General features: G+C 42.5%; 8 protein-coding genes and 2 pseudogenes across 9 annotated transcripts in view; 3 read left to right on the top strand and 7 right to left on the bottom strand.

The window, feature by feature from the left end:
• Positions 1-7502: 7502 nt before the first annotated feature.
• On the bottom strand, positions 7503-8055 carry LOC120293070 (histone H4). The gene has a single exon (XM_039311793.1). The coding sequence runs from the start codon at positions 7966-7968 to the stop codon at positions 7657-7659; it is 312 nt and encodes a 103-aa protein (XP_039167727.1). The 5' UTR covers positions 7969-8055; the 3' UTR covers positions 7503-7656.
• A 2462-nt stretch (positions 8056-10517) lies between these two features.
• LOC104444126 (subtilisin-like protease SBT3.5) lies at positions 10518-14375 on the bottom strand. The gene is given in 13 exon segments (XM_010057734.3): positions 10518-11162; positions 11357-11527; positions 11530-11548; positions 11856-11970; positions 12068-12316; positions 12408-12493; positions 12582-13072; positions 13075-13196; positions 13198-13252; positions 13340-13498; positions 13588-13685; positions 13814-13905; positions 13992-14375. Coding segments are annotated over 13 exon segments (2316 nt in total). The 5' UTR covers positions 14079-14375; the 3' UTR covers positions 10518-10590.
• A 2011-nt stretch (positions 14376-16386) lies between these two features.
• LOC120293605 (metal transporter Nramp1-like) lies at positions 16387-17307 on the bottom strand. The gene is made up of 3 exons (XM_039313301.1): positions 16965-17307; positions 16773-16851; positions 16387-16649 (listed from the first exon to the last, which is right to left on the bottom strand). Exons 1-3 carry the CDS (start codon positions 16992-16994, stop codon positions 16387-16389), a joined length of 372 nt encoding a protein of 123 aa, XP_039169235.1. The 5' UTR covers positions 16995-17307.
• A 22-nt stretch (positions 17308-17329) lies between these two features.
• LOC120293286 lies at positions 17330-20947 on the bottom strand (annotated as a pseudogene).
• A 1950-nt stretch (positions 20948-22897) lies between these two features.
• LOC120293222 lies at positions 22898-26627 on the bottom strand (annotated as a pseudogene).
• Positions 26628-35635: 9008 nt separating this feature from the next.
• Positions 35636-38582, top strand: LOC104444124. The gene is made up of 6 exons (XM_010057731.3): positions 35636-36222; positions 36348-36510; positions 36682-36858; positions 36987-37070; positions 37669-37750; positions 37903-38582. Exons 1-6 carry the CDS (start codon positions 36014-36016, stop codon positions 38334-38336), a joined length of 1149 nt encoding a protein of 382 aa, XP_010056033.2. The 5' UTR covers positions 35636-36013; the 3' UTR covers positions 38337-38582.
• Positions 38583-40394: 1812 nt separating this feature from the next.
• LOC104444123 (pyruvate dehydrogenase E1 component subunit alpha-3, chloroplastic) lies at positions 40395-44280 on the bottom strand. Its single transcript, XM_010057730.3, has 3 exons — positions 43805-44280; positions 42876-43656; positions 40395-40901 (listed from the first exon to the last, which is right to left on the bottom strand). The coding sequence occupies exons 1-3, from the start codon at positions 44057-44059 to the stop codon at positions 40624-40626; spliced, it is 1314 nt and encodes a 437-aa protein (XP_010056032.2). The 5' UTR covers positions 44060-44280; the 3' UTR covers positions 40395-40623.
• Positions 44281-48322: 4042 nt separating this feature from the next.
• LOC104444120 (pyruvate dehydrogenase E1 component subunit alpha-3, chloroplastic) lies at positions 48323-52351 on the bottom strand. Of its 2 annotated transcripts, XR_725357.3 has the most exons (4): positions 51950-52351; positions 51043-51823; positions 48662-48992; positions 48323-48570 (listed from the first exon to the last, which is right to left on the bottom strand). XR_725357.3 is itself a non-coding variant. In XM_010057728.3 (3 exons), exons 1-3 carry the CDS (start codon positions 52193-52195, stop codon positions 48715-48717), a joined length of 1305 nt encoding a protein of 434 aa, XP_010056030.2. In that variant the 5' UTR covers positions 52196-52351; the 3' UTR covers positions 48323-48714. The 2 variants fall into 2 exon arrangements, 1 of the variants encoding a protein (XP_010056030.2); XM_010057728.3 differs by having other exon boundaries at positions 48323-48992.
• A 6945-nt stretch (positions 52352-59296) lies between these two features.
• LOC108960164 lies at positions 59297-61194 on the top strand. Its single transcript, XM_018875113.2, has 2 exons — positions 59297-59714; positions 60122-61194. The coding sequence occupies exons 1-2, from the start codon at positions 59592-59594 to the stop codon at positions 60257-60259; spliced, it is 261 nt and encodes an 86-aa protein (XP_018730658.1). The 5' UTR covers positions 59297-59591; the 3' UTR covers positions 60260-61194.
• A 6288-nt stretch (positions 61195-67482) lies between these two features.
• Positions 67483-69356, top strand: part of LOC104444119 (granule-bound starch synthase 1, chloroplastic/amyloplastic) — a 5135-nt gene continuing 3261 nt past the window's right edge. Inside the window, exons 1-4 of the mRNA XM_010057727.3 lie at positions 67483-67623; positions 68617-68990; positions 69136-69216; positions 69333-69356. The exon at positions 69333-69356 is cut by the window's right edge and continues 75 nt beyond it. Of these exons, the coding sequence (XP_010056029.2) occupies positions 68640-68990; positions 69136-69216; positions 69333-69356 (456 nt within the window). The 5' untranslated portion in view covers positions 67483-67623; positions 68617-68639. The remainder of the gene's footprint in view (positions 67624-68616; positions 68991-69135; positions 69217-69332) is intronic.

Genomic DNA, 69356 nt, shown 5'->3' with positions numbered 1-69356 from the left:
TAATCATCCAAGGGCAAAAATAAAATTTTGGAGGCTAAGATTAGGCAATAGGTGTCCGGCCATAGGGTGATTAAACTTAGCACCCACTTATCTTACCCTAATTTAATCATCCATTATATAGTATAAAGTATATTTTAGGGTATAATGGCCATATTAATTAAATTGATCATAATATTCTAATTTTATGCAAGAATATAGCCTAAACGATATTCTGAAATTATCCAATGAGCTCTCCTATACTCTTGAACTCAAATAAGTCAAACAAATCTTTCAAAGGTGTCTCGAGATATTGATATTTCAACCTCGTTAACCTTAAGCCTTTCTAGAATTCTCACTAATTTAGTGGGTGAAAATTCTGGATGTCACAACTTCGTTGTGCCAATATTAGCAAGCACATCAGTAGGCCAATTGCCATCTTGAAAAGTATCAAGTATTTTGAACTTAAAATAGCCCGGTAGTTTTTTGATATCTTTAAGTAGTCGGTCCAACGTTATTTGCTATACTCTCTTGGTTGAAAACTTCGGCGATAATTTTGGAGTCCGTCTCGAAGGTGAGTTTATGAAAACCGTGCTACTTTGCAATGGCAAGTCCCAATTATAGCATCCATAGTTTTGCTTGTAAAGATGAACATATTCCACCATATGAGGTAAAATCGTCAAGCTAGTCACCCCCTTCATTTGAGAATCATCATCCAACTCCTACAAGTCATGGATTACCTTTATATTTGGTTTAATCCAAACCAAAGGTGGAGGAACTCAAGTAACCGTAATGGGAGAAGTACATGATCTGCTTTTAGGTTAGTTGATCATAAGCATACCTCGATTTCCCTTTGCATGTGAGTGGATTACTTGTACAAGGTTGGAAGGAAAATAAAGCTTTCATGGAAAAGTGCTTGTTTTGCCATTGCCAAAAATGCCATATATTCACACCAAAAATAGTATTCCAATTATAGAGGAAGTTGATTCTCCTGTTGTCAACCAAGTTGGATTTCAACTATTGAGATAAATTCATTAAAGAACTCTTCAAGACAATATTGTGGAATGAGTACAATCTATGTTCCAACTTGACAATCCCATAACACATGCAAAGTCGTTTCCTTGAAGATTCACTTCACGGGTAGTAAGGGTTACCTCTCGGATCGTGGAAAATTACTAGAAAAGTCATAAACCTAATACAATTGTGCTGACTCAATCATAACATTTTCTGTCAATGGAGTCGAAATTTTTTTATTTGTAGCAATTCATTTTTTTTTTTTTCCAAACAATTTTGGCTAGAAAATCATTTATATAAATACTGGCCATTCTACATAGCACCAATGGCGTTGACGTGAAATTTTTTTAATAATATTTTAATTATTTATTTATTCTTTTCATTTTTTTCCATTTTTTTTTCTGTTCTTTCTCCTTCCCTTCTTTCTTTCTCTAGTTGGTGTTTGAAGGCATGTTTGGTAACGATTCTGTTCCCAAGAAGCTTGATTACGATAAGAAATGATTTTTTTACTTTGTTTCCCCGGAAACAATTACTAAGCATTTTAAGCCGTTTGGTGCTTGTCAAAATTTCTAATTACGGAATATAATTGCGTTTGGGACCGTACTCATTAATTCTGTTCCAAATCAATTTCTTTTAATTTTTAAATTTTTTTTCTTTTTTTTTTTTCCTTTTTTCATTTTTTTCTTTTATTTTTTCCTCTTTTTCTTTTATGTTTTTCCTTTGTCTCTCTTGTTCTTCTTCTTCCGATGGCCGGTCTAGCGACCGGCCAAATGAGGGCAGTGAGTCGCCGGCCCTCGTCGAGCCTTCAGGCGGCAAGGCGAGGCTCGCCCAGCCACCGCAAGACTCGGCCTCGGCGGTGGCCAAGGCGGCCTCAGGGCTAGGCGAGGCCCACCTAGCCACCGACAAGGCTCGCCCAACCCCACCGAGGCTCGACCTCATTAGATCTCGACCTCGTCAAATCTAACAAGGTCTAGCCTCGTCGGTGGCCGGGCCGGCCTTGCCGATGGCTAGGCGAGCCTCGCGGGGCCGGCGAGGCCGCTTGACCACCAACGAGGCCGGGGGAGCCTCATCGGTGGCTGGGCTTGCCTCCGGCGAGCTTGCGGATCGGTTGCCGACGGACCAGGTGGCGGACCGCGATTTAACAACGGGGAACAACGACGGATGACAACCGCGGGATGGTGGTAGATGAAGAAGAGAGAAATACGATTTTGATTCTTAGATTTGTTCCGGAACAAGAATCAACTTTTTTTTTTTTTTTAATTCTTGATTCTATTCCAAATCTAATTCTGGGAACAAAATTTTACTGAACAAAAATTTTACTAAACGCGATTATGTTCCCAACTGTTTCCGAGAACAAAAAATCAGAATTAGGCCTTTGTTTGGATGGTTACCAAACAAGGCCTGACTCTCTCACAACCAAGAAAGGTTGGGGCCGGTGAGGTCATGCCTTGCCCAGGCCAGCCCGTGGCGAGGGTGGCCTCACGTTGATCTACCTTCACTAGAGTCAGTGAGGGTAGCCTTTTCAACCCTCGTCTTTGGGTGATCACTAAGGTTCGATGACCAGCTAGAAAAAAAAAGTTATTATAAAATAATAAAAGTTATTTACGTCATTGCCGGTGGCATCACGTAGGATGTGGTCAGTGTCCATATGCGAGCGAACTTCAATCAAAATTGGCTGGATAGAGTGAACTGACGCAAATGCAATAAATTTAAAACTCAATTAAAAAATATTTATGATTGAATTAACAAAATTATAATATTTTTAGTCTTTCCTCTCAAATTGCGAGTGTGCTACTGCTACGGGCGATTCAATCCCGCCGCCGAGGTCGAACTGTTCGACTCAAGCTCGCTCGTTAACCGGTTCTAATTCTAAGGCCGTGCTATATGGAGATCCATTTAATTCAAAGTTTATTAAGACCTTCTTGAGACTAGTTCGTAATCGTCGTGTCTCCCTTTCTTTTTCGTTCTTTTCTTGGTTCCTTTCTTGGGTAAAGCTGAAAACAGATGCGTAGATAAATGACACTCCGCGTTTGGTGGAACCACGTATGACAGAGAAAACACCAGGGAAAAGAAAAGGAAAGAAAAGCGCTCAAATTCCATCATCTTCATCCCCGGGAAAACGAGGAATTACTGTTCTCTCCCATTTTGAAGGCAAGAGCAGAGACCGACAGACGGGACAAGTCACCTGCTTGTAGTCCACCCATCGATCCAAGCACTCCCTGTGGAACGCGTGCGAGCAGCTGCTCAGCTCCCTGACCTCGTCCCTCCCTCGATGCTGCTCAGGCACACCGCGCATCCTCCTCCGCCCTCTCCTTCACGGCCACGCCTCTCTTGGAACGTCGCGTACTCGACGACGGGGAGTCGGCTCTTGATCATGGCCATCAGGGTCTGGACCGGGACTTGGACGAACGACGGCGATGAGCCGTTCATTATGATAATGGGGTCGGGGATAACTTCTCCTTCCTCTCCTTCTTCTCCTTCTTCTTCTTCTCGTTCCTCTCGATCATGTGGTTTGAGAAGGCCCAGATGAGCGAGGGCTGTGACGAGCGCGAGCTTGAGTTGGCACAGGACATCCATGGCGGTTCCACGAAACTCCATATGAGAGAGAGAGACAGAGAGACTAATGTGGAAAAGACGAAGAGGTGCAAAAAGTAGTTTATATGTTTCTTGAACCGGCTTTTGACGGCAAAAATATTTTTTTAAGTTAATATCACAAAAAATTTAAAATTAATACTTTGTGTCTCGTATAATCCAAATCAAATTTCACATCACAAAGATTCTAAATTAATACTCTTATCAAATTTATTATAAATTAATTTTTATATTGCGAATTGGCACACCCGTGCCTTTTACACAGTGCATCCAGTTGTTTGCTCTGCACCAGCTGCCTTAGCTATAGGGACATCTATTAAGCCTTATTATTATTGTTATAATAATATATATCTTAGGCATTTCAAACTTACTATTTATAAAATGCATAATTATGTCATTTTAAAAGTGATTTGAAAAGTGTTATTTCCTCTTGTAGTCAACTTAACAAGATCATTTAGATAATTGAATTTGCACACATTTTTCTGTAAAAGGAAGATGCGATGTATTAAAATTAATTCATAAAACTCTTAATCTAACCACTCAATCCGTCTCACATGAGCTAAACCCCCCAGAAAATCTACTCAAAAAAATTAAATGAAACGATCACTTACTTAGAAAAGCTACGCAAAAGAATTATCATTTAGAGATTGGTATTACCTTACGAATTACTCAAGAAGATTTCTACCTCTCTCGAGAAGGGACAACAATGCCGCGCTATCAAAGAATATAATCCTACTTTGGTGAAAACAAACCACTTAATTTAGATCTTAACAGGTGTGTAAATTGCTATCTCAATTCTGAAAATCAATTATTAGATGTCATACGATTGTCTTCGTGTTCTAGAGCGGCCCCCATCCCACTCTTTGCAATTCACCCTTTCGGACAAAAACACGTACGCTGTTGGCCATCAAGAGAGGAGGAAATCACCTCCACGTCGTGGGGGCCTCAGCCGGGGCGGCCTCAGCCGGGGCGGCCTTTATCGCTCTTACCAGTTCCGTAATGGCGGGTCGATCGATTCTGTCATCGCGAATCACGCAACCGTACAGTCCGGCAATGCTGCAGCGTTCACATGATGCGCGAGCAGGAAGCTCCTTTGGATTTTGATGGCTCCGTTACTTGGTGCTGCGACTAGCAACGCAAGCCTCGCACGGCTGCAGAATTTGTCAGTGTGGGGGCATGCTTGATCCTGATGGCTTGGTTTGTCCTCATAGAGAGATTGGATGTGAGAGAGAGAGAGGGATTCCTAGTAACTTTGAAGTCTCGAAAGACCACAAGTAGGATGCGGTACCCAATTCGTTCGTTGTACCAATATTAGCAAAGCACATCGACAGGCTAATTACCTTCCTGAAAAGTATTAAATATTATAAACTCAAAATAAAAGTTGAGTAGTCTTTTGATATCTTTAAGTAGCCGATTCAGTATTATCCGCTATATTCTCTTAGTTAAAATATTCAGCGGTAATTTTGGAGTCTATCGATAATGAATTTATGAAAATCATGTTGCTTTGTGATGGTAAGTCCTAATCATAGCGCTCATAGTTCTGTTTGTAAAAACAAACATATTCCAACAAATGAGGTAAACCCATCAAACCAATTATCCCCTTCGTTTTGGAATCATCCTTCAACTCCTACAAGTCAAGTATTACTTTTAGATACTCTTATGTATATTCAGTTTAATCTACATCAAAGGTGGAGGAAGTCAAACAATTGTAATGAGAGAAGTACATGGTCAACCATTGGGATTCGCCCGATAGCCACCCTTCCAACATGGAAGGGAAGGTGAGGATTTAAATCCCCACCTCTAGGGAGGGATGGGGTGGGGACGCGTAAGTTTCAGGAGTGGGTTTCGACTCTTTACCCCTTGCATGGCGGGCGAAAGTCTGAGAATGAGTGATTGTAGAGTAGGAATAGAATAGAACTGACCAAAAAAAAAAGTACATGGTCCACTTTTAGGCAAGTTGTTCATGGCAAAGCTCTAATTTCCCTTCATATGTGACTAGACTACTTGTACAAGGTTGAAAGGAAAAATAAAGCTTTCTTAGAAAATGACTTGTTTCACCATTGCCAAAAAAGTCATATTCACACCAAAAATAGTACTCCAATCATAATGGAAGTCGATTCTCTCGTTGTTAGCTAGATTGGATTTCAACTCTTGAAATAAATTCATTAAGGATTTGTTCAAGACTATTGGGACAAATATAATCCATATGTTCCGAATAACTGGACATTCCCACAAGACATGTAAAGTTGTTTCCATTGAAGATTCACATGCAAATTGTAAGGGTTACCTCCTAGATTGTAGAAATTATTAAAAAAATCGTAAACTCATTACAATTGTGTCGATTCAATCATAAACATTTTTTGTTACCAATTAAGTCATAAATATTTTTTTTTTGTACTAATTCAATCCATCCAATCAATTTTGACTAAAAAAAAATCACTAACATAAATAATAGTCATCTTACACAATGCCACTAGTGTTGACATGGAAAATTTTTGTAATATTATAATTATTTGTTTTTTCTTTTCTTTTCTTTCTCCCTTTTTTTTTCCTCTCTTTCATTTTTATTTTTCCTTCCCTTATTTTTCCTTTAGCCAATTGTCGAACCTCAACAACCAACATAGGCAAGGGCCAACAAGGTTTCGTGCCTTGCCTAACTTGTGGCAAGGGTGGCCTCACATTGATTTACCCTCACCAAAGGCCAAGAGGGTGGCCTTACTAACCCTTGCCTCTAGCTTATCACTGAGGTCCAATAACCAGCTAGAGGAAAAAGGAAGGAAAAGGATTATTATAAATTGGCCAATGACCAACGACGACACTTAGGATATGGTCTATATTTATATCAGCAAATTACAATCAAAATTAGCAAAATGAATTAAACGAATATGAATACAATAAGTTTAAGCCTCAATAATAATAACAATAACAATAATAATTTATAATTGAATTGATATAATTATAATAAATTTAGTTATTCTCTTGATAATGTCTTCTTTCCTCTCACGTTGTCAGAGTCAGAGTTTCCCAAACAGATCGTGCCAGGTGGCCGGCGATGCGATGGGGGTTTCTGGAAAGAAATCTCATTCGTTCCTCTCACTACCCTCCACTCCCCATGTTACGTCCTTGATTGCCGACCATGAGTTGTCGCTTCTGGGTCTCGTGAAAATCCAGCGCACGTCGTGCTTCGTGCTCGAGGCAATCCCGCCAATGGCATCCCGAGAAATCCGTCGACGGACCCATGGAAGAAAATCTTGGAACGACTTTGTATTTCATTTTGGCTTTTTAAGTGGGTCGAGAGATTCGACAGTCCAGAAGCATGCCTTCCGCGCTGATTACTTTAATATCTTTTGTTTTTTTTCCGACGGAATTGAGATCCGCGCAGAAGCAGCATTCCTCCTCTCGTTCTCTGGATGAAGTGATATTTCTTTATATCCTTAGGATACGCCAAGTGCCCACGCCCTCCACGCTGAAACGGACGTCGCCAAGGTGACGGGAGGAGAGCGGCGCCGGCCGTCGACCCACGTGCGTGCCGAAGAACGCGCCCCGTGGGCAGAGCGCTAGCGCTTCTTGTCGCTGGCCCACGCTCCCGCACCAGCCCCTGCGCAGAAATTGTAGAGAGGAAAGTGTGAATCTGCTCGTGGTCGGGTGCGATCGGGCCTAGTAGCGAAGCAGGGCCCCCCTCGCAAAGCTCGTCCACGTTATTCACGAGCACGAGGCTTTTGGGGGAACCCGACACTTGAACAGCGTAAATAACAAATTTTGTCCGCGAGAAGGGGAAGGAACAGAGCTTCGGTCAAGCTTAGTGGGAATGCCTGCTCGCTTAAGCATTTTGTCAAACGGTTGGCTTGCGCAATGTGGTAGTCCGTCCCCACTTAAAAGATCCCAACTTGCGAGTAAAGAAGACAGAAAATCAACTCGCGGTGAACGAATGGCAGTAACGGCATATCAACAGCACTAACATTGGAAGCACATCAACACCACCATCGACAGCAATTCCTAAAATTACTGCATTTGATTCAACAGAATACTAACAAGCAACAACAATACATAGAAGAAACCCAACGCCGAGCCTCGTCAGCCTCCGAACCCGTACAGGGTCCGGCCCTGCCGCTTGAGCGCGTACACCACGTCCATGGCCGTCACGGTCTTCCGCCGGGCGTGCTCGGTGTAGGTCACGGCGTCGCGGATCACGTTCTCCAGGAAGATCTTGAGCACCCCGCGGGTCTCCTCGTAGATGAGGCCGCTGATGCGCTTGACCCCGCCCCGGCGGGCCAGCCGCCGGATGGCCGGCTTGGTGATGCCCTGGATGTTGTCCCGCAGCACCTTCCGGTGCCGCTTCGCGCCTCCCTTCCCCAGCCCCTTCCCTCCCTTCCCTCTTCCCGACATCTTCTCTTCCTCTCGCGGAGAGCTTCCTCCTTCCTCGCTTGCCGAACGGAGAGTTCTGCGACGTCGATGAGCTTCGAAAATGGAGATGCAGATGGAGATGGTGATGGAGATGTACGTATATATATGGTGGGACGAGATTTGAATGTTTTCCGATTTTGGCGCTTACTTTTTTGCATTTTGGAGGTCTTCTATTGCGCGGAGAGGCGGGGGGAAATCTGGACCGTCGGATGTTCTCGGGTAATCGACGGCGGGAGAAGTCGATCCGCGTGCTCGAATAAGAGTTCATCCCGACCGTTCATCAACGCTATCCAACTGTTCCCGATGAATGAGTCTTAAAGCTAATGATGCCCCTCCTCCCCAAGTGGGGTGACTAGCACGGGCCACCAGGCCCACTACTAGCGGACAAAAAGAAGCACGTAATTTCCACTTATTTTCCGTCCAAAAGTTGAGAAAATAAAATGTCATCATTTAAATTTCGAAAATTTATGGAAAAAACGAAACACGAATCTTAAAGAAAATTCATTTTTTTTCCTAATGATAAAACAATGTCGATTATAATCAATAACTTAAGTCATAGTCAATGAATAATTACTCTTGATTTTATTTTTTTGGGTTAAAATCACAAAAATCTAAGGAGCATGACAACCATTTTGTTTCAAAAAATAGTTTATGAAATATAAATAAATTTTTATATTTCTATTTTTATAAGAGTTCTAAACAAAAATAACAGTTTGATAACGACACAAAATTTTTTTTCTAAGAATTTAACGACACTAAATTTCTTCCTATAAGACGAGGCGGACCGGTGGATAGCGTTGACGAAAGGCGGTGGCTGCGACGGCCGGTGACCAAGCCGGGCGGCGAGGCCGGCGGGCGGCGCGACCAACGAACGGTAGTCGGTGGCAAACGAGATGAAGGACCAATTGACAAACGATGAAAAAAAAAAAATATTTCTCATTTTTGTTCGAGAAATAGAAAAATATAAAATTTCTACTTATGATTTTTATTCAAAACCTATTTCGGAATAAAAATCTATTCTGAAAAATAGAAAAACGGAATAAGTTTATCAAGCGAATTTTTATTTCAAAAAGCAGTGCGGAATAGAAAAATTGTTTAAGGAGAAATAAGTAATTGTTATGCACCGCCTAAACTGATACATCCATTACAAGTTTCCCTTAAACTAATTTTTTTACCACCGAAAGCCCAAAACTAGTATATTTGTAACAAATTTACTACAAACTAATTTTTTAACCATCAAATACCTTTAAATTGATGTTACAAATTTATACTCCGTTAGTACAAAAAATCACAAACTTCCACGTATTATTCAATTCAATAATTTAATAATAAAATTTAACGAAACTAATGGGAGAATAAATTTGTCACGGATATATTAATTTGAGGATAATTAGTTTGAAGAAAATTTATCGTGAGTGCACCAATTTAGAGTTTTCAAAATATTAATCCAATTTTTTTGCCCGACCTCAATTTTTATAGTTGAACGCGGTAGTTTTTGTGCGTAAAAACAAACAAATTTCTTGGGGTGTGCAACGGAAACCGCCCGAACCGGGACCGGACCAGACCGGACCAGACCGGCCGGTTTTGGGCGGTTCCCACAGTCGGCGGTCCGATTCCCGGTTCCAAGGTGGGAACCGGACCAATTTTTTATATATAATTTATATACATATAATATATAAATATTATATATAAAACTTGTTGCAATCGAAATTGCAATTGAGGTAACAACCTCTTACGTGGCCAAAGAGACCATCAAAGCTCTTAGAAAACTTATTTATTAGTTTTATTTTCTACTCGACGTGGGATAAGGCTCTAGGAGTTCCTCATGCTCACTCTCTCTCTTGCTCCCCTCACTTGCAAACGACAAGGCACTTCAAGCCTCAAAGAGTCCGATATCGACTAAACATTTAAAGCATAGACGAGATTGTCTATAAAACCTAAGCCGCACAGATTTATGCTTAAAATTAATAGTGAAACACATAAATTATTATTAATATTCATGCAAGTGAAGTTTGAATATTTTCGCGTGAAAACACGTGTGAGTAGTTTTATTAGATCGCACAGGAACCGAATGAAATGATCGGTCCGGAGCATGGTCTTTTTTTAATGAATGGTCGTTATTTAGTGAAAAAGAAAGTGCCGATCCTATGGACCAGACCCGGACCGGACCGGAACCGATGGTCGGTCCACGGTTCCCAAAATTGGGAACCGGTTTTCCCGGTCCGGTTCCGGTTCCACCTTGGAACCCGGACCGAACCGGAACCGATCACCCCTACAAATTTCATATCTTGCGGTTTAGTATGAAGCTCGCAACGGCAGTGACCTTAGTCCAGCTTCTGCACTCGTGCGCAACACGAATCTCTCGATCGCACTATCAACTCATCGATTAAGCTTTGCTATCCACTTCAAACTTCACGTAACGTGCATTTTAATTACTCGAGTCGGCTCGATGGATGGCCTGACATTTCGTCGTAATCGGAAAATACGCACGGCTCTGGAAATAGCTCGTGGATGCGGCCGCCATGTCGATCGAAGGCGAACGCGATTGTTTTATTTGCTTCGTCAGGATTACAATGCGCGAACGATGATGCCGCTTGAGCCTTACTATTCAGTCGAGTGGAATGGAGTTTGATTCACTATCCTGACGGCCAGGGGACTCCTCACGGCGTGCACTCCATCGGTCCAAACCAAGCTTCCAAAGTAGTACCCCGTGTTCACCGGTGCGGCGGCGCAGACCGTGACGCTGAAGGCGGCCTTCTTGGTTTCCCGATCGAATGCCAGGACGTGAGGCCTCACCGTCACCGTGGTGCCGGAGGGCGGCTCAATCACAGCCCAGTATCTCAACTTGGGGTTTCCGGTGTTCGTGACGGTCCTGGTCACGGTGACAGTGCTCGTGAGCCTCGGGATGGTTATGGAGGGGAGGTTCACATCGGAGACAGAGGGTCTTCTAGCGGGGCAAGGAGCGGGCTTTCCGGTCAGATGAGAGATCTCGGTGTCGTTGTAGCCCATGGCGCATAGGTAGAGGATGTAGTCAGGCGTGCCCACGTCGTAGATTAGGCCTGGTTCGGCCGCGGAGTTCGGGTTCACATTGCCGCCTCCCATGTCGAACGGGTCGGCCAGTTTCGGAGGAAATCCTGAGGCAAATATGGGAAAACCCGGCGGGTTGGTCCTCCAGGCTGCAAAAAAGGCTTTTAATATCAGCAATGCTTAATCACTTGAGCGGTGTTCTGATTGATGGAACATCATCTAATGTTAACGTCTCTGAACGTATTAGCTGATGCAATATGTTCGCCGGTCACTCCGCGGACCAAAAAGGCAAGAAGTCGATCTTAAAGAACTGTTTCGCGATTCAGTTGAGTTGGAGAAATACCAGTAGTCACAAGGGCTGATCTAAATGCCGCCGGCGACCAATCCGGGTGAAGCGCTTTGAGGAGCGCCACGATGCCCGCAACGTGAGGGGTGGCCATAGAAGTTCCCGAGAGTATCCTGTATCCATTGTCCTCCGACGGACTGAAGGGCGAAGTGGCGGCCAGTATGTTCACCCGGGTGCTGTTACATCTGGCTGTGTCACAGAACAACATCAAAGCAGATGTTTCTATCTCTTTTGATTGTGCAGAAGAGACTAGTTGATGATCTTTTGATACTCCATGAAACTTCAAACGAGCTAGAATCAGCACATGCTCCTAGTTTTGCGAAAATTTGAAAATTTCACACAAGTTGAACAGCGGTAAAGACGGTAAATAGCAGATGAGGGTATGTTTCCGAGAGTCTCGAACCACTTTCGTGGAACTCCCGCGAGTCGAATGTACCCGGAGAACTACAAACTGGACGGCCAATGGCCGAAGGACTCAGTTAAGAACCAGATGTACCTTGAGAACAGCTGGAGAAATAGAGCTCGGCCCTCTGGAAGAGAAGAAGGCGACCTTTGCCTGGACTGCTTTGCCGACAGCAGTTATTGTCGGGCTCAACTTTACCTTAGGGAATCTGTGCAGGATCCATGAAAACGGTCATTCAATTCTGTGTGAGTGATTAGCTTTAGGTTTCGACAAACCGCAACATGACGAAGACTGTCATGACATACCTTGCCGAGCGGAAGTAGACTAGAATTTGGGTTCCAATCTCGTAATCCACCTCGACACATGGGAAGTCGCCGCTGCACGGAGCCAACCCGTCACTAGGGTTCTTGGCAACAATCACGCCAATGCCCCTAGACGCCTTCACAGCCGCTGAGGCGAGTGGTACTACCTCAAACCTACGTGCTATGGAGGTGAAGCACAGGACCACTTTCCCAGCCATCAATGTTGCATTAGGGGAGAGACGTTCACATACCCTGTGATCAATTCAAGAGAAGATTAGCAGCTTTAGCTTTCTCTGTCCGCAATTAACGGTAACAGAATCATCAGATGAGCAGATGGTCTAACCCTGCCGAAGTAGGATCGAGGGTTGTGCCTTCTGGATATAGCAAAGTCGTAAAACCGATTTCCTTTCCTGTGTATATGGCTTGGCCCTTAGAGAGCAATAAGCAACTCATCACACACTTGGTGCAAAATTCCTAGGATACTTTCATCTGCTAAACCTCAAATAGCAACACATACCACTAACGTTTCATTGTTTCCGAGGGTTATGATAGTACGGAAGGCTCGGTCGATGGAAGTTGCTCCGACAGTTAGTATCCACGGCGCTGTGTTCTGCACTGTTTGAGCCGCCGGTCCATCATTGCCGGCTCCACAAACTACAGTTATTCCTTGTGCCACAGCATGGAATGCACCGGTAGCAATGGCATCTCGGTCATCCACATCGGAGAAGAGAGGAATCGCAGTCCCAATAGACACAGACAGCACGTCCACTCCATCATGAATTGCCTCGTCAAATGCTTTCAATATGTCTGCAGACGAGCACTGTACGTTGAGCACATTCCAGCACACCTTGTACACCGCTAGCCGGGCACGGGGAGCACCACCTCTCGCCGTTCCATACCCAATTCCTCTGTAACTGACATTGCTCACAAAAGAACCCACGGCGGTGCTGGACGTGTGAGTCCCATGTCCATTTGCGTCTCTCGGCGACAAGAACTCCAGGTCCCCGAGGCATTCAATGGTTTTCCATACTCTGCGAGGAATCCATCCACGAACCAGCGAGCCCCTATTATCTTTCTGTTGCAGTGTTTGGCTGGATCGAATTGCTCCGCCGGTTCGCAACCACCTTTCCAGCGACAGGATCGGTCCAAGGCCTTCATCGCTGAATGACTTTGACTCCGGCCAAATTCCTGCTACATTGTGTGAAACATAAAGCTAGTGACATGGTTTAATCTAGAAACAGAGAAAGAGGGCAAAGATGTAGAGACAAAATCGACCTGTATCTATCATGCCTACTATAACTCCATCACCCATCCTGCTTTTGTAAAGGAGACTGGTGGGTGAATGAGAGGGAGACAGACCAAGGAAATCCCAGCTCCGAGTAGTTTGCAGGCGGAAAAGGGTATTAGGCATAACGCGGACGACCCCAGGGAATCCTGAAACATGAACAAATGCTGAAGTGCAAGCGCACGAAATGATCTGCAGGTCTAGCAAAAGAATGCAAATTAATTATACACTGACATACCGGCGAGTTCTTGTGCCTGAGACTCAGTAAGCTTCGCAGCAAAACCAGAGAAGCCATGCCTATAGCTGTACAAGATCGATATGGCGGCCGCTTCCTTGCTGAAGCAGAATTAACACGTTCCAGAGAACAGAGAAAAAAGCAGATGGTCACCGGACCACGCCATTAGGAACTGAATCAAAACACCTGCTTTTGTTGTTCTTTTCAAAAGTTTCGAAACTCCTTTTACCTCCCAAGTACTGATGCAAGCATGTCATGATGCGAATCGGTCTCCACTGTGGGATCGCCTTGCTTCCTCACTCCAAAGTACACAATATAAACCTGCCCATAAATTTGCCAGGATTGCTTCCTTTCTAAGAGAAAACAGAATCACAGAGAAACACGTTAAAAGCATGAGATTCACACACATTGCTCTTTGCCTTCACCGTTCTGGTAATGCCCCATTGCCCAAGAAGAAAACATGCGACCACCAGCGAAGTTGCCAAGTTTCTCATCGTGGTGTGTTGCCGATGTTTCGTGATTTTGACAAAGAGATGAAGTGAATATCAGGATCATGAGATCGATCGCTTGCTGCTTTAGCAACTACCCAATATAGAAACTCGATGCGATAGAGAACGACAATGCCCACTTTTAAGTATCCTTGAAGGGGAGCTTGCAAGGTCAGGCACAAAAGCAGTGCAATCCACACCAAGAATTCAAAAGATGTGGAAACCAAGTAAGGTCAAACCAGATAATGACCTCGCTCCTGATTTGAACATGTTGCTTTGTGATCAAGGCCATAATTTGAAGGGGTGGTTCTTGTTCAAGATCCCACTGATTAAACAACAATAAAGGGCACGAATATAGGAAATAATATGCAGTAAAAACAGAGTTTGGTCATACAAGGGCCTCCAAGTTTAGAGGTCCCCTAAAGTTTTAAGGGTCACTTATCTTAAAAGGTGACGCTAACGGGGTTTTCTTGGCTTCAAGAATGAGGAGTGAAGGCCAGACCACAGACTTTCATTATCCCTTTATGCGTAAAAGAGTTTCTCCTCAGACAGTAGTCACCTTGAAGAATATGAAGATGAATAGCTTATAAAAAGTGGGTGAAACTAACCCCATTTCCTACGTGTCCCTTGCACTTGATTGGCACCATCGATCTACCACGCCTATAAACGAGTCCATCTAATTTAACTTTTGCGGATCGTGCAATACCAGACCGAATAATCGCCAGGAATTCCACTGTTCACATGCACAGTCGAGATGGTTAATCAATTGTATTTTCAAAACACCGTCATGCATCCAGAGTTATATGTATGAGGCTTTATTAGTCTCTGTTCTTCAAGATATCAATTCCCCTGGCAGGGTTCAGACAGTGATCCGGAATATCGAGATTTCATGACTGTTTTAGATGAGAGCTGCTTATATTCTTCAACATACATCCCAAAAAGCATAATAAAATTATTTTTGGTTCACAGAAACAGATATGAGAAGCATACTCCTCCAAAAAAGATGGCAGGTAGAAAGAAACCTACATAAAACATCATGCTTAACCACAAGGTTTAGCCACAAGGAGCGAGTAATTCATCTAGAATCTCCTAATGATCCACTGGGGGAAGATCCACGGAGGGTTTGCCAGGGGCCCAGACCTCCAAACCAAAAACTTCAGTATGTTTGTCTTAATTTGGTAAGATCTAGCATAAGAAGTTTCCTTAACGTTTGCAACTTGCTCATTTAGTAGATAGAGTAATTTAAGTGGTCAAAACGGTGTATATTACCGAGAGTAGATTTGGAATAGAAATTCATTTGGTAAATTTTTTTTTCTAGAAAATAAATTTGTTTGCGAGAATAGATTTATAGTAAAATTGGAAAGTAAAAAAGATTGATTTTTTGCTCTCGAGAACAATTCCAGAATCAAGCCAACCCATTTTTTTCTCTTTTCTCTTCTTTTCTTTTAGTTCTTCTTCCTTCTCTCTTCTTCTTCCACCGCCACCGCTGCCACCCTCCACCCACTGTCAACAACCTCGCCGAAGGCTCACCAAGCTAGGCCAAGGTCCTGTGAGCTCATTGGAGGCTTGCCCATCATTGGCAAGCCTCGCCCGGTCTGCCGACGAGGCTCGGCCGACAAGGCATGGCCTCACCGAGAGGCCGACGATGCTTCGGCAAGGTCGCCGACCCTCGTCTAGTCGATTGCCAATCATCCCAAGGTTAGCAACCTGCCAAAGGTTGAAGAAGAAGAAAGGAAAGAAAAGAAAAAATAATAATAATAAAAAAATTAAAAAATTAAAAGAAAATAGTTTGGAGTAGAAATTTTGAATATGGTGCCAAACCAAATTCTATTCTGGGAATATATTTTTTGAATATGGTTATTAAATGCGCCTTAAGTCTATAATATATATATATATATTTTTATGGTGATTCGGGAAGTGCCGCTGTACAGCCGGCGGCGGTTAAACCGGGGACAACTCACGGGGACCCACCTCCTACGTGCCGCAAGTAAGTCGCGCAAATAACGAGATGGGGAGTTGAACTTTGGCCTTGCGGGTGGCCAACATGCAACTCCACCATCTCTGCCACCAACAGGCTGGGTCCCTAAGTCTATAATAATTGATCCAGAAAGATTGTTAGAAACTGAACACTGACTTCTCAATCAGAAAGCTTGAGCTAAAATGACTTTCAAACCTCATTTTTCCAGGATCAACCCCTTTACGGCATTTGAGCTCAATAAGGACTGTTGAGAACAGTGCTGAACAGCTTTAATACGAGAGAGAGAGAGAGAGAAGGAGGGGGGTGGGTGGGAGGAGGGTAAAAGATTTTGCAGTATCACGCTTGTAAATGCAGCTCCATTTGATGAAAAAGTCGATAAAGATTTGTGACAACTGAAGAATAGTTCGTAAAAGGAAATATGAGATACCGAACATGAGTTCTACGACCTGATATGATGAAGGGCATGATAATGAGAGAGAGAGAGAGAGAGATGCCTTCGGGTATATCGGCGGCTATGACGGCCACTTCAGCCAGAAGCCATAGACAATACTTCACCAACGGTGGATACTCGACCTTGCATAGCTCAGCCAGGTGTTTGCCTGGAATTCCGAAATATTCATAAAAGACAAGTCAATAATCACATTCAAGAAATTGCAAGAGTGTTCGCGAGCAGGAAAAATAGTCATAAATTCCTCCTTAAATTTCTTTAACGGAATGATTACCAGTGGTCACTCCGAGATTAGCAGCCAGCGATTGGATGATGAGAGCAAACATCATTCCAATGAGTATAACCCACAGAAGCTGACCATATGATCCAATAAATTATAAATATTGGCACAAAGATATATGGATACATTATAACTTGCATAAGTATGAACTTATATACTTTGTGTATCGGTGTTCTTTTGGGTTACCTCGTATACATCATTTGCTCCGGCTTGCATATCAGTTTCCACTGCAACATCGATGTAGAACTATGAATTCAACACGAACTAATCCAGACACCACACTAAAGCACGCAGTCAAACACAGATTTCGACAAGAAACAGGCGAAGGCCTTGATGATCGCGGGGCTTTGGTGTGCTCATCCTGCTGTTAGCTGTCGACCGTCGATTGAAGCTGCAATGGCCGTTTTGAACTTGAAGGCATTTTAATTACTCGAGTCGGCTCAATGGATGGCCTGACATTTCGTCGTAGTCAGAAAATACGCGCGGCTCTGGAAATAGCTCGCAGATGCAGCCGCCATGTCAATCGAAAGCGAACGCGATTTTTATTTGCTTCGTTAGGATTACAATGCGCGAACGATGCCACTTGAGCCTTACTATTCAGCTGAGTAGAATGGAGTTTGATTCAATACCCTGACGGCCAGGGGACTCCTCACGGCGTGCACTCCATCGGTCCAAACCAAGCTTCCGAAGTAGTACCCCGTGTTCACCGGCACAGCCCCGCGCAGACCGTGACGCTGAAGGCGGCCTTCTTGGTTTCCGGATCGAACGCCAGGACGTGAGGCCTCACCGTCACCGTGGTGCCGGAGGGCGGCTCGATCACGGCCCAGTATCTCGACTCAGGGTTTCCGGTGTTCTTGACGGTCCTGGTCACGGTGACAGTGCTCGTGAGCCTCGGGATGGTTATGGAGGGAGGTTCACATCGGAGACAGAGGGTCTTCTAGCGGGGCAAGGAGCGGGCTTTCCAGTCAGATGAGAGATCTCGGTGTCGTTGTAGCCCATGGCGCATAGGTAGAGGATGTAGTCAGGCATGCCCACATCATAGATCAGGCCTGGTTCAGCCGCGGAGTTCGGGTTCACAATGCCGCCTCCCATGTCGAACGGGTCGGCCAGTTTCGGAGGCGATCCCGAGGCGAATATGGGAAAACCCAGCGGGTTGCTCCTCCAGGCTGCAAAAAGGCTTTTAATATCAGCAATGCTTAATCACTTGAGCGGTGTTCTGATTGATGGAACATCATCTAATGTTAATGTCTCTGAACGTATTAGCTGATGCAATATGTTCGCCGGTCACTCCGCGGACCAAAAAGGCAAGAAGCCGATCTTAAAGAACTGTTTCGCGATTCAGTTGAGTTGGAGAAATACCGGTAGTCACAAGGGCTGATCTAAATGCCGCTGGCGACCAATCCGGGTGAAGCGCTTTGAGGAGCGCCACGATGCCCGCAACATGAGGGGTCGACATAGAAGTTCCCGAGAGCATGGTGTATCCGTTGTCCTCCGACGGATTGAAGGGCAAAGTGGCGGCCAGTATGTTCACCCCGGGTGCTGCTACATCTGGCTGTGTCACAGAACAACATCAAAGCAGATGTTTCTATCTCTGTTTGATTGTGCAGAAGAGACTAGTTGATGATCTTTTGATACTCCATGAAACTTCAAGCGAGCTAGAATCAGCACACGCTCCTAGTTTTGCAAATTTTCACACAAGTCGAACAGCCGTAAAGACGGTAAATAGCAGATGAGGGTGTGTTTCCGAGAGTCTCGAACCACTTTCGTGGAACTCCCACGAGTCGAATGTACCCGAAACTACAAACTGGACGGCCGACGGTCGAAGGACTCAGTTAAGAACCAAATGTACCTTGAGAACAGCTGGGGAAATAGAGGTCGGCCCTCTGGAAGAGAATAAGGCGACCTTTGCCTGGACTGCTTTGCCGACAGCAGTTATTGTCCGGCTCAACTTTACCTTAGGGAATCTGTGCAGGATCCATGAAAACGGCAATTCAATTCTGTGTGAGTGATTAGCTTTAGGTTTCGACAAACCGCAACACGACGAAGACTGTCATGACATACCTTGCCGAGCGGAAGTAGAATAGAATTCGGGTTCCAATCTCATAATCCACCTCGACACATGGGAAGTCACCACTGCACGGAGCCAACCCGTCTCTGGGGTTCTTGGCAACAATCACACCAACGCCCCTAGACGCCTTCACAGCTGCTGAGGCGAGTGTTACTGCGAACCTACCTGCTGTGGAGGTGAAGCACAGGACCACTTTCCCAGCCATCAATGTTGCATTAGGGGAGAGACGTTCACATACCCTGTGATCAATTCAAGAGAAGATTGGCAGCTTTAGCTTTCTCTGTCCGCAATTAACGATAACAGAATCATCAGATGAGCAGATGGTCTAACCCTCCCGAAGTAGGATCAAGGGTTGTGCCTTCTGGATATAGCAAAGTCGTAAAACCGATTTCCTTTCCTGTGTATATGGCTTGGCCCTTAGAGAGCAATAAGCAACTCATCACACATTTGGTGCAAAATTCCTAGGATACTTTCATCTGCTAAACCTCAAATAGCAACACATACCACTAACGTTTCATTGTTTCCGAGGGTTATGATAGTACGGAAGGCTCGGTCGATGGAAGTTGCTCCGACAGTTAGTATCCACGGCGCTGTGTTCTGCACTGTTTGAGCCGCCGGTCCATCATTGCCGGCTCCACAAACTACAGTTATTCCTTGTGCCACAGCATGGAACGCACCGGTAGCAATGCCATCTCGGTCATCCACATCGGAGAAGAGAGGAATCGCAGTCCCAATAGACACAGACAGCACGTCCACTCCATCATGAATTGCCTCGTCAAATGCTTTCAATATGTCTGCAGATGAGCACTGTCCGTTGAGCACATTCCAGCACACCTTGTACACCGCTAGCCGGGCACGGGGAGCACCACCTCTCGCCGTTCCATACCCAATTCCTCTGTAACTGACATTGCTCACAAAAGAACCCACGGCGGTGCTGGACGTGTGAGTCCCATGTCCATTTGCGTCTCTCGGCGACAAGAACTCCAGGTCCCCCGAGGCATTCAATGGTTTTCCATACTCTGCGAGGAATCCATCCACGAACCAGCGAGCCCCTATTATCTTTCTGTTGCAGTGTTTGGCTGGATCGAATTGCTCCGCCAGTTCACAACCACCTTTCCAGCGTGACGGGATCGGTCCAAGGCCTTCATCGCTGAATGACTTCGACTCCGGCCAAATTCCTGCTACATTGTGTGAAACATAAAGCTAGTGACATGGTTTAATCTAGAAACAGAGAAAGAGGGCAAAGATGTAGAGACAAAATCGACCTGTATCTATCATGCCTACTATAACTCCATCACCCATCCTGCTTTTTGTAAAGGAGACTGGTGGGTGAATGAGAGGGAGACAGACCAAGGAAATCCCAGCTCCGAGTAGTTTGCAGGCGGAAAAGGGTATTAGGCATAACACGGACAACCCCAGGGAATCCTGAAACATGAGCAAATGCTGAAGTGCAAGCGCACGAAATGATCTGCAGGTCTAGCAAAAAGAATGCAAATTAATTATACACTGACATACCGGCAAGTTCTTGTGCCTGAGACTCAGTAAGCTTCGCAGCAAAACCAGAGAAGCCATGACTATAGCTGTACAAGATCGATTTGGCGGCCGCTTCCTTGCTGAAGCAGAATTAACACGTTCCAGAGAACAGAGAAAAAAGCAGATGGTCACCGGACCACGCCATTAGGAACTGAATTAAAACACCTGCTTTTGTTGTTCTTTTCGAAAGTTTGAAACTCCTTTTACCTCCCAAGTACTGATGCAAGCATGTCATGATGCGAATTGGTCTCCACTGTGGGATCGCCTTGCTTCCTCGCTCCAAAGTACACGATATAAACCTGCCCATAAATTTGCCAGGATTGCTTCCTTTCTAAGAGAAAACAGAATCACGGAGAAACATGTTAAAAGCATGAGATTCACACACATTGCTCTTTGCCTTCACCGTTCTGGTAATGCCCCATTGCCCAAGAAGAAAACATGCGACCACCAGCAAAGTTGCTAAGTTTCTCATCGTGGTGTGTTGCCGGTGTTTCGTGATTTTGACAAAGAGATGAAGTGAATATCAGGATCGTGAGATCGATCGCTTGCTGCTTTAGCAACTACCCAATATAGAAACTCGATGCGATAGAGAGCGACAATGCCCACTTTAAGTATCCTTGAAGGGGAGCTTGCAAGGTCAAGCACAAAAGCAGTGCAATCCACACCAAGAATTCAAAAGATGTGGAAACCAAGTAAGGTCAAACCAGATAATGACCTCGCTCCTGATTTGAACATGTTGCTTAGTGATCAAGGCCACAATTTGAAGGGGTGGTTCTTGTTCAAGATCCCACTGAGTAAACAACAATAAAGGGCAATGAATATAGGAAATAATATGCAGTAAAAACAGAGTTTGGTCGTACAAGGGCCTCCAAGTTTAAAGGTCCCTTAAAGTTTTAAGGGTCACTTATCTTAAAAGGTGACGCTAACGGGGGTTTTCTTGGCTTCAAGAATGAGGAGTGAAGGCCAGACCACAGACTTTCATTATCCCTTTATGCGTAAAAGAGTATTTCTCCTCAGACAGTATTCACCTTGAAGAATATGAAGATGAATAGCTTATAAAAAAGTGGGTGAAACTAACCCTATTTCCTACGTGTCCCTTGCACTTGATTGGCACCATCGATCTACCACGCCTATAAACGAGTCCATCTAATTTAACTTTTTGCGGATCGTGCAATACCAGACCGAATAATCGCCTGGAATTCCACTGTTCACATGCACAGTCGAGATGGTTAATCAATTGTATTTTCAAAACACCGTCATGCATCCAGAGTTATATGTATGAGGCTTTATTAGCCTCTGTTCTTCAAGATATCAATTCCCCTGGCAGGGTTCAGACAGTGATCCGGAATATCGAGATTTCATGACTGTTTTTTATGAGAGCTGCTTATATTCTTCAACATACATTCCAAAAAGCATAATAAAATTATTTTTGGTTCACAGAAACAGATATGAGAAGCATACTCCTCCAAAAAGATAGCAGGTAGAAAGAAACCTACATAAAACATCATGCTTAACCACAAGGTTTAGCCACAAGAAGCGAGTAATTCATCTAGAATCTCCTAATGATCCACTGGGGGAAGATCCACGGAGGGTTTGCAGGGGGCCCAGACCTCCAAACCAAAAACTTCAATATGTTTGTCTTAATTTGGTAAGATCTAGCATAAGAAGTTTCCTTAACGTTTGCAACTTGCTCATTTAGTAGATAGAGTAATTTAAGTGGTCAAAACAGTGTAAATTGCCGATAGTAGATTTGGAATAAAAATTCATTTGGTAAATTTTTTATTCTAGAAAATAAATTTGTTTGCGAGAATAGATTTTGACTAAAATTGGAAAGTAAAAAAAAATTGATTTTTTTGCTCTCGAGATCAATTCCAGAATCAAGCCAACCCATTTTTCTCTTCTCTCTTCTTTTCTTCTAGTTCTTCTTCCTTCTCTCTTCTTCTTCCACCGCCACCGCCACCACTGCGCGCTGCCCTCCGCCCACTATTGCTGGTTGCTGATGACCAATTGAACAAGATCCAGCGATCTCGCCGGAGGCTCGCCAAGCTAGGCCAAGGTCCTACTAGCTCATTGGAGGCTCGCCCATCACCGGCAAGCCTCGCCTGGGGCCAGCCGACGAGGCTCGGCCGACAAGGCATGGCCTCGCCAAGGGCCAACAATGCTTTGGCAAGGTTGCCAGCCCTCATCTAGTCGGTTGCCGATCATCACCGAGGTTAGCGACCAACCGAAGGTTGAAGGAAGAAGAAGAAGGGAAAGAAAAGAAGAAAAGAAAAATGATAAAATTATTAAAAAATTTAAAGAACATAATTTGGAGTAGAAATTTTTAATATGGTGCCAAACCCAATTTTATTTCGGAAATATAAATTTTAAACGGTTACCAAACGCCTTAAAATGTTTTGAAATTGTTCTCAGAAATAGAATAAAAAAATCATTTCTAATCAGAAATTGTTCGAAACAAATAGTTCTACCATACACCCTAAGTTTGATCCAGAAATATTGTTAGAAACTGAACACTGACTTCTCAACCAGTTTTGCAATATCACGCAATCGACCAAGATTTTTCTATAGCAGCTTCAGAAACAGCTCGGCATTGTACAGTAATTAGTGCAAATTTTACATACTGGAAGACCAACACGCTGCCTCATTGCTGTCCTGATCCCCGCTTCTATCTTATTGCATACTTGGCAGATGAATTCGATGGCCAGTCACCAGAAGATGCCTCCTTTGACACAAGATTGACACCCCGTACCCACAGTGCCATATTTGTAGAAGACCTTGCCTCAAAGTGAACCTCTCTCCCAGTCTCAGTCACCACCCTAAAAAGCGTACCGTTCTCGTCAGCCATCTTCTTCCTCCGGTTCTTCAGGAAGCTCCCACTAGGCCCTGCCATGGCCTCCTTACACGCCACATTTCTCTTGCTAGACGTCCCCCACGTTAACAGACCCGTTTTCAGCATCCTAACACCCTTTAAATGTGGTGAGCCCCTTCCTTCTCTAGTATGCTTGAGTAGCTCCTCGCCCAGAAGCACGTGAGATTGAGCCAAATGGTCCAAAATCACTTCCTCTGCTGCCTTGCTTTTACTGTTTTTCCTAGCAAGATGGAGGGCTGTCTCACCTCTATGGTTCAGGATTCCACAGTCAGCCCCGTGTAGTAGTAACAGCTTGCAAGCTTCGGCATTCCCTTCCTTTGCCGCGAGCATTAAAGGTGAATGCCCGCTCTCTTCCAAAGAGTTCACAGGATAACCCATCTTCAAGAGCTGGCCTACCGCAGGCAAGTTTCCAGTACGTGCAGCAAAGTGAAGGGCTCGGAACTCTGAGTAGCCCTTCAGAGTTTGTGACAAGACTGCATCAAGCAATATCTCTTCAAACCGAATCCTCAAACTGGCATAGGTGTGATGTTGAAGGATTGATGCGACCATCTGTCCATCCCGGCTCTTGACACTGATGTCAGCACCCGACTCAATGAGGTGGCAAAATACCTCAGTGTGGCCGACTTTTGCAGCAGCCAGGATTGGTGTCAAACCTGAATTGTCGTGCTTATCTATACTGTCCATTGAACTTGAAGGATTTTCTGCAGAATTTCCACATTTCCATATCCCGAGGCAAAATGGAGCGGGGAGAAGACCTCCAGGCTGCTGGAATAGATTTTTTCTCGAGCAGTGATTGCTTGCCCGAAAATATTGGACAAAGAGGAAGCAAAAGCACTTCTCTTTGCCAAAGATACAGCACTTTCTCCGGTATTATTGACTAGACCCAGATCAGCACCGGCAGTAATTAGTTCAACGAAGCATTCCGGTTGATCAAATAGGGCAGCAATCATCAATGCTGTGTTCCCAGATTCAGTCCTTGAGTCAACATCGCATCCATGCTCAACCAATTGTTTTAAAATGGAAGGGCAACCAACTCTAGCAGCCAAGTGAATCGGACGAGATTCGTGTCCCTTCTCGGTCTTTATTGGGAACTCAGCATCAGCTCCCGCCTCAAGAAGCAAGGAAACCGCCTCTTGGTTTTGGCAGAGGATGGCATAGGAAAGAAGGGTTCTTCCTTGTAGTTGGCTTGTGAGGAACAAGTTATCGTGATGAAGCAGGAGCCGTAGGATTTGGCCGGTTGCTTCATAGTACTCAACTGCACACCATGCTTCGTTGTAGGGCTCCCCCAAGCATGCACCGACTCTCAGTTCCTCACCAGAGAAGATGTCCCAAGACCAAGCACTGAGCCTAACGTGTCGACCGGTTTTTGCATCTGCCTAAAAGTTGCAAACATATGATTAGCCGTTAGAAGACGAAGCTTTCTCATCAGCACAGAAATGCAAAATTAAGACCTTTAAACTCGAAAAATAAGCCAAATGGGGTGATGAAGATGCTACTAAACATGGGAAGGAGCATGCTCCATGTGTGATTGGTGGCTTACATTTTTAATTAAGCACACGTAAGCAATGACGAGCAACAAAAGATAAGTCCACGCAAATGAAGACCAACAGTGACTGCGTACTCCAGTTCAGCCAAGGCAACATGTATTACCACCGTGTCTAGAGAAACCACCAATGAGAAACGTACTGCGAATTGAGTACAACGTTACCTCTAACAGATATTGAACCATAGCCACTTGCCGGCTAACAATTGCAGCCACTAATGGCGAACAGTCTACGTTAGCATGCAATGAAGGCTTCAGGGAGCGCAAGAGAACCCTATCGGTGCAATCAATGTCGACCCCACTCTGTAGGAGCAAGATCATCAATTCGTCAGTAACATGTCATAGAGAAGCCAAATGACTAGTAAGAGTAGATTAATGCATACCTTGACTAATTTTGAAACAACATCAACAAAGCCTTTGCAGCTTGCAGATACAATCGCATGTTGAGCCACATCAGGTCCAATCATCTCAGAGCATATTAGCAGCTCAGCAGCTTCGGCCTGACCAGATAGGCAAGCTTCCATCAACGCACGTTCACATGCCAATTTAGATGCCCCTGCCTTGACGAGCATGTCAAGGATGGCACAATGGCCTCTCGAGCGGCGGCAGTGGTTGCATAGCCTCGAAAAAGTTCCACATTAACATCTGCTCCAGCTGACTACAACAAAAAGATGGATTACAAAACGGCTCAAGAAGAATCTCTACATGACACAAATTCTCTCCCTGCGAAACGAGGCAGTCACAAAGCAATAATGAAGATGCTTTTGCTCATCACTTCACCAAATTTTCATTTCTCTATCTTTAGTGATCAGAAAATTCTGCCAAATCGAAAAACCGACCAGCATCTCCACCTATAGAACACTCAGTAGACGTTCAGTATCCAAATGTTTCTTAGAGAGACATCCATAACGGATTTTCCCTTTCAATGAAGCAAGCTAGTATTAATTCATCGAAAACCCGAATCAGCAAATGAAAACGAAAGCTTTGCTAGCTTAAATTCTCTCTCATTGGATATTAGCAAGGAAAATAAGGTCAAAAAGAAAATCCTCGAAAGCCCGAATTGGCAAACGAAAACGAAAGCTGCATAATCTTCGAGTGGGGACCTCACTTTGTCCAACTTCATCCTTAATCAGAAGGTTCACCTTCAAAGTCAGCGAAAGGCAAGAACATCTCTACGGTTCGGTTCGTGATAGCTACTTCCCGTATCCATGGCTATCAATTTGAAATTGAGGAACATTATGACGAACGCCAGGAAGGAAAAAATCTCAATAGAACCACAAGCACGTACCCCACTAACAGGAAAACTAAGACAGAGAAACAGAGCAAGGCAAGAACGAGTCGCGAAATCTTACCAGGAGCTTCCTCGCGATGTCCAGATGACCAGAGTGCGCAGCCGCAAACAGGGGCGTGACATCGGTCACGAAGTCCCTGACCTCGATCTCCACCTCATCCGCCTCCTCTTCCCTCAGCAAGCTCTCGGTGCACCTCACCCTCAGCCTCACCGTCCCTATGTAATTCACGTCCACAGCCTCGCTCTCCAAGCACTCGCTCACCGTCCCAGCATCGCCATTCAGCGCCGCCTCTATCAGCCTCTCCGAAACCAATGCGAGCCCGTCCCTATCTCGCCCGCTGACGAATCCGCGCCTCCCCATTTCCGATCTCTCTCTCGTCGAAGTACCACCGACTCCGGCGCGAGAAACCCACCTCGGAGAAAGGAAAGATCACATCTTTACGGTCGAATCTGGATCAGGATCAGGGGAACGATCGAAGGGGTCAAGAGGGTAGTCACAGAAAGAGTCGTGCTTGCTCGCGCACATTTAAGCTGGCAACGTATCGGGTCTCCCTGCATTATTATATGGTCCACAATTATGACAGCATTAAATATTCCGACGAGGGAAGCATACAAGAGGATAAATAAATGAGTAAGATTCATTGCTAGCTCCTTGGGAGCTTCCTCTGACGTTCGAATGCCAGAGTAAAATTGAAGCTCTGCGAAGCAAAACAAAAAAAAGGGTATTTCTTGACTCGACATGACACGGCTTTTCGCATCATCAGAATCCGCGTGTATGAATGAATTGCATGATTGCTTCCATTTTCAGTTCGCATGTCCTAATCGGCGCGCTATCATCCTGTTCAGTCTCGTCTCTTTGCATGGCGGGGCCTCTGGGGAGCAGCACGAGAACGGTCGAGAATCAGCAGGGCGTATTTTGAACAGCGAGTGGCACCCAGCAAAAAAAGCAATAAAAAAACGAAGAAGAAAAAGAGACAACCAGCAAGTTATGAACTATGTAGCACTGACACGCGACACGACACGACACGACACGCCGACACGTCACTTCTTGAAAATAGAAAATTTCGACACGTTCCAATACGTTATATATTAAATATATTTTTATATATATAAATAATAATAATAACCTAGAATTAATTTACATGAAAAATATTAAATAATATCATTCATTATTTTAATTTGTTACGATAATACATAAAACTTAGAGGAAAAAACATTGTTTAAAGAAAAATGCTGAAAAGATGTTTTTAAATTTATTTATTTATCATATATAGCATTTTTTTATTACTTCTTTCATAGTAAAAGATTTTTTAAAAACTAAAACAATTCTGAAAAAAACAACTGAAAAAAAAAAAAAAAAATTGACCCCGTGCGTGTATATTTATAGCATTTTTATTACTTCTTTTGACCCCACAAGTATTAGAAATTTTTAAAATTAACCCCGTGCGTGTCGGAATCGCGTATCGAAATTGGACTCGCACATATCGAGAGAGTTTACCGCGTGTTGGATTTTTCGACACTCGTTAACCGCGTGTCGGAGCGTGTCGGGATGTGTCGGGCGTGTTGGACACGTGCCTGAGTGCCGGACACAACATGGGCGCTTTCTGTCCCGGAGCGACACGAAAGCTTTTTGAAAAGTGTCCGTGCCACATAGATTATGAATACAGGATTTCAATAACAGGCCTCGCGCACTTACTATATATATGCAGATGCAAAAAACGGTTGACTTCAAAGTGATGGTTTTCTTGCATCATGCGTGATCGATGTACTGAAAATGAAAAGAAAAGCTGTTGAGTACGAATCACGAGTCATTTTTAAAGGAGAAATTCAAATGCTGTCAATGAGATCCTTGAATGAATGAATATTGCGCTGATAAATATATATAAATTGAGAGTTTGAATTTTATGGACGCGAAAAAGGAAGGTGGGTTGAGGATGTCGAGGGATTAGAACGAGGGAGGGACGAAAAGTCAAACGAGGCGGCTGTAATGAGTGACGCTGTAGAGGAACAGAAAAGACGGTCATTTCGGATGTAACTGGATGGAGCTGCTGGGAACGGTCAACAGTAGTTCTACAGCGCAGCGCAGATCTAGGAAAAAGCCATTCCTTTCTTCGACGTTTCTTGTTTGGTTATTGCCGTCACTAACTTCCAGCATCCCAACTATTGAAACCATCTCTCACTTCTTTGTTCTGCTCGAGTCTTTCAACCGAGGTATAGTGCCAGCAGTCGATTGAAAGACTAGGTTGAAAGACTTGAGCGAATTCTGAAGCCGCGCTCCGCCTCACTCCAAGTGCGGAGGGCTATTATATTTTTTTTTGGGAGTAACCCATCATATTCAGGAGTCAATTTAGAATAACTTGAATATTACTTATCAATATTACATAATAGGAAATGAGTCTTATTATGGTAGGATGCTGAAAAGGAATAAATCTAGATAAGAATTAGTCTTATTTAGGAAGAATATCATGATATAATTGGTGATTGCCTAAATTAGAGAAATTCAATAAATCAAAAAAATTCTAATTAAGAGGTGATTAGGATTAGGCGTGATTTCTAATTTGGATGGAGATCTACCACTACAAATAAAAGGATTGATTGGAGATTTAAAGAGTATCAAAAAATACTCAAAAGAGATCATAAAGTCTTCAACAACGTGATAAATGCGAGAGTTCTTGAGAATTTTTCAGGAGATGATGTGTTTTGTGACAATTGTGAAGATTTATTGTGAGAAAAACACTATTAAAGTGTTAATTGTAAAGGCAAAGATGATATAATGCGTTGGGTAAAGTCCTTAAAGTAAAGCGCCTGTTTGTGAGAATTTTCAATATCTCTCTAAACACCTCTTTTTTTCTCTAGCCTAGTAGAATCTTATAAATAATGCAACTCGGTTAGTTGGAGATGTTATCATTTTGGTAACTCTATGCTCCAAACTGAATCTTTAAATAATATGCTGTTAAAAGGCTATTCCTGAAGAGCTTGAGCAAGAAGTTTGCCCACTATGAAAAGACATACTTGACTTCTTTCCCTGGTTCTAAGCATAAGTCCCCTCATTATAGTAGAGTTTCGGAGATATATGGTCAGTAAATTGTACCTTAAAGATTTTAATTCACTGAAATCGTTCAATTAATAATATAGATGAAATCTAGGTAAACCTTTGAATCGATTTTAGAACTTATGACAATATAGATTTTAGATTCTATGATATGCAAGGTAAATTCTAGGTTCCAAAATAAGGAACCTCTTTCAATGTAAGTTCCAATTTCCAAATAGAATTTATATAGAACTTTGAACTACTCACTCCTAGTGCCTACCTTCACAGCCAACGAACTCTCCAAATCCCATCCTATCTTTTTTCTTTTTAGATAGGAGGGAATACAAAGTATTGTTGTAGGGAGTCCCACCCATTGTTGGATTTTGCCTCGACAAGAGCCTATTTGAGCCTTGTAAAGAGTTGCTCAGGTCCAATCATCACTAACTTTGAACATCCTAACTATTTAAACCATGCCTCATGTCTTATAAGCGAGACCTTCGAATCGTATTATGAGCAAGAAAACCTGCTAATAACTATCACCTTGAGCGATCATTCAAGATATTCTTTTAGAGAACCCAGCCCGTATGAAATGGGTTGAATCAAGTCAAAACAACTTCTTCTCATGTAGATGCACACGTGTACAGTTCAAAAAATTGAACCTTATTATATGTTATTAGTACAATTTGATTTTTTGGAACCAAACCAAATCACGAAAAATATATATATGTTGATTTATATATGGCCTTGGTGACTTTTGTTGTTATGATACTTGCTACCCTTTTCTTTATTCAATTTGAACCACGATGTTCACAATCTTTTTCTCAGTAGAGGTGAGTGCGGGTTTTGCTAACAACCATTACGAATAGATAAATGTCTGGATTTTTAATATGCCGCGTGAAACCAAAAAGACGGTACCTTAAAAACTGTATAGTTTTCCGTGCAAAAAAAAAAAACTGTATAGTTTCCCTTACTGGTTACTTAACGTACTTTTAATTAAAATACATTATGTAATAAGGTGGGTTTGGTATCGCTTCACCACTTGAGTTTTGAAACAGTTTTTTCGTGGAGTACGATCCTAGAAGCTGCTCCCGAGTCAACACTTGAGTAATTTTGTTTGCCACATTATTAAGAAGACAAAAACTGCAAGTGGCATCTTCTACTTCTTTTTTATCACTTTCCCTTTCTTTAGTAAACACGTGGCATATTGTGGCTTCAATGGAAGTACCTTTTTAAAAATAAAAAATAAAAACCAAACTTTATATTAAAAGAACATAAAATGAGACATAAGGATGTCGATCTATTTTCGAGGGGCACGAGAGTTGCAAACTATTCGCAGGCAAGGGTATGCTAACCTCACCAGGATTATGGTGAGGCCAACCGACCCTCAATAGGTCATCGATGAGGGCCAATCGCTCTTGCCACTACCCTAGCAAGGATTGTTGGCCCTTGTTAATGAAGGGAGAGTCGATGCCGCCCCCCACGTGTACCCTCCCATTACTTACTTGCTATCTTCCTCTCTCGATTTTTTTTTTCATATTTGTATTTTTAATTTTAGTATTTCTAAAATATTCAATTTTTTTTCAAGGTCAAATGATGCTGTTTTGTATTTAAGGAAGTTACATTTCCAAGTAAACAACTATGCAAAATCAAAAAATGATGGCAAAAAAATATTCAAGTGCAACCTTTCATCTATGAAAACGACCGAGCCGAATTTAAATGGGGGAAGTCGGAGGACCCACCACTGCAACCCACTTAAGACATGGCTAGCACTTAAGCAAAGGTTCGAAACCTCTCGGAAAATTCGCTACGCCACCACCATGGGTGGCAAGTGCAACCTTTCATCTTCTAACATGGAAATGGGGGAGGGGAGGTGGGGTTCAAATCCCCACATTCTCGTAGGGATGAGATGGGAACATGTAAGTTTCGTGGTGGGTTTCGACTCCCACGCCCGCAAAAGACAAGGCAAAAATCCGAGAATGAGTGTAGAGTAGGAAGAAGAGACCGATAAAAAAAAAAAAAAAAAGTCTGCAAGGTTTGCATGAATGGACTTCGCAATTTACCTTTGATTTATGCTTAATCCAAATCTGGGCCCCTACACACTTTACCTTTCCTTAAATTGATCCAAAACTTTCATAACACTTCATGTATAAATTTTACACGATACCTTAAATTTTGCCGAAAGAAACGGAAAGTGCTTTTAACTTTTGTTTAAATCCAAACAAAAAGGCCCTTACTTTTTAGGGTTGTGCTTTCCAAAATAGTGATTACACATCACATCACACAAGAATGGTTGGTGTATCAAAAAATGTAAAATTTCTTAAATTAGATGTTTGACAAACACCTAGAACACTTATCAAGAAAATCTCTTTTTATTTAAACCCGGACGAGAGCAAAGAAGACGTGAACAAGTGAATGGTGGGCTAGACTTTTGACAAAGTGACTTCTTGTGATCAATTACATAAAACGCATAAAGGAGAGAGGAGGAAAAAGAAGAGGACTCGGTATGTTTATATAACCTCAATCCAAAGTGCATAATCATGATTTCTACAATGATTAGGGCACGCATAATAAAATTTCCACTTCTTTATTTTTATATTTCTCTATTCTCCGGAACAGGTTTGGAACAGAAATCCGTTTGGTAACGCAATTTGATTTTTCTATTTTTGAAATAGATTTATATTCTAGAAAATAGATTTGAATAATAAATCAGAAACTAAAATTTTAAACTTCTCAATTTCTGAAATAGAATTTAAGAAATTAATTTTTGGAGAAATCAATTTCTCGAGTAAATCAATTTATGTTCCAAAATTTTTATCATGCATACTCTTGGTGAATCCCAATTGATCTTCCCTCCTTCCTCCTTTAAAATTGTTCTCAAAATTATAAGAAATTCCATATCACTTGTGCCGAGTGTATTCTTAGTGCTAAGCTTTGCTAATCGGCATCGCGCACAACATTATGATTCAAGCAACCCCAAATGTGAGATGTCCACGGTCACGGTCACCCCTTTGGACAAATTCAATATTCATTTGGTCAAAAGGGCTTTTATTAGGATGACTTAGTTGAAGTCAATATTTAATTTATGGTAGTGTACTTATTGCACATGAATTCGTGTTCAAGCAAACGGAAATTTTCAATTCAATCGAAAACATGTCAATCGTTTGTGAATTTGAATAGAAGTACCTTATAAATTTTTCCCGACCTCCAAGGGATCAAATTGAAATTAAACATGAGATTTCATGCATTTTGAAAGTCGATACAGGCAACCCAATTTTTTTTTCTAAATTCCAAGAAATTCCATATTGCTTGTACTGAGTTTTTTCTTAGTGCTAAGTTTTGCTAATTGGCACCGCGCTTAACATTATGATTTAAGCAACCCTGGACGTCGGATGTCCACGGTCACCCTTCGGAAATATTCAATCTTCATTCTCGGTCAAAAGGGCTTTTATTAGAATGACTTAGGCGAAGTCAATATTTATTTTTGGTCGTGTACTTGTTGCAGGTAAATTCGTGTTCAAGTAGAGGAAAACTTCCAATTCAATCGAAAACGCGTTTGTGAATTCGAATAGAAGTAACTTATATATTTTCTCAACTTCCAAGGGACCAAATTGAAATCAAACATGAGATTTCATGCTTTTCCGAAAGTCGATATAGGTAGCCAAATTTATTCTATAGCCTCTACTAATGAATTTTCGTCGGAATTTTAGGATTAATCTAAGCCGGGATTTTGGACCTAAGAAAATCATTAAAGCACTTAAGGAGAAGAAACAAACAAGAGATCCACTCAAGGGTAAGAAATCTCGCAATGTCACTTTCATAATCCCTTTCAATCCAGAATAAAAGGAATGACCGTGAATTATGGAGCTCTTTGGTGGTGAAGATAAATATCACGTTAGGACTTTAATCTTGATTATCGCTGGATAAATAGTTATAGTAGCATTTCAGAACTAAGATAATGAGGGGTGCACGATGAATTTTTGTCCAAATTTTAGGGTTAATCTAAGCTAGTGTCTGCCTGTGTAGTCCACGACAGAATGTCAAAAGTGTCCGCCTAGCCTTTTCTTTTTCTCTTTCTTTTTCTTTTTCTTTGGAAGAATTTTGTAATGTGAATTTCAATTTTCTCCTTTCAACGCTGTTGGTGGCAGTTTTGACCCGGGAGAGGAGTCTGGCCAAGCGTGTCCTAGGTCAAACTTTTTGAACTAAGCTTGTACACCCAATGCGAAAGACCTTGCGATAGCGAGTCCTCGCGGTCTTAATTAATCCAATTATTTTGCATTGTAAATCCTCGTGTTAATCTCGAGAATACCAAAAAAACTATCTTTAACTTTACTCCCCCACATCCTATACTTTTCCTCAGATTTTGAAATCCAACAATAAGCTAATTAAATAGCTGCAACAACTTGTTGAGATTGAGATTAGCACGAGGTTCGCGACAACATTTGCTGGCCCAAACACATCATCGGGTTTCTAACGAGTCATTAGTCGAGTCAGTCCCTTTTCTTTCGAGTTCATATGGGAATTGGAATATCTTTAAGTATTTGAATGAAGAAAGTCTATATTCGAGAATATTTTGATTAAGCAACATGTGACAATCGTTTTCAAATGGTTAAAATTGCAACGTTCATATGATTGCATAGCCAAATATATTATCGAAATCCAGAGATAATTTGAAACTTACACTTATCAAGATAACTTCAAATTTAATTTGGACCTATAGGAGCAAGTTAGGTCGAACTTAGGACGCGAACCGTGCCATATTGTAATAATTTCTACTCCAATTTCGCAAAATCATCCAACTCTTGTCCTCTTCCTCATCTCCACATGCACTGATGCAATGGCAATTTTTGCATGTGAATCTGCCCCACGAGATGAAGAGGTAACATATGATTTTAGCGGGGAAAAACACGTCTCGAGTGCTTTGTCATAACTTACCACGTGGCATTATTGTTGCCGGACTTGCTGGGCACGTTTCTTTCATTGTAAGGCAGAATCACGGGTCCACAAATATGTTTCCATATTAGAAGTAAGAAATATTTGAGGCTAATTTCATCGTTTTCCTTTCCCATCATCTAACATTTTTGTAAGGCAGAATGACGGGTACACAATTATGTTTCCATACTAAGAAGTAAGAAATACTTGGAGGCTAATTTCATCGTTTTTCCTTTCTCATCATCTAATCTTTTTGTAAGGCAGAATGATGGGTACACAAATATGTTTTCATACTGAGAAGTAAGAAAGACTTGGAGGCTAATTTCATTGTTTTTCCTTTCTCACCATCTAACCTTTTGCTTCCATACGCTTAATTTCTTTTCTTTTTCTTAATTTTTTTTTTGTGAATATCAGTAGAAGAGCATGTACACAATAAAAAAGGGCCAACCAAAATTTTATAATTTTGAAATGAACGATTTGATTTATTTGTGAAAATCTTGGCTTTTTCTTATAAAATAAGAAGAAATTAATTTAATGGAATGTGAATTTACAAAGGGGTCATTAGGAATTCAAATTCCGGTTAAGTGTTACCCACCTCTGGCTACTTAGTCGTCGTTGCCGACGCTAACACAAGCTACCGCATGCTTTGCCACCCATGCCCAAACCTATTAGCAAACCTTGACCTCTCTATCTCACATAATCTCTCTAAATTCATCAAGTCGAATCGAGTAATATCCAACATGATTGATCTCATATCTAAGGCTTGATCTTCAATCTCATTTGCTTCCCCAAGGAACCAAAAGAGCAGGGCCCCTACCCACCACAACGATGGCCAATGGCAACGGCGGGGCGTTGGCGATGACACAATTGGATTTGTGACGGGCCAAGGGGTTGGGAAGGGAAGAGAAAGAAAGCAAGCAATTTCTAGTATAAATTCAATCAGTATACGTACTTTGATCTTTTCGGATATATTCACTAGACAAAATTTCTTTCTTAGCTTTAAAAGGCTCGACAAGATATCCAGACGTCTCTATCATTGATTAAAACTGCATAGCACACGGCTTTTTCAAAATAACCCTAGTGCTAAAAAAATTTCACCTCCCCCTCCATTTCCCGGCTGCCGAACAAAAGGTTAAACGGGAACGACAATCACGAGAACCGGCCACAATGTCCAAATTCCACGAGTCAAACGAACGTGATAAACGAGAGACCGCGTCGTCTTCGGTTGATATCAATTCTTAAATGATAGGACAGAGTGGCGCGACATCACAACGCCTCCCCCACCACCACCACCACCACGACCAGATCTTGCTTTGGCGCCTTCAGCTTTTCGTTGAATCGTGAAAGTACGACTGGGCCTCTCGGGCGGACGGACCCCGGGCGCCTTCCCCGCGTTCCCACCGACCCAAGCGCACGCAGACAGTCCGGTAGTGTTGGGCAGAAACTTCTCTGCTCCCTCGTGAAAGCCCCATTTTTTTTTTTTATGTGCGCTGCACGCTTTTCCAAATTCTGCTGTCAATTCGGGATTTTTTTCTTCTTCTCGGTTGGCGATAAGTGATATAAATATGTGCACACAGCTTGCCAGATGTTGGAACTGGTATAGGCGAAGCAAGCGACGGGGAACCTGTGAGCGAGAAAAAAGAAAAGGAAACTTGCGAAGCAGCAGCAGCAGCAGCCGCCGAAACGAAACTGGACCGCAGAATCCTTATCCTTTTATCGTTTCTTGGAGGATTGAAATACTTCGTCCCCCCCTCCTCCTCCGCTCTTGTGCTGCTTCTGCAACACCAAGTTCGATTTTTTCTTGCGGGGGGGCGTTCTTCTCGCTGAGTTCTGTCGTGGGTTGCTCTCGAAAATTCTTCTCGACCCACTTTCTCTCTTTGCCCAAATCGAATAGTTCTGTTTCTGTTCTCCGGGGTCCTTTCCTTCTTCTTGGCCTCGTTTCTTTTTCCACTTTCTTGGGTGGGGTCTGTTATGGCTGTTGTTCTGGAGATTCTGAGAGGAGCCACGAGCGGGGCGTTCTTGGGTGAGGCCTTGGTGCTGGTGGCTTGTGTGGGGATTTCGGTGATTCTTGGAGTTCTAGTCGGATGGTCGTGGAGACCCGGGTGGGTTTCTCGATCTGCGGAGGACATATCCGAAGCGCCGACTTTCGCTGACCCTCCAACCGCCATTTCTGACTCCAGGTTCGTGTTGGGACTTTCTTGCGTTCATCGGGCAAATGAATTTAGGTGCTGGCAATTTGGTTAATGGTGTTTGTTCATTTCAAGATTCTAATGGATTTGCGCTGCACAATCTTTGCATTTGGCAGTTCGTCACGGGGCGAGAGAGAGAAATCGGGCCTTGTCAACGGTGATGATTTGGAGCATCTGTGCCGACTCGTGGAGGTCAAAGATGGAGGGCCTGCTTGGATTCAGATGATGGAGAAGTCGGTGCCCACCATGAGCTATCAAGCTTGGCGAAGAGATCCTGAGGTATAATCCTCGCTTTTCTTGAACTGCCAAAAATTGGAAATCTGATCTAGTTACAAAATTACAAACTCTCAATTGCACTTCGTTGAGTATTACCAGATATATAGGTGAAATCTTTGGTTGAATTAGCATTCGAATTAGACGGTTGAGATGTTTTGATGGTTTCTGTTTCAGACCGGGCCTCCCCAATACCGGAGTAGGACTGTTTTTGAGGACGCGACACCTGAAATGGTGAGGGACTTCTTCTGGGATGATGAGTCCCGGTTGAAGTGGGACGATATGCTTGTTAAAGCTTCGATTTTGGAGGAGTGCCCTACTACTGGAACCATGGTGGTGCAATGGGTCCGTAAGGTGAGGACCGAAAGAAATTTACGTTTGCTTTCACTTTCATGTTCCCCTGTTTTGGCTTGTGTCTTAGGCTGTGCAGATTTTGGTAGCATCTGCTAATTCGTTCCTCTCTGTTTCGTGTTTTGGCACAGTTTCCATTCTTCTGTAGTGACAGAGAATATATCATAGGCCGACGGATTTGGGAATCAGGACGATCGTACTATTGTGTTACAAAGGTATGAGAACTGTCTTTTGCCCAATCATTTTCATCATATTCGTTTCTTGTAAGCGCAGACAACACCATTGCCAACATAACTTTTGGATCATATTGCGTTGTTTTCTTGTGAATACAACCCTCTTGGTTTTGGATTTAAAATGAGAAATTTGATAGTAGGCAAGTCCTTCAACGAGGAAAAGGACTGACATCATGCATGAGCATTTAGCAGAGTGTTGCTTAGCTTTTATCAGATCCTACGACTTGCATGACTAATGCAATATATTTAGGCAATAGTAAATTGGTTAGGGGTGGATTGGGCGATCCCTTGGAGGGCAGAAACTTGACAAACTCCTTAGCTAAGCTGCCTAGTAATTTTCTTTCTTCTTTTTTTCTCCCTAGAAGAGTCAAATTTCACGTGGATTCTGAGAATGTGAGCTCTAGTTAAACTGCTAACAAAACTGGAAATTGTCCACACTAGATCAACCATTTTTGTAAAAATGTCAGCACCGTTTTTGCCTTTTTGTTCCTATGGAATAAATTGAATCGTCGTCCCCTTTGATTTGTCTTGGTACGTCTGGATTTCCTTGTCAACAATTAATTCTTTCTGCATTTTTCAGGGAGTGCCTTGCTCCTCTGTTCCTAGGCAAAATAAACCAAGACGTGTGGACCTATACTACTCAAGTTGGTGCATCCGTGCAGGTACTGTTGGATTATTTCCTGAACATACTGCTTGGTTGTTTTGCTTGGCTTCTACCGTGTGCTTTATATTCAAATTTCTTTCACAATGCATCTGGGCATTAGTTTAGAGCTTGCGATTGATGGAAGTTGTGTGCTTTGGGGCATTTTTACAGTTGAATCTAGAAGAGGCGATGGCCAGCTAACTGCCTGTGAAGTGTTGCTGTTTCATCACGAGGATATGGGCATACCTTGGGAAATTGCGAAGCTTGGAGTACGCCAAGGCATGTGGGGAGCTGTGAAGAAGATCGATCCTGGTCTACGCAAGTATCAGAAGGAACGAGCCTTGGAGGCTCCGCGGTCACGTTGTGCTTTCCTGGCACAGATCAATACTAAAGTCAGCCCAGACTACCTCAAGTCTCTAGAGAGTTCTGGTAAAGAAGATCCATCGGAGACTGAAGCCCATGATGAGCCGAGGAAACCCTTGGTGCCGAGGCTCCTGTTAGTGGGAGGGGCTATCGCTCTTGCCTGCAGTCTCGACCGGGGCCTTTTCACCAAGGCCGTTGTATTCGGAGTAGCTAGAAGGTTTGGAAACGCCGGACGGAGATAGTGATCGAAGCAGCTCTTAATTCCTTGTACTCGACTCAAGGATGCTGGTATTTGTGCAGTTTATAGTTAAGGGAGGAAACCGCCCAACTGGCGTGCTTCCTTTTAAGGGATAGAGGGATCTATCGTATTTTTGCCGACTCTTTTTTGATCCATTAGATAGATTCACATGAGGCAAAAGAGATCGTGTTGCTGTAATATACCATCAGTATTAAATAACAAAAATGTGATTACTTTACAGTTACCTTAAGTTGGCAAGCACAAACTCAGGTCGCCTTACCTCTCTCTGTTCTGTTTCCAAATTCTTCGGTCCTTGTTCCTCTTGCAGTTAGATCTCAAGAAACGCTCTGTTGGAACATGGTTTATGGTGGTGTAACAGAATAAACTCGGGGAGAGCCATCTTAGATTCATTTATTACTTCATATTCTTTCATTTCCATATAAAGATCACTTCCTTCACAAGTACTTTCACCTATTTTACCCATTGGAAATGCTGATATACTCATGAATATCATTAGACATGTTCCAACGGATCTTCAAAACACCGATATACTTATGAAACCATATTTGATGTAAAAAATGTTCCGGCTTTCTATTTTCAGAGGAAGTTGCTCCAAGTTGCTGCAGTTGCAGTCGCTCAGTTCCCTCGGGACATGGCTTCTGTTATTATCTCCTTTGAAAGACTGCGTCATTGTGGCAACCGATCTAATCTAAGCAACTTCCAATCGGAGTCATCAAAGCCTAGGCATAGCGCAAGAAATGGGCTAGCGACAATTCGCATCAGATTTGCAGTTTCAGGGGAATTCCTTAGGAAAGCAACTCGAACACTCGTTGCCAAACCCCTCAGCTTGCTAAAGCTTCATCCACATAACTTGGATGCCGCTCGTGTCTGATTTACTGCGTGAAATACTTCAGATTCTGCAATTTATTTCAGAAGCAAAAAAGAGAAGCAGGGAGGTGGCTTTTTTCTTTTGATCAGTAAGTGCTCGTAAGAGCTGAATATCACAGCAAGATTGGTGTTTGATGCGACACTGAGGTATCACCTTCTAAGGCTAGACTCTGAATTTTTCTTTTTCAAAGGGACTGTGATTTGAAGGCATTACCGACCATCCTTGTCCACGTGGTGATGCTCCATTCTGCAGAATAGTGCCTCTGAGAGAGAGATGGAGCAGGTTTCCCACCACTCAATAAAGTGATGAAAATTATGACAAAAAAATAATAATAATAAATTAATGAAGTGATGAAAAGAATCTTGGTGCTGCAAGACCCGCACTTGCTGTTGCTGGTGAGTGCGCTTTTCAGGCAACCCGAAAGTTTAAAAGAACTGAGACGCTTCATCCATCACTCAAAAGCTTACAAAAATAGCAATTTGGGAAACATCTCTCCAATTTTTTGCTCATAGGTTCTTGGAAAACTTTCAAGATCATTAACAGAGTTTCCTCCCCTGTTGATTGACAAAACCAGTTGATCAACTCACTTTCTTCTTTTCTTCTTTCGTTAAACTCTGCCGAGAAACTCAATAGAAAAACCAATCTTTATAAAGCTATCTGGAAATGACCAGACAATCATGCTTTGCTTTTATTTCTAGAAAAAATTAAAGGCGGAACTGCATGCTCGAGGAAAGATTCTTGCTTGGACCCGATCCCAATTTCTGGGTGCAATCGCAACGATTATCACGTTTGGAATCGACTCACTTCATCACGGACTCGACAGGGTCTTAAGGAAAAGCGTTTTCCCTGTGCTAGACCTATCGTATGGAAAGACTGGAAGCCTCAAATGGTGACAGTGAACAAAAAAGGTCTCATGTGACCTGCCTGTAGAAGTCATACTACCTTAAAATCTTCAGATCCAATCTTTAGATCTAACGTCTTAGCCCTCATTCGCCTTATCTGTATGGCCAGTTTGTCTATATCCATCTTGTATATTCTGACTTACTTAGTTCTTGCTGATTAATAAAGTTGGCTAGCAAAAAAAATCAACCTAAAGAAAGCTAATCAGAGATCAGAAGAGACAAAACTTGAAAGAGAGCTACAAATGGCACTACAAAGCCAAAGATCAGCTTAGAGATAGAAAACTTCTACATGACATTAAGTGTTTCTTTGCAAATCAAAAATCCCTCGCAAATAGCAGCAAGAAAATTACTAAACGAGAAATGCAGAAGCAGAAGATTTCGACTGCAATAACTTAATTATTCTTACATCTCTGGCAATAATTAAAAATATTCAAAAGATTGCAGTAGTACAGGAAGCAGTGATAGTAGAAAAAATATCATGCCGTAACCCAACGAGGCTACTAAACCTTGGCGGTTCCTGCAGTAAAGTTGGGGTCCTCGCATCTGTACCTTCCATCAGGGCCAATGCCAAATCCCTTAGGATCTGCAAACACATTCTCCAATAGCTGGCTTCTGGGTGGCTGAGGGCTTGCATCCGCAAATTCCACGGCATCTTCAACTACCTCGTCAATTTTCTTGTCGATTGCCTTGAGTTCGGCTTCGCTAGCCAGCTTGCTTTCAATTATGTACTTCTTCAAAGCTGCTATGGGATCCCTTGCAGCATACTTGGCCTTCTCAGCTGACAAAACACAGATCATTTCAATGTTTCAACAGCAGTTAGTAAGGAATCCAAATTGTGCACATCATACACACATTATGAGAGGAGCTTTTAAAGAAACATATCACCAACATAAGAGTTCAAATCAACAACATGCCCAATGCCTAACCACCTAGACTAGCACAGCTAACAAGCTATTCCATTCTCCACTTCATGTGTAAAAGTGTCTTGTTTTTACCTCCTCTCTAGAAAGCCAACCACATCCTTTTCTTAGGTAGCCCACAAAAGTCAATTCTACTGGCAGGAGACCAAATTAGTTTGAAGATGCCACATATATGAAACCAAAACAGAATCAGAAGTTGCTTAAAAGAGTACTGAAACCCTTTAACTGCAACCTTAGATATGAATATCATTCTAAAAATGGACAACAGCGTTAACATTTGTTTATTCTGACAAAATCATATCAATTGTGACGGTTAAGATAATGAGGACCAGGCATCATAAACCACTACAGCAGTCAAAAGAAGCAAGCACGCCTTTTGCAACAGAACCTGCATTAAGAAATTACCATAACAGCCATAAAGGTCATATTATCATCAGCTCTTATTTATCATGCTCAGCCTCGAAAACTGCCCTACAAAGTTTTCCCACTTATCAAAACCAACAAGCTTCACTTTCCAGCAAATGTGATGTTTTGGAGATCGACTAGAAAACATGATTCAAAGGCCTCAAACATTTGTAGCACCACCAGTAAGTGAGGAAGAGATGATGAGTAGTAAAAACTGTAGGCAATTGATGTGTCTAGTCCTTAATCATAATCCGTATCAATATTGTTGTTAAACCAGGATCCCGTGATGGCTGGCAAGCCTAATAGGTTGCTTCACCAATTAATAGAATCAGCACTTCCTACTTAATCATGCTCATTAAATATGCATCTTATGAGTAAAGCTGCAAACTTTGATAAAGAAGAAACAGATCAGTAACATGTGCAACTCTTAAAAACACAATTCATTGAGCAAGGCTGAGTTACAACCAGGATACCATCACAATCCCGCCAATCCATCCATATATTCTTCTATCTGACCCTCCAATCAATTCCAGTAACCTACAGGCACCCATAGGCCCATTCACCTTTTCCCTTTTTCATCCTTCGTGTAGTATTTTTTAGCCCCAAAGTCCTAGACCTACTAACACGTGCATACCTAATATTTATACTCCCCAGTGTAACCTGAATTTCTTGATCTGCTGAACTAAGAACGATCTATATCTCATCTTGGATCTCAATCCTCCATGATTCTAATAAATGTCAGGCTGTAAATACTGTTCCTGTTTTCCCACTCTCTAGAAAAGCCTTTGCCAATTGTGAAACTATCCTATTAGCTTATTTAATGACACCATGATGTCAAGTAACAGAGTACAGTCAACCTGCTTTCGATGCTTTCGAGAGAAGTACCTCCTTTACACTTCAGGACCCTTAAATGGTTATTACAATAGTCTGTTCGATTTGACGGACTCTCTACAGGGCAAGAACCCACACCATTTGCCCTGCATTCAGACTCCCCCAACTCAAACCTATGCATCCAAAGATAGTACGGGGATAACTACCACATTACAAAGTTATCTATGGTGTTAAAGTGTAACTCTTTCTTCCGATTCATTGTTTCTTCATGCTAATTCAGATAATCAATATTTCAGCTGGCGAGATTAAAAGAATATCTATGCTTACAATCAATGCTCTATATGTCTCAAAGAATAAAGCAAATCTCTACCAAAGTCCCCGCATCACAATCTAGGTAACTCCAAAAGCACTCATCTTTGTTAAGAGAGGTTACTATAATTAGTGCGTAAGATTGAAAGGCCTAAAATAAATAGGAATATCTAAGAGACATGCACCTAAAAAGGAGATTATATCCACCAACAAAGCCAGTGATTAAAAGAAAGATTGAGCAAAAACCAATCAAGAATGACACTCCGAGTTTGTCTTAAAATGCTCACCAGGCTCACGAAGCTCATCGGGATCAGCCAAAGAGTGTCCTCTAAACCTGTAAGTTTCGCACTCGACCAGGGTAGGTCCCTCTCCTCTCCTCGCTCTTCCGACGGCCTCCTTTGCCACCTCCCTCACCTTCAACACATCCATCCCATCCACATGCACTCCGGGCATCCCGAATGCAGGACCCTTCTTCCAAATCTGAGGATCAGAAGTAGCTCTCAAATGGGACATACCAATTGCCCACAGATTATTCTCCACAACAAAGATGATAGGCAACTTCCACAGCTGAGCCATGTTCAGGCACTCAAAGAATTGTCCATTGTTACAAGTCCCATCCCCGAAGAAGGCCACGGTCACATGATCACAGCCCTCTTCCTTCAAGACCTCCCTCTTGTACTTGGACGTGAACGCCGCGCCGGTGGCGATCGGAATCCCCTCGCCGATGAAAGCGAATCCACCGATCAAATTATGCTCCTTCGAGAACATGTGCATGGAGCCTCCCTGGCCTCGGCAGCAGCCCGTTTCCTTGCCGAACAGCTCGCTCATAACCTGGCGGGCCGGCACTCCCTTGCTGAGCGCGTGGACGTGGTCCCTATAGGTGCTGACCACGGAATCCTCCTGTTTCAAGAGCTTGATGAAGCCCGTCGAGACAGCTTCCTGCCCGTTGTAGAGATGGACGAAGCCGAACATCTTGCCCCTGTAGTACATTTGAGCGCACATGTCTTCGAACGCCCTCCCCAAAACCATGTCTTCGTAGAGCTCCAATCCCTCCTCCTTCGTGATCAGCTGCCAGACGACAAAAAAATAAGCAAATCAAGAACATACCCACGAATTCTAACCTCCCATTAACCACAAAAGAACTCTCTTTCTCGAACGCGCACACTCCAGACGCGAGCTACCCAATACCGGCCATGCCCCAAGATCGAATCTTTACCAGATTGGAGCCGGAGACAGAGGACTTGGGCTGCTTCTCCTTGACGACATTGGATGCGGCGACGGCGGCGACGGCGGCGGAGGACCGGGGGCGGCCGGCGGAACTCGAGATGGGGTTGAAGCGGAGCCGGGCGGTGGATCCGAGGAAAGCAGAGGACGAGGGGTGGCTGGCGTTCGAGGCGAGGGCGGACCTGTCGTGGGCGAAGGAGGAGGAGCGGATAGCGTTGATGGCAGAAGAGAGGGAAGCGGCGGACATGGTGGCGACGAGAGGAGGGGGGAAAGGAAGGAAGAGAGAGAAAATGCGGTCGGATCGAATTCGCAAGAAATGAAGTGGGGGAAGAGGGTCGGTTTTAATATAGGAGAAGAAGGGGAAGGAGGCGGGGCGGAGAAAACAAGAGGAGGGAGCACGGGAAGGACCGCCTGGATCGTCGCCTCTTTGGCAGTTGGCTCCCCTTTTAAATGGTGATGATGGTGATGATGGTGATGAGTTGACGACGAAGGGGGGGATCTTGGGAGAGGGGTTTTTTCCTGTAGGTTATGTTTTCACTCCATGAACATCGTCTACGTCGCGATTACAGGTGGGAGTGTAGGTTTCGTTTGTTCGCCTAATCGAGGAAAGAAGGGGAAAGGAGGGATCTTTGTTGGTGGGTCTTTGCCCCTTCTTGCCTTGTTGTGCTGGTTCAAATGTGGATTTTTGCCTTCCCCCACCACGTTGGGAGATTAAAACAATGAGGTATCGATGATCGTGATGTGTTTCGCTCGTCGAAAAGGATACGAAGGATTGGATCCAATTAGGCCGAGTCAAGCAGTGGATTTGGGTTTGGAGAATCGCATCTTGAGTATATATATATATATATTTAATGATTTTAAGGATCTTAAAAAATGAATGGCATATTGTCTGAGCAAACCTAATTGGGTCGAGTCGAGACAAGCCCATAAAACAAGGTATATACTCTAGGGAGTGGCAAAATAATCTCTAAACTCTTTAACTATGATTTTGATCAAATTGGATCATGTGCTCTTTAGATTGAACCAATTCAGCCCTTTCGGCCTTACAACTCCCCTGTTTGGAACCCGAAATCGCCCAACATGTCACGCTGTCCCGTGGTGAGAGAGGGGCGGTGCGCGTGGAGAAGACATGGGAACGTAGGAAGAGAGAAACTGATCTGAGCTCAACTCCGTGAGATCCGCGGGTGGCCATAAAAAACTGATAGCCCATCGGCCGTGACCTGTGTTCTGGGCCGGCCTGACAGCCCGTGGGCCATTCGGTCTATTGTGCTGCTTTGCCAACTAATTCTGGCCACCACCTTGGGAGATCAAAACAATAAGGAATCGATGATTGTGCTGTTTTCTGGACATGGAAAAGGATACAAAGGATCGCGGTGGGCTTTTGGGATTGGATGCTAGAGATGCTAGACGGGCCGAAACCGAGCCTCGCGAAAGATTTTTGCCTTCTATGCCGTGATGATAAGATCGAGTCAGGCCGAGAGGTTCGTGTCTAAGTTCATTCGATGGTTTAAAGATCTTTGGAAGGTAAATAGGATTAGCTCAAGACTTGAGCGGGCCTAATTGGGCCGGGTCGATGCAAGTTCATAAAGCAAGGTGGCCCTATGGCCTTACGAGACTAAGTCAAATTGGTCCTTGTGCTCTTCAACTCGAACCAATGTGGCCCTATGGCCTTACGAGACACCTGGTGGAACCCAAATTCGTTAACATGTTATGCTGCGCATGGCCCAGTCACAAAAATTCTGAAAAAATCATAATAGAAGGAAGGACCAGTAGAAGTTGCAGCACAGGAAGGGAAGAGCAAGACTGGGGGGAAGAGAGAGAGAATTCTTGGCATCCCGTTCCAGGTGGCCACTGGCCTAGATCTAGGCGAGAGCAACATGCCCTTCGCACTCGGTTGGGGCACCACTAGGTCACCACTACCAACTGAGTATTGACTGACCGCGCCCCACCATCGAGTGCAAGGGTCAGACCGCCCTCCCCGAGGCAAGTGGGGGCGGCGGGGGGCACCGTCCCTCCCTCCCTTACGATTATTGCCGTCGCTTTTCCTTTCTTTTCGTATTTTCTTGTAATGTCCCAAGGTGGCCGTGCATGTGTATCGTCAAGTTAGAACACATGGGTTCGACAGAAGTGAGCAAAAGGGACTAAATCCATGGTAATTAAGTTCAAGAACCAAGTAGAACATTTAGCTCGAGTTTAGAGACCAAATAGAACATTTAGCTCGAGTTTAGAGACCAAATCGGACATATTCTAAACTCATCCAACTTACTTCTTTTTACTTGCAAATTCGATCAGACATCACTTTATAAGTTCTCGACGAGGAGTAAAGGATGATACAGATGGATCTTCAATTTCAATTTGTTCAATTATTAAAAGAAACCTCCAACCTGCTTTGTATTTCTAGAACGCATCTCAAGAAGAACCAAAGAATCAAACAATCATTTCCCTCGAAGCTATATAGCAGCAACCCATTTCGATCTACTACTGTACAATCTCCATGGCTAGTGGCCCCCGACAAAACACAATCGCTCCTTCCGTCGCCATCACCAAGAAACCAGGGTCTCGAAGCTGTTCAGCCCGTCCAGCTCCGGCGCGAACCTCGGCACGCTCCTCCGACCGCTCGCTGCTTGCGGCGGCTTCGCTTCGCGGCTCTTCCTCGCACCTTCGGCGGCGCGCTCGCCGCTCGGGGCGCTCCGTGGGGCCGAACGAGCGGCGGCGGCGGAGGCGAAGAAGCTGGACCCGACGGCCTGGCCCAGGAACTCCGCGCACAGGGCGTCGAAGGAGCTGAACATGGAATTCATCTGGGTCTCTCTAAATCTTGATAAAGACTCCGAATTTCCGAGAAAGAACAGAACTTGGCCGAGTGGGATTGACGATTGACGATTTGACGATTTGATGAGGAGAGAGTTTGAAGGGGCGTCGATATATATAGAGAGAGGAGCGAGGGGAAGCGGCCTCGGGGAAAGAGCGGGTGAGGACCGAGGTAGGCTCGTGGCTGGGCCCGACGGGCGGCGCCCCACTTGCGACAGCAGAGCCGCAGCCACTTGACGCGGTCAAAGCGTTGCGGAAAGTGGGCAGAGCCGCAGCCACTTGCGACAGCTTTCGCTTTGCTTTTTCTCCCGAACAGAGGAAGCGGTTGAACCGAGACGTTTGCAGTCGCTCCTGTCAGAGATATTTTCCCGTGATCCACGCGGGTCGGGTTTCATTGACAAGAGAATTGGGTCGAGCCGATATGGTTCGGTGTTTGAGATTCACTCGAGTTGGATGTTCGACCATGGATGCCGCCCGAGACCCGATTCAATGAACGGGAAACTTGATTGGGGACTAGGCTTGATCACGAGAACTAGTACAGTGAATACTCGACTCGACTTATGGATTGTTGTAATCCACGACGTCGGTCCACAACATAGGGAGGGGCGTGGTCGGAAAGGGTCGAGTGGGGATGAATTTTTAGGATAGGATTCAATCGACAGGCCGACAAAACATGTGGAGGAGTTACATTTCGAGGGAGTTTGGTCGACTCATGTGGGTCACATAATTCAACATTATGCTGGCTTTACTTGTTCCAGAAAACATGCATCAGTTCCCCCCACCAGACATACTCAGTTCATGGGCCATGTTTCGTTTTCTATGTTTGCCCTGGTGCCTCCTAGTCTTTAGCCGAAAAAGATAAAGGTGGCATCGATCGGTAGGGACAGTTAGGAATCTTAATTCAATATGCCTGGCCAATCTCATAAACTTCATTTATGCTGCGAACATCGTGCAAGGCATGAAGACTTCCGATGTTCTCAATAGGTCAAGCATTCTAACACTACTCTTGCACGAGGATGGGATCAGATTTCTTCTTTTACGAATCGGTACAGCAAGAAGTGGCACTCCATGGATTGAGAATTTAACGGCAAACTCCTTAACCTCAAAACGATTGTGAGTCGACAACTCGACTTGATCTCACTGAAAAGCCACACAGCCCATCGTCTGCAAACGAGACAAGAAACGGGCTTAATTGGCTAAGATGTTCCATTTGTTCAACAGGGTAAAGAGCAATCTAATTAAAGTCGATGGAGGGAATAACAGCCCTTCAATAGTTTCCGCTTTGATCTCAGGCAGAATTGTCCTTACAAGGGAAAGAGGCCTCCTGCAAATTTCGGACCCAATCCAAATCCAGAAAAAAATGTCTGCCCCTGGTTCACGTTCATTCATCGGGATAAGGGAATGACGCAAGACGCTCCAGATTCCAAAGCTTCTCAAATTTCCACAGCATCTTTCAAGAGCCATTTATTGCTGAATAGAGACGACCTTTGGGTTTCCAATACGAAGATTCCTGCTCGCGTTATCCTTCGTGTTTTCTATTCAAACCCAGTTAAAACTAAAAGTAACGAGATTTTTTTGCCTTGCATTCTCATGTCCTGCCTTTTTTTAAGTTCTGATGTTTATAGTTAACCCTTCTCTTTTCATGTTCTGGATAATCAATCATTGATTTGTCCAGCTCTTATAGCGTAAGTAAATATCGAACTCCTTTAAAAGTTGGCTTCACGTTAATGGCTGGAAACCGAAATGGATTCGATGAGATTTGAAGCCATCGGTCCGACCAAAATGAAAGAAAATTGCTTCCACATGATCATCATCGACTACATTGCAACCAGGTCTACTTACTTTAATGCAGAGGGAAATGATGCACGTACTCATCGTCCAGCCTAAGCAGCTCGACCCCATACTTGATTCTATGTCGACCGAAGCTGAGAAGGAGCTAATGGCAGGGCCCTAAGAGTAATCAAAGAAGCAAACCTAAGAGCAATCGAAGCTGAAGACGAGGAGGAGGAGATGATCTAACAAGGAAAAGGGTCTCATATACCTTTCGCACACGCCAAAACAAGAGGCAAAAGAGAACCGAAGAATGACAAAGGCTTAGACGTGGGCAGTCCCTTCTGTGAATTTGGGGTCCTCACACCGGTATCTTCCGTCGGGGCCGATACCAAAGCCTTTAGGATCAGCAAACACGTTCTCTAGTAGCTGGCTTCTGGGTGGAATAGGGCTTGCATCAGCAAATTCCACGGCATCCTCTATAATCTCATCTATCTTCTTGTCAATGGCTTTTAGCTCGGCTTCACTTGCCAGATTGCTTTCGAGAATGTACTTCTTCAAGGCTACGATGGGATCCCTTGCAGCATAGTGAGCCTTCTCAGCTGACAAATCAATACAAAATAAAAATATATTAGCCAGATTGTCTGAAGTGAGTTATGTGTCTCGCTAGAAGAATAAGGAATATAAGAAGGTGACCATCACTAATACATTCTGAAAGCCGCACTGTAGCACAGTTGATTTTGTCCACGAATACAAAAGTTTTTCTGTCGAATGGCCCAAATGCACAAGTACAGGAAGTTCCCCAATGAAATCACCAACAAAAAAGTCATATTGGATCTTAGAGACAAGCCTGAAAAACGATCTTATACACTACTCAAAAGTATGTTACCATAAGAGCTCGAATCTCATGCTATTGCATCTTCATCCTTGAATGACCTTTACTTTCCTCTAAGGAACCAATTCTTGCCTTCAAAACTCCAACTCAATCAAGCATCTACCACATTGGATTACTGACCCCTCTCTCACCGATGGCACCAAGATAGGGAAGAGAGATGTTGTTGGTGATACCACCTTCGTATGTAGTCAGATGACAAGAAAGATACTTTTACTTGTAAGAAGAAAGATGCTAAAAGAAGAGCACTTTGTACTTTGAGGCCGGTTGGTGTAGACCACAAATTAATGTCTTCCGAACTTCTTTCAGTGTAAAACTTTTTAGTCCCCTAGCGACCACACTGCACCTGAACGCATCTGCTGTAAACTTCAAGATCTTTTCAGTTGTGTTGCTTGCTTGCTATCATTCTTCATATTTTCCAGTATCCCTTATTTCCTTGTAACTCAACTACTTCGTGTGTTCTCAAATCATTCTAAGGTTATACAACAGTGCTAGGACTTCTCTTTCCAGCAAGTCATACTCTTACTAACTGGCTCAATTTAATCGATTCTAAGATCATATCATATCAAAATTATTTAAGCAGATCCTCGTTTTTCCAGTATCTTATAAGACAAAGCACATAGATACTCTTTTACCAAAAAAAAAAAAAAAGCACATAGATACTCATTCCAACATTACCAGCTTTTTTTTTGCCTTTGGGCCAATGACTCATCCATCCCCATTTCGATGCCTAGTTTAATTCCTATCACAGCCTTAACATGATCTCTTGACACATTCTATGACTAAACAATCAAGATTTCAATTTCAATTTAGTAAGTGCCTTCCTATGTTAATTTGCCGACACATACGTGAGCATAAATAATATATATACCAATTTCCCTCTTCGATAGCCTTCAGCCCTCAAGTTCCACCAGCACCCTTGGTTCCTAGTCTCTTGATCCTCATTGTTTACTAACATCCAAATTGAAAAAATTAACAACCTAAGATGACTAGCTCAGCTCCCTCTTGAGACTTCGGCAATCCTTGCAAGAGCATGTCTTACTTTTTTCATGAGGAAGAAACGTATAAGTTCAGATAAGGAATACCATCTTAAAGCAAGTATTTGCAAATACTAAATCACAAGACAGAGAGACACTCCGAAGAGCCACGGGATGACAGTTCAGTCTTCCACATGATGCTCATTTAGGCCCTTTTGAGACTTCAATGGTCCTTGCAAGAGAATGTCTTACTTATTTCTTGGGGAAGAAACGTATAAGTTCAGATGAAAGAAACACCAACGAATGCCATCTTAAATCACAAGACAGAGAGACGCTCCAAAGAGCCAGGGGATGACAGTTCAGTCATCCACATGATGCTAATTTAACCCCTTTTGAAATTATCAATGTTCTCCATGTGACCATATTCGTCTTCCCAACTGAAGATCCCTTCCCCATTTGAGTATTTCATTTAAACAGAACTTTTGCCATCAACTGAGCTCAATGCACTCAGCTAGCTCCACCCTGGGGCGCAAGTTCTCAAAGCAGTAATTGCCTCGGCCATCTTCCCCTATAATCAATTTATCTGATCTCATCCCTTGTCTTAGAGTTACAATCCGTATGTGCAGGCTCTCAGGTTGTGCATTACTCAAACATTCTCCGTTCAAAATTTGGTAAATTCATGCTAGCAAAAGTTTAACCTTGATATCTATGATAGCCAGAAGTGGCAATGGCACGTTGAATGCGAGCTGACAATGATAATTGGAATAGGACTAGAAGGCTTACCAGGATCACGAAGCTCGTCAGGATCGGCCAAAGAGTGTCCCCTAAATCTGTAAGTTTCGCATTCGACCAATGTAGGACCCTCCCCTCTCCTTGCTCTTCCAATAGCCTCCTTGGCAACCTCCCTCACCTTTAACACGTCCATACCATCAACATGGACACCGGGCATTCCAAACGCAGGCCCCTTCTTCCAAATCTGCGGATCAGAAGTCGCTCTCAGATGAGACATCCCGATTGCCCACAGATTGTTTTCCACCACGAACACGATAGGCAACTTCCACAATGCGGCCATGTTCAAGCACTCATAGAACTGTCCATTGTTACAGGTCCCGTCTCCAAAGAACGCGACCGTGACATGATCACAGTCGGCTTCTTTCAAGACCTCCCTCCTGTACTTCGAGGTGAAAGCAGCCCCTGTGGCAATCGGAATCCCTTCGCCGATGAAGGCAAACCCGCCAAGCAAATTGTGCTCTTTGCTGAACATGTGCATAGAGCCACCTTGGCCTCTGCAGCAGCCGGTCGTCTTGCCGAACAACTCGCTCATCACCGCACGAGCGGAAACCCCTTTGCTCAGCGCATGAACGTGATCCCTGTAGTGACTGACCACGCAATCTTCTTGCTTCAAGAGCTTGATGAACCCAGTAGACACAGCCTCCTGGCCATTGTAGAGGTGGACGAAGCCGAACATCTTGCCTCTGTAGTACATCTGAGCGCACATATCCTCAAAAGTCCTGCCCAAAACCATGTCCTCGTACAGCTCCAACCCTTCTTCTTTCGTGATAAGCTGCACATACCCAGAGCAATGAATTACACAAAACAAAGAAAAAAAAAAAACTCAACCAGCTGAATTCGCTCGCTACAATTCAGTATCCACATCAGTGATCAGCAAATCGCGAGCTCCCTTTTTTACCAAATCCGAAGACGAGGAAGAGGAACGCTTGGGCTTCTTCTCCTTGACGACGTCCGAGACCGCGACGACGACGGAGGACGACCCGCGACGCCGGGCGGGGAGGGCTCCGAACCGGAGCTTCCAGGCTGATCCGAGGAAACCGGAGGCGAGCTTGCCGGAGGCCGCCGCCGGCGGGGGGCCGCGCTTCTCCCCGGCGAAGGAGCCGGGGCGACAAACCGCGCGGACCGAAGGAAAGGCCGCGGACATGTTCGCGCCTGCTCGTGACCTGTGCCCGACTGGTGCGAGTGGGTTGACTGGTGAAGCGATTTCGACCACACGAACTTGCAGAAGGAGAAGGGAAAGGAGGAGGAGGAGGAGGAGAGATGGAGTTTAGCTCTTTACGGAAGTGGTGCGGAAGCGAGAGGGACGGGTATGACAGGTAAGAGGAGTTATCGGCCACGTGGACGGAGGTCGGAGGAAGTTGATCCGCCGACAGCCTTAAATGCCGCTAAAACTGTGCTTGCCGCCAAGTTGGTTGGCTTAACCGCGAAGTTGGTGTACTCTGTTTTCACGACTTAACGAGTTAGATTCATATCATAAACGAATCTATAAATAGCCTGTGTTATTGGGTTGCTCGATTGGAGAACTGCAATATGTCCCAATTTAGAGATTTCCTAACTAGTAGCATCTTAGCATATTAATGGACTGCAGCTAGGGGTTCACCAACCCTCCATCTTCAGTTATGGCTCACCACGAGCATTCCATCACTGGTGCCAGACCCTTGTGGTAATGCTTGAAGGGGGTTGACAGCACTTGTCAAGTTGTCATTACTCTCCGCCCCTTCTTAATAACACTAAATTTTATTTGAATAATCTATATTATAGGATTTGCGTGAGATTGACATGACTTCATGCTAAATTTAATGATCTAAATGTAGTTTAGCATATATGCAATGGTGTAGATGCGTTGGCACAAACCTGCTTGTTTCACCAAAAATGATGAAATGTCTTTTAGAATATAGATGGATCGATATGAATGGACAAAGGTATTGAAGGATCATTTTGAGAACAATCATCACCGGAGATATAAATTGTAGGAAAGTGGAAATATGGATGAATTTGTTGAAAAATGATGAATTCTGTGATTGAGTGGGTGTTTTTACAAATAGTACAAAGTAGGCATTTATAACTCACTATTGACTAGGGTGCGTTTGTTTTGCGGAATACATTTTCAAGGAAAACATTTTCCTCATTTTTTGGCATTTGGGTTGCTTAGGAAAATGAGTCAATGGAAAACATTTTCCTAGTCAACGGAAAATGTTTTCCTAATAAAGCTTAAATTTAGAAAAATGATTTCCCTTTTAAAAGGATCGAAAAACGTTTTCGAATTTACCAAAGCTTAGATTTGATGCTTGGTTTACAAACAATTATTCTTATAAACATATATTTTTAAAAAATTGAATTTTGATCTTTTTTTTTTTTTAAATTAAAATTTGGAAAACATTTTAAAATAAAAATAAAAAAATCGAATTTGCTTTTTTCTTTTCTTTTCTTTTCTCCCTTTTTCTTTTTGCTTCTTCTTCACCCGTCACCGGCCACAAGGATGGCCAATGAGCTCTGGTCTCACCAAATCAAGCGATCTCATGACCTTCGACAACAAGGCTTGAGCTTGCTCGAGGCTGATGAGCCTTAAGCCTCGCTAAATCGGGTGAGCTCGTGGCCTCTAGGGTTGAGGCTCAAGCCTCACCAAATTGGGCGAGCTCACAGCCTCTAGTGGCCAGTTGGTGAGCTCGCGCCTCTAGCAATAGCTGGAGCTCACCCTTTATAAGCCAGCCAGGAACAAATTGCCAGAGGAAGCATAAGGGATGGTATGAGGAAGTTGAGGAGTGAAGGACAAGAAGAAGGAAAAAGAGAAAAGAAAAAAAGGAAATAAAAAGAAAGAAAATAAAAAACAACAATATTAAAAATTTGAAGTTTTTTAAATTAAAAATTTTCATTTTTTTTCTTGTGATGAAGTGTGAAATTATTTTTTAATGGAATCCAAATAACATAAAACATTTTCAATTATACATCGCCAAACAAAGGAAAACAAACCGTATTATTGAAAAATACTTTCTCGGAAAACATTTTTCTTTATCATTGAATTTTCCATGAAACAAACACATCCTATAATTCTAGTTATGATTACAGGAGGTTTCACTATCTATGATCTCCTATCATCTAATAACATTTATTCATAGTAAGCTAACAAAATCCTAAATTAGTGACTATAGATATAACCATTGAGCATTTTACCCAAAAAAATGCTAAAAAAAAAAAAATATAACCATTGAGCAGATAAGTTTTTATATGCCAATTGCTTGCTGTCGACGACTCCATCAATCAACTTCTCGAGTCTGCTCTTGTCAATAACTCTCATGTGATGTTGTTGATAATTTCATTGATAAATTGTTGATTTATTCAAGTTGCCAACTTTTTTATTCATCAATTATTTATATTTTCATCAAACTTGCTTAATGACTAAGTGTGTTTCTTGTCAATAGTTATTAAAAATTGGTATTTTTTAGTGTCAGCACTGCTATAAGGCTACTAATGTCATATCAAAATTGAAATTTGTTAGTAAAATGACATGTTTATCAATTGCATCGTGTATTTGAAAGACCTACCAAAACAATAAATGAACTGCACCACGTGATACATTTAAAACGTTGCAGATATGAACTTCACTTAAATGTGTATGAATGTGTTAAGCATGCATTGACATGTCTTAAATGTTGTTTGATATAACTTCTCTACAGTATATTCAGCTGTGAAAGGCACAATGCAACTTCTAAAAAAAGAAAAATTCCTCACTTAATTTCAAGGTGCTAGAACTGTCACTTTAAAACACAATTGTAACTTAATATATCGATGTTGATAACGATAACATGTTGACTTGTTTAACTACATATGTTTTTGACAAGGGTGTGACATATAAGTCGAAGGGGTCAATTCACATACGACAAATTGATCGATTGTGCATGAATAGGTTGAACTAAAGATACGCAAAAGAATCGAAAATCACTTAGAATCGAACCGAACTAACTTAGAATCAGCGAATCCCTGGGGAACTGTCCGATTCCGATTCGAGGTGTGGACCGCATACCTAGATTAGTACATATATATATATATGAGTTGAACGCTATTATGTCTAGACCTAATCACAACAGGCCTAGCATTTCGTGAGCCTGCCTAGACTCGAGCAAAAGACATTCTAGACAAGCCTTGGACATGGTCGTTGTTTGGTAATTGGTTAAGCGGTGTTTACTTCTATTCTTTTGTTTTCGAAAATAATTTTGGAACAAAATCATGTCTGATAAAATTTTTGTTCCTAGGAACAAATTTAGAGTAGAATAAAAAATAAAACAAAAATTTGATTTTTTGTTCCCGGTAACAATTCTAAAATCAAGTCCACCTATTTTTTTTCTTTTTCCTCCTCTTTCTTCTTGTTCTTCTTCCCTCTCTCTTGATTTTCAGGTGTTGTTGCCGCCACCATTGCCGTTTGTCACCGCTGCTGCCCCCCCGCCAAACGTCACCATCCCATGCTAGTCATTGCCAAGCTCGCCAGAGGCTCGGCCTCACTGGTGGCCCGGCAAGCCTCCCCCGGCCATCGGCAAGGCTTGGCCAACGAGGCACGGCCTCATTGAGGGCCGACAACGCTCTGGTGAGGTCGTCGACCCTTATTTGGCCAGTCGCCAGTCATCCCAAGGTCGGCGACCAACCACCTTGAAGAAGAAGAAGAAGAAGAAGAAGAAGAAGAAGAAGAAGGGGAGAAAGAAAGGAACAAAAGAAAAAAAGAAAAAAAAAGTAATAAAATTATTTAAAAAATAAGATTTTGAAGTAGGAATTAAAATTTTGCTATATATAGAATACATATTTAATTGTGTATTTTAATTTATTATTTAGTATTTATATTTATAGTTTATACTATAGTTTATTATTTACTATTCAATAAAAATTGGATTAGTTAATATTTTTATTACTTATTATAAATATAATTAATCAATAGAATTTCTACGATTTGATAAAATTTTAGAATGGAATAGAATTCTAAATTTGAATTCTTTTGAAATTGAAAATATAATAAATATAATATGATTTCTTCACTCATAAAAAGATAATTATATTGGTGAGTGGTCCGTGAGAATTCAATATCAAATTTATACTCATCTAAAAAGGTAATTGAAAAAGAATTGGATAATAAATTTTATGTAATTACCAAACGTATTAATATTCTTTTTTTTATTCCAAAATCAGAAATTTTATGCAGTTACCAAACGCATTATTTTGCTCATAAATTATTCGAAAACAAAATAAAAAATAATCATTTATAATCGAAATTATTCCGAACAAATGGTTACCAAACACACCTCTTAATGAGAAAAACTTGAATCCATCTAGGCTGAAAATTCACATAAAATTTCTTTATTTATTTTTTTGGAGGGGGGGACTCAACCAAAGATTTAAATCAGATCTTAAGGCTCAGATCTCACCTAATGATAAGCTTTTACTTACAACACAAGCAACTCAAACTTCAGCCTAGCATAATTAGCTACGTATCTTGTAAATAGGTTACAACGCATAAGTAACTATAAATTTACCAACCATATCTTAATCTTGGCACAACAAGATTGAATCAAAATCAATATCGACCAAAAATACTCTAGTAAAGGCACGACGTTGTTTCCATTGAATCAATCCAAATTGTCGGATCTAATTACCCACGAATCTCTCGGCGTCTCCTTCTTTATATATATACATTCGGGCGAAGGTGCATCGAATCTCGGTGCCTCCGATGATTAAAAAAGGACAGAGCAGGTCTTCACGGCGTCGAGCTTAGGCAAATGTAAGGAAAAAAGAGTGACGGGCAAGGAGATTCTCCTCCTCCTTGTTCTGTCCACGTGGAGAGAAATTCTAACCTGCCGTCGCCCCCACCGTTTGACCGTACGTCGCCCTCGCATTCTCCCCCTGATGATCAGAGCTACCAGACCGGTCCCGCCTCCGGTGGGACCACCGCCCACCCCTGCCGCTCAGATCTATCGCGTAGCCCGACCAATCACCGTCCGCCGGGGTGGACTTCTTAGGGTGCATCGGTATTACGTGAGCTTAGCATATCGTCGCCGTTCATCCCAACAGATCTTGTGCGAGCCGATCTGACGACTTGTCATGGTCGAGTCTCACACAAATCGAACTCGCCCATTATTTAGTTTTCGGCGGTTGGATCATTCAGCGGGAGATGGACGATTTACAAAAATAATATTTTTTAAAAATAATTATTTGTATCATTTACAATAATTAATTGATAAAAATAATTTTATTACAATAAGAATCTAAATCTAAATATTTTACCAGCGATGAAATATTTTTAATTCGTTCATTTTTGTAAATGATATCACATGATTATTTTAGATAAAATATTTTTGAGTTACCCATTACTCACAAAACTAACAAAGTCTATATCAACGATTGTGGACCATCCATGCAACATATTCCCGTACAATTGATGGATGAATGCATAAGGACAAATGCTATAAAATCTATGTACTAATCTAATATCGTTATTATCAAGAAACTATAATTCCATCGATTAGAAGCGTAGAAGAATAAATCAATGACCACTGTTAGGTTGGCGAAATAAATGGTTGAGATGGATCGAAATCAAATTAGGGCCATGCAAGTATGCCTGATCCAACGGGCCCAGCACAATTTTTCAATACATTGGGCAAATAATTTTCTCTATTTTCAAGTGTGACCTCGCTCAGGCCAGCATTATTCCATGCAAAAGTAACATTTTCCATAATTACAAGCAAGTTAGGAAACAACTCTTATGCCTGATATTACCAAAAATGCATGACTTTGGTCCATATAAGGTACACCTATAAATAACAACAAATTAAATCAAACTCGAGATTGACTGAAAATACGCTAGCAATGTTGCTACAACAACGTTCCATTAAATCGAACCAAATTATCAGATCTAGGTACCTACGAATCTCTCCGTCTCTCTCGTTTCTTCTAATTTCGGGCGAAGGTGCATCTAATCTCGGTGCCTCCGATGAAAACAAAATAATTAATAATAAAATGACAAGGCAGGTCTTCACGGCGTCGAGCTTAAGCAAATGTGAAAGGACAAAAAAAAAAAAAAAAAACGTCAACGGCAGGAAATTCTCTTCCTCCTTCTCTCTTCACATGGAGAGAAATTCTAACCTGCCCTCGCCCCCATCGTTTTACCGTACGTCGCCCTCGCTTATTCTCCCTGATCAGACCTAGCGGCCCCGCCCCGCTTCCGGTGGGACCACCTCTCCCCCCTCCCCCGCCGCTCAGATCCTGAACGTAGCCTCACCCATCACCGTCCGCTGGGGTGGACTTTTTAGGGTGCATCGGATCACGTGAGCTTGGCATATCGCAGCCGTTCATCCTCAATAGATCCTGTGCGAGACAGTCTGGCGATTGTCATGGCCTTGTCTCGCGCAAATCCAACTCAGTCCAATATTTTTCGACCAAAAAAAAAAATAAAAAATTACTCAGCCCGATATTTAGCTTTTAAGTGGTTGGATTGATTAGTGAAAAATAAACGATTTAAATTTTTCGGGATAATACTTATTTGTACTCATTTAATTAATTAATTGATGAAAAATATTTTTATTATCGACAACAATTTAAATTTAAATAATTTTATAAGTTATACCATGTTATCTTTTTCAAGAAAAATATTTTTCATATTATCTATTTCTCGAAAAATCAACGGAGCTTGGATCAACCATTCTGGTCCATCCATGCAGCTTAATCTTGTACGATTAGTGGGTGAAATGCGCGAGGACAAATGCTTAAAAATCCACGTACTAATGATTGATTCGGTCAACAAAAATATCTGACCATAGTTATTATCAGGAAATCATGATTTCATTGGCTAGAACTAGAGGCACGATAGATTAAAATCAATGACTACCGTTAGTTCGGCGAAGTAAGTGGTCAGGACATATCAAATTAGGCAACCTATATATGCCCAACCCAACCCAGCGTGTGGCTCCGAGCATTAGTTTTCGACTAGTTAGGGCAGACAATTTCCTCTTTTTTCCGAGCGTGACCTTGTCTCGGGCCGGCGTTATTCCGAAAAAGAAAGTAAATACTTTTCAATCGTAAACATGTCAGCCAATCGTTTCATTCAATCGAGGGTAGAACCGTCCTAAAAAGGGAAAGCGGAGGCGCCGAAGCGGACGTAGCTTGGAAATTCCGTCCCGGCGGACCCGCCACTCACGTGGCAGTTCGCGTAATCACGCGCCTCCTTTTCCCTCCCTTCCCTTCGGGAGCCGGGGCGAGTTCACGGGGGAGGAGGAATACCCGGAACCCAAATCCGCATTTCATTCCCGCTAAATCTGGACCCTCCAAATCCGGTTTGATCTGTAGCCACGAAAAAATATATATACTCCTCTGCTGCGGAGGTCGAAGACCAGAAAAAAGAAAAGCCCGCATCGCAGAAGGAGAGATTAGAGGAGGAGAAGCGAGGCAAAGATTCGGGTCGGATCCGGCGGCGCTCGTCGGGTTTGGTCCGTCTTTCGACGTAAGGCCGTCTCTCTCTCTCTCTCTCTCTCTCTCTTGCTCTTTCGCCGTGCGTGGAGAGAGAGATGGCGAGCGGGGTGAAGGCTTCGTGCACCTTGGTGGCGTCCGTGCTGGCGGCGTCGACGACGGCGGCGTTCACCTCCGCCCCCGCAGATCGGAGCTCCTCCTTCTGTTCCCGTCCGAATGGGGTGAGTCCCGGGTTTCGATTTCCTCCTGGGTGTTTTCCCCGGATGGGTTGTTTTGGTTTGTTCTTCTTGTTTCCCCGTGCGTGATTCTGGTTCTGTTCTTGTTCGTGCTGGTGCTGCTGGTGCTGCTGCTGTCTTTCGGCTTGTATCTCTCTTGTTTCTTTGTCTTTTCCCCTCCTGAATCGGTGGCCAATCGAGTTCAATTCGTGCTTAGTTCCTTGATTTGTGCCCTAGTCGCTGCGCGTGCGTGGAAAAATCGTTTCTTTTTCGTTTTGTTCATCGATGTCGGAGATGGGTCTTGGAAATCTTGATTTCTCCGCTCGTCTCTGCCATTTTCTGTCTACCCTTCTTCCATCTCCGTCGTTAATTTTTCATCTTTCTAGCTGAACTTATCTGAACTCGTTTCTCAGGGATGCTCTTCGTATTCTTCGAACGAGAGGAAGCTGGTGGTGGGATCGAGCTCGCTTTCTTCGGAGGAGGACAAATTGTTCGCGCCGAGATTCGACGGCTTGCGGTTCATCGAGACTCTGGTGACTGCACACAGATAGAAACAAACCCCCCCTCAGATTCTGTCGTATTCTTCCCATTTTCGAACGACGTTGAGTTATTGTGAGGAAAAACATTGTTCGTGAGACGTGATTCCAAGGAGAGCCCCCTGTCAATTTGGGTCATTTTCTTACCCCTCGGCTTTTGAATTTCGTTTGACGGTGAAATGTCAGCTTCTAGAGAACGTGAAATCTCACAGTTTTTGTTTTATTTTTCCTGGTCATTTGTCTCTCTAATCATTGTCGCCTCGCTGATTGGCGGGGTGGCGTCGGTGTTGCGTCTTGTCAACGTTGACGGTTCTTCGTTTTCTCTATTTGTGAACGGGCGTTGAGATTCTGCTTCACGTTTTCTTGGGTTGGTTGTGGAGTTGATGTTTGGAAATTCGGTTGCTTCACGGAAAGGTCTGGTTGCTGGGAAAACGTCGGCCACACAAAAGATTTTGACCGTTGGGTGGGATGGGCTGGAGATGCGAATGAATCTGACTCTGATTCTTGCAGAACTGATTTGCAGGCTGTTTTCCAGGAAGAGGGCAGGGCACGGTCTTGATTGTCAGAAGGTGTGTTGTAGTCTGAATCGAACCCGAACTCAGAACTCAAAGTTTTGAGCTTTTAAGCTGGACATTGGATTGTATAGCTCGATACGGTTATGGTACTTTGTGAAAAAACCGACGGCTTGATGGGGTTCGATTAGTTGTTTCGTGCTTGAGAAAGAATGAATCGAGCTCAAGTAATCGTTGGGTTCGAGCAGCCCGTCAGGAGATCGATTCATTCGCATTCGAACTCCCGGTGTTTTCGGCGCTGGATCAATTGGTTTTGGTGGTGCTTGATGGGGTAAAATTGAAAGTAAAAGATGAAAAGGGTAGGCTATGTTAAGATGATATCTGAAGGCCTTTTTTATGTTTGTTGATCGTTGATATGAAATGGGGGTTCTTATTTTATGGGTTTGATACATCTTATCGAGAGGTCGATCCCATCAAAATGGAGAAACACGAGAGACAACATCGAAGAAGTTAACTGCTTTAATTGGATATATTACGTATTTGAGATGAATTACAAATTTAATTTTGAGTTCTAATTATTCTTCCCTAATGTCGTGTTAGCCAAAATTGGAGAGGCTTTGATTAGATTTCTTACGTGGAATGTCGGGCCACAATTGGCGTACGCATCCCTTATTAGACCGAAAAGCAAAGAGCCCTTTTGGGCACGTCTTCAATTAGGCAAACAATGTCTAAGAAAGTTTATATGACACTAATCTTGTTTGGCTTGGTGTATTCAACAAGCCTTAACATATATATCGAGACACCCTTCCAACATTTCCTTTTTGAAGCATCGCAACTTCAAAGGGCCATTTCCTAAACGAATGTTCTCACACGTGGCCATCCTCGCCTTCTGCATCAGCCGCCCATTTTTTTTCCTGGGACGGAATGCGTGAGAAAATATCAAGCACATTTGATAGATTTTCGTCGGTCCATGTCCGACCGAAATTCGAAGGCGCCTTGGCTTGTGTACCTCGATGTTTACGCAACGCTCGGTGAAACCAGTCCTTGCCGAGGCACATATGACTTGTGGTCTCCCCTCTAACATTCAAGATTCTGCATCTGGTTTGTTCGACTTTTCAGATGGAAGTATGTGGTCCGTGATTGCTGTTCTTAAGATGCTTTTGGCCTGTCAGGGTGTTCAAGCTCGAGCTAACGAGCCATCTACACATTTCAACATATTGATGAGTGTTTTTTTTTTTTTTTTATGTCAGCTCTTGGAGAAATGAGACCGTACCAACATATTGATGAGTGTTATTCAACTCTTGAAGAAATGTCTTCGTATTCAAAAATTTTAAATTCAAATTTTATAAATCTTTTAATTTTATCAATTAAACTTTAAATCTTTTTATGTGTTGTCAACTGAGTTCTCTTAACTAATTTTAGCTAGAAATCACTGATGTGGATAACACATGTTTGATGCTGACAATTCTTAAAAATATTTTAATATTTTTTCAATTTTTCCTCTTTTCTCTTTTCCTTATTTTTTAAAACTTTTTCTCCTTTTCTCTTCTATTTTTTCTTTTTCGCTTTTCCCCTCCATTAGACCTCATTAATGGCCAGCGGGGACTGTTGTTCTCTTGAGGTCAACGATGGTAGGCTGAGGGAAAAAAAGAAAGAAAAAAAGTAAAAAAATAAAAAAGTTAAAGAAAGAAAAATAATAAAATATAAAAATATAAAAACATTATTAAAAATACTCATGTCATGTCGGCCATTTTTAGTTAAAAGTACGTAGAAAATTCAATTAATAAAATTGAAATGTTTAAATTTATATTGATAAAAATGTTAAAATTTAGAATTTTTTTAATGATTTTTCAAGAGAATGGCCGGCAGGCCCTCTTCGAAGCAACACTTTGATCTTGTGCTTCCACTTCCACTTTCGGACAAAGGGATCTTGGCCACAATAGGAAGCAGCCTCACATGCTTCATAGCCAGCTTTTCTCTCGATGGGATATTTCCAAGGATCAAACGAAAATCGACACGGAATTGGCGGGTTCTTCTTGGCCGCGATTTCTCCTCCTTTTGGACATTTCTCATTAAAAGGATGGACGAAAGACAACTAGAAAAAACCATGTGAACCACGCCAACGTTCCTTTAGCACTGGCCTTGGAGTTTTCTTAGGAACCCTCTATGTAAAATAGGGTTAAAAGGATGTTATCCCGACGCGAATGAGCCGTCGGATAATGTGCATCTAACATGCATCTAATGTGGATTCCGATGATTCGAATGCCTCGTTCGCACTAGCCAAGGACAAGCAACAGTGAGACTTCTTGAAGCAAGACCTTCCTTGTCATTTCGGCGCTCGGCCACCTGATCGTGTCGATTTTAGGAGGGTTTTGATTTGCTCGTACTGCTACAATCTATTATGCTAAGCCCAACGTTTCACCGTTCTATAAGCCAGCATTAGGTCCCATCTTTTTCATGAACATAGCTTGACTGCTTCAAAATGCGTGGAGCCAAAAGAGAATGATTTGAAAGAAAGATCCCGCACCAACGGCCACCATAATTCAACTTCACAATTTTTTAAAAAAGCACGAGTAAATTTTTGTGTCGAGCAAGGTAGTGGGGCATTCCAGATAGAAAAATCCCCATTGCATATGCCAAATCGAGTGGTCCACATGATATCCTTTGATCACATAAGTGGTGTCGCGTCGATCCAGAGTTTGGTGAGATTAAGATAGTTGCTTTCACCTGACAATGTGTGGATGTGGAAAGGAAAAAAAAAAAAGTAAAGAACATGCTCAATGCTATGAGAAATTTTCTTAAGGAAATTACAGGCTAGATATCAATGTGTGATTTTATGAGATCTTGCGATTTTTGAACTCCTTTAAGCTCGAATTCATTGCTCAAGCGTGACCCATGTTGTATCACTCTATGTGCCTCGATGCAAGTGTGCACGCTTCTCATCTTCGATATTATTAATTGACTTGATTTATTACATCACACGAGAAGTTTGCTTGAACGTAATACAGATGGATGGGAGGAATCCAATATCTAGCTCGAAAATTAGTATGGAAAATTACACATATTTTCATTTGTTTTTCTTTTGGGTGTGGGTTCTTTTTTTTTTTTTTTTTTAATTTGTGGGAATAAGTTTTCAATCACTTGATAACAATATCGATAATGATAATTAACATGAACATGATTCCAATGACGTTAGTCTACATTCAACAACCCTTCACTACTATCTCATATGCTATGTTAGTAATACGTCGTGTGTAGATTATATGATTAGAAGTATATATATAGTATGTAAAAAGAAAAATTTGTCGTTACATTTATATAATTATAAAACGGGATGCCAATTGTATTACATACCAGGAAAAAAAAAACTTACATATTATATATAAAAAAAAAATCACTCATCCACTCGTATTTCAAACAAAGACGTGTGTATTTTACTGGGCGAGCACTGATGTCCGATCATGTAATGAGATGTCCCATCAAAAAATCTCAACGATGCAGCTCGCTCCAGCTAAGGAACAGACCGTCCGATGAAAACGACGGCCGCTCGCTCCCTCGGCTCTCCACCACCGTCCGTCCGTTTCCGCGGGGCGCACGAAGATCTCGAGCGACGGCGACGCTTCGCTCGCGGACGGACGCCCGTTTCCGGAGCTGTACCGCACGCCGACTGGCGGGCCCCGCTTCCCCCCCCCCGTCGGGGTCTTGAATTATGGGCCACTAGATAGAAAAACGCCGCGTCGTTTCACGGCCACTTGATCCACTTGATCTCTGTGTCTCTCCCCCTCGGGGGTCCTGGGAAAAGACCTTCGACGATGAGCGTGATGGGGACGCTGCATCGGGGGCCTCAAGTTCGTACCCCCTTGCCCTTGCACTCATATTTTATGAATTTACTAATTGTTAAATAAGATTATCAAGTCCGCTTTGTTAGATCTTCATATTCAATTCGCAGAGTCTCTAGAATCTAGAATATTAAGACCTTGTTTCGTAACCATTTAAATATGACCAAATTCTGATTCTTTATTTCCGAGATTAGTTTGAGAACAGAATAGGTAAAATTTTTGTTCATGGGAACAAATTTATTCCAAATTTATTCCCAGGGGAATAGATTTAGAAAGTAAAATCAATAATAATAAAAAATTGATTCTTGTTCCGGGAAAAAAAAAATAATAAAAAAAGTGGAACCCTTCTCTCCCCTCCTCTGTTGTTGTTCGTCACTGTCCGCCACTGCTCGTCGTCGTCATCGTCGGTCGCCATCCTCCACCGTTTGCCAGTCGCCGGTGGCCAGGTAGGCCTCGCCCAGCCCCGACGAGGGCTGGCGATGCTCCGGTGAGGTCGCCGGTCGTCATTTGGCCAGTCGTTGATTTAGGGATTGGCATGAAGAAGAAGAAGAAGAATAGGAAAAAAAAAAAGGAAAATAAATAAATAAAGGAAAAAAATAAAAATAAAAAAAGTATAAAAGTATAAAAATTGTTTAAAAATTAAAAGAAATTAATTTGAAACATAATCAATGAAAGACGATACCAAACATAATTACTATTCAAGAATCAGAAATTTTCAACACTTACCAAACAACTTAAAATGCTTAAAATATGTTCTTGGAAATAGAATAAAAAAATCATTTATGATCGGAATACTCCCGAAAACGAATCGTGACCAAACGAACTTCTAAAAAGTACGAATGATAATATTTCTATTTTGGGAAATAAATTTTTTAAGAAATATTTTTTTTTTCAATTTCTATTTCGAAATAATTTTTAAATAAAATAATGTGTTTGATAAGTATACAAAATTTTATTATTAAAATATAAAAAGAATAAAAATGCGTTTGATATTCCATAAATTTTTATATTTTTGTTTTGTTTTTTCTTCTTGCTCGTCAACTGCTGAACGTTGATTGTTGACCACCGATGGTTGGTCGTCGGTCGGCGGGTGAGAGGTGGCTAGTGGTTCGCCAAGGGCAAACAATGTCAGTGGGCGGTGGTGGGCGGGGGCAAGAGGTCGGTTGGTGGCGGTTTAGGCGATGGTCGGGTGGCCGTAGGTGGCGGTGGAACAAGGGCTAAGCCATGGAAGAAGAAAAAAAAAAAAAAAAAATGCTTATTTCTATAAATTGTTCTTGGGAACAATAAATAATTTTTTTCAACTTTTCATTTTATTTAAAATTTATTCCCCATCAACTTTTTATTATAGGGAATAGAAAAATTAGTTAATATTACTAAACAGATTTCTATTCTTTTTTTTATTTCGGAGAACAAAAGATAAAAATTGAGAGAAATATAAATGTTACCATAATTAGATGCTGCTAGTTTTAGATGTAAAAGCACTGTCTAAAGCACGTCTTCCGATAAATACTTCAAGTGATAGTTAGGTAACTTGGGGTCCAATGTAAATGTTTATTTTACGTGTCGATACCCGCACACCCGTCCTCCTAATTGGAGAGAAAGTTTTTCTTCTCTCGCCCTTGAGAAAACCCCTTAATTTTACATTTTAGAGTTTAGATAAAGCAATGGACTTATAAGTTAGGATTTTAACTTCTTTGATTTTATGGTTTTAGGTTGTACATTTATATAATGCATCCAAGGCTTATTGAAGTGCCTCAAATCATGCCTACTATAACATAGTCACTCTAAACTTTTATATTGGAAGACTTAGAATCTCAAACTTATATTTGTATAACACATTGATCCTTTTATCTAAGTTCCACCAACGAGCACCTGATTATAATTGGACGATGGACAAGCGGTGTTGATGTGGCACCTAGCGACTTATAACATCATTTTGATTGAAAAAAATTATGTGACAGAATTTTGTGCCACCTATGTACAAATTCGAGATTTTTTTATGTTACAAGAAAGAATTTAAGGTAAATGTGTCACAGTGAGTACATTTAGAGTTTTCAATGCTACAAAAAAAAGTTCAAGATATAATTTATGATTATTTGTAACTTCTTCCCTTCATTTCCTCACATTAGGTTTGGATGGTGGGTGCTTACTAGTTAGTAGATATAATTTTTAATGGAACATAAACTCACTAACTATCGTAAAATTCCTCTAAATAGAATTAATCTCTTATAATAATAAGGCTTAATACTTTGAAAAACCCAAAACGATATACGTGTAACAAATTTATCCAAAACTATTTTTTAATCATGAAAAATCATAAATTTGTACACCTATGATAAATTTGCCTCAATTGATATGAAAACCAAAATTTAGATAATGATAAATTTACCCAAAACTAATTTACATCAAAAATCAAAGTGATACATTCGTGACAAATAAACATTTAAATTTGATTAATACACAAAAATCTATAATTATAACAAACAGATAATAAAATCCCAAATTGATATATCAATAAATGTAGTAAAATTTAACGAAAATTAGTAAATGGTAGTGAATTAGTTTGAAATAAATTTATCAAAAGTGTATCAATTTAGATTTTTAGTGATTAAAAAATTAATTATGGATAAATTTTTTATAAACCGGTTTTGAGTTTTTCCAAATATTAACCTAATAATAATAATAAACTCCATCTTTTACCAAAAAAATAAAATAATGATAATAAACTCCATCTTGAAATGATTGCACCGCACGTGATCAAGAAAAGGAGCGCGGAAGCAAATCTAGAGGCGCCTCGGGAACGGGAGTGCCACCTGCCACTAATCTCGCGCCACGTCCGCGCGCGCCGCCACGTAGGATCGGCCTCTACAAATACGGCGCTCCTCCCGGCGGTGGCGGTTCAGTGACCGATTTCGCTGAGAGCTGATCACGAGTACTGAGAGCTGATCACGAGTCGCGGCTGAGAAAGCCACCGGTCCTCCCTGCTCCGCCGGCTGAACCGCCGCCGCATCTCCTCCGATTCCACCTCGTAAGCCTTCTCTCCTCCCTCCCTCCCTCTCTCTCTCTCTCTCTCTCTCTCTCTCTCGCTCTTCGCTAGCGGAGGAAGCGGGAGAGTCGTCAGCTCGAGCTTCGTTCGGCGGCGTCCGTTGAAGATATTTTGATGATGCTCCCGCCAGTTGCGCGCGAAGTGATGTCACTGATGATACTGAAATCCGCAGTTCCAGGAGCTAAGCTGTGGAGCGAGTATTTCGCGCCATTCTCCACCGCACGAGGCTGGATTTCTGGTTTATAAGTAGTCGTGCGTTCGAGTTTTCACTGTCTTTGAAGCATCGGTTCCTGAAAAACTTGCAGTTCGAGCCTCCAGGGCTCATTGATCGCCTTAGTTGCCTGCGGTTCCCATCTGTTTGCGCTGGTTTTTTCTTCTTCGCCGGAGTAGTCGATTCGTTCTCTGCCTTTGCCGGTTCTCCTATGTATGGAGGATTCATTCTGTTTCGATAGTTTTATTTATTTACTTTTTTTGCCATATTTCTCATTGCTATGTTCGGTTAGCTGAATTGAATCTGGGAGGAGAGGAGGGAGATTAGCTTCGACAATTTGAAGTCCTTAGACCGTTCGTGTTCGTACGGGGAGAACGTTTCGTGAAGCACTAGATCGTGATCTTAATTAGATGGTGATGGAGATGTTGCATAATTTAATAAGACCTTTTATAGTATAAATCTACAATTAGCTTGTCATCTTTCATGGAAGATGTTGGTGTGTGTTGGCAATTTCGAGTTCAGAGTCATGTTCGTCTATATCCCGAGATTCTAGAGTTGCCAGGACTGTAGTAATAATTATATCACCACTGATTTTGCTAATAAAGCAATAATTACCTGAGAGTTTCATGTGGTTGGTTCTAGCAGAGGTTGATGTCTTGTGCTCTGTAAATTCAACAAGCTATTAGTTTTTTTCATATTTCGGTTTATAGATACATCCATCGAAGAGTTGAAGAACCTGTTCACTTCCTCATCTCGAATCGCAGATTTCAGAGCAAAAGCAATCATCATGGCCACCATCACTGCTGCGCACTTCGTATCAAGAAGCTCACAGGTGAACTGCCATGGGAGCACAGGAGCAGAAGCTAAGGCGAACTTGGCACAGATAAGCCTAAGGAATGCGTCGATCACCCACAGCGGATTAAGATCTGTGAACAAGCTGGATACTCTCAGATCTCATGCAAAAGCAACCAAGGGGAAAGTCGAGAGAAAAGTTAACAAGGCTGAGAATGACGGCTTGGCTGGAAAAATTGTTTGCAGAAAGGGGATGAACTTGATTTTTGTGGGAGCTGAGGTGGCTCCTTGGAGCAAAACTGGAGGACTTGGTGATGTTCTTGGTGGTTTGCCACCGGCAATGGCAGTAAGTTGGTTGTCTTCCTTTGCATGTCTTCTTCATGCTTCCTTCTTGATATGCAGTCATGCTCACCACTTCTCACAGTGAGTGTTCAAGTAGTCCTGTCTCTGCTAAAGTGTGTCTGACCAACTTTTGACATGATTTTCCATAGGCCAGAGGGCATCGAGTCATGACTGTTTCTCCTCGCTATGATCAGTACAAAGATGGGTGGGATACTAGCGTTTTAGCTGAGGTTAGTGGCTTCTTTATGTCATTCCGATGGAATGAATAATATTATTTTATTGCTTCATAATCTACAGTGTTTGAGTTTAGGAAAATATTTGCTCACAGACAAGTCTTCCTGTGTAGATAAAAGTTGGAGACAGAATTGAA

Source organism: Eucalyptus grandis, chromosome 5 (genome assembly GCF_016545825.1).
Source record: "Eucalyptus grandis isolate ANBG69807.140 chromosome 5, ASM1654582v1, whole genome shotgun sequence".
NCBI lineage: Eukaryota > Viridiplantae > Streptophyta > Magnoliopsida > Myrtales > Myrtaceae > Eucalyptus > Eucalyptus grandis.
Note: the sequence above shows the minus strand (reverse complement) of the source record. Positions and strands in the feature narration are given on the sequence as shown.

Excerpts from the sequence above, each read along its gene's own strand:
- LOC120293070 (XM_039311793.1), bottom strand. The coding sequence starts at position 7,968 with ATGTCGGGAAGAGGGAAGGGAGGGAAGGGGCTGGGGAAGGGAGGCGCG.
- LOC104444124 (XM_010057731.3), top strand. The coding sequence starts at position 36,014 with ATGGCTGTTGTTCTGGAGATTCTGAGAGGAGCCACGAGCGGGGCGTTC. Across the intron at positions 36,223-36,347 it reads ACCGCCATTTCTGACTCCAG|TTCGTCACGGGGCGAGAGAG; the intron begins GTTCGTGTTGGG and ends TGCATTTGGCAG. Across the intron at positions 37,751-37,902 it reads AAGTTGGTGCATCCGTGCAG|TTGAATCTAGAAGAGGCGAT; the intron begins GTACTGTTGGAT and ends GCATTTTTACAG.
- LOC120293605 (XM_039313301.1), bottom strand. The coding sequence starts at position 16,994 with ATGCAAGCCGGAGCAAATGATGTATACGAG. Across the intron at positions 16,852-16,964 it reads GAGCAAATGATGTATACGAG|CTTCTGTGGGTTATACTCAT; the intron begins GTAACCCAAAAG and ends TCATATGGTCAG. Across the intron at positions 16,650-16,772 it reads TAATCTCGGAGTGACCACTG|GCAAACACCTGGCTGAGCTA; the intron begins GTAATCATTCCG and ends TCGGAATTCCAG.
- LOC104444120 (XM_010057728.3), bottom strand. The coding sequence starts at position 52,195 with ATGTCCGCGGCCTTTCCTTCGGTCCGCGCGGTTTGTCGCCCCGGCTCC. Across the intron at positions 51,824-51,949 it reads CTTCCTCGTCTTCGGATTTG|CTTATCACGAAAGAAGAAGG; the intron begins GTAAAAAAGGGA and ends GGGTATGTGCAG. Across the intron at positions 48,993-51,042 it reads TGACGAGCTTCGTGATCCTG|CTGAGAAGGCTCACTATGCT; the intron begins GTAAGCCTTCTA and ends TTGATTTGTCAG.
- LOC104444123 (XM_010057730.3), bottom strand. The coding sequence starts at position 44,059 with ATGTCCGCCGCTTCCCTCTCTTCTGCCATCAACGCTATCCGCTCCTCC. Across the intron at positions 43,657-43,804 it reads CTGTCTCCGGCTCCAATCTG|CTGATCACGAAGGAGGAGGG; the intron begins GTAAAGATTCGA and ends GTCGTCTGGCAG. Across the intron at positions 40,902-42,875 it reads CGATGAGCTTCGTGAGCCTG|CTGAGAAGGCCAAGTATGCT; the intron begins GTGAGCATTTTA and ends GTGTTTTGTCAG.
- LOC108960164 (XM_018875113.2), top strand. The coding sequence starts at position 59,592 with ATGGCGAGCGGGGTGAAGGCTTCGTGCACCTTGGTGGCGTCCGTGCTG. Across the intron at positions 59,715-60,121 it reads TCTGTTCCCGTCCGAATGGG|GGATGCTCTTCGTATTCTTC; the intron begins GTGAGTCCCGGG and ends CTCGTTTCTCAG.